At 47.4% G+C, this 68911-nt stretch overlaps 5 protein-coding genes across 7 annotated transcripts; 2 read left to right on the plus strand and 3 right to left on the minus strand.

Annotated features, from left to right (window-relative positions):
• Positions 1-445: 445 nt before the first annotated feature.
• SGF29 (SAGA complex associated factor 29) lies at positions 446-44002 on the plus strand. 2 transcript variants are annotated; one of them, XM_003418838.4, is made up of 10 exons: positions 446-630; positions 28671-28761; positions 34285-34360; positions 35033-35105; positions 41152-41216; positions 42127-42256; positions 42343-42489; positions 42720-42755; positions 42863-43025; positions 43789-44002. In XM_003418838.4, exons 2-10 carry the CDS (start codon positions 28687-28689, stop codon positions 43903-43905), a joined length of 882 nt encoding a protein of 293 aa, XP_003418886.1. In that variant the 5' UTR covers positions 446-630; positions 28671-28686; the 3' UTR covers positions 43906-44002. The 2 variants fall into 2 exon arrangements, with proteins under 2 accessions (XP_003418886.1, XP_023414675.1); XM_023558907.2 differs by lacking the exon at positions 446-630 and adding an exon at positions 11834-22588.
• Positions 44003-44160: 158 nt separating this feature from the next.
• On the minus strand, positions 44161-48167 carry LOC100654158 (sulfotransferase 1A1-like). 2 transcript variants are annotated; one of them, XM_003418839.4, is made up of 8 exons: positions 48047-48167; positions 46389-46573; positions 46174-46299; positions 45994-46091; positions 45373-45499; positions 45184-45278; positions 44475-44655; positions 44161-44348 (listed from the first exon to the last, which is right to left on the minus strand). In XM_003418839.4, exons 2-8 carry the CDS (start codon positions 46534-46536, stop codon positions 44236-44238), a joined length of 888 nt encoding a protein of 295 aa, XP_003418887.1. In that variant the 5' UTR covers positions 46537-46573; positions 48047-48167; the 3' UTR covers positions 44161-44235. The 2 variants fall into 2 exon arrangements, with proteins under 2 accessions (XP_003418887.1, XP_023414673.1); XM_023558905.2 differs by lacking the exon at positions 48047-48167 and adding an exon at positions 47552-47987.
• A 542-nt stretch (positions 48168-48709) lies between these two features.
• On the minus strand, positions 48710-51846 carry SLX1A (SLX1 homolog A, structure-specific endonuclease subunit). The gene is made up of 6 exons (XM_003418922.4): positions 51195-51846; positions 50636-50687; positions 50230-50556; positions 49187-49314; positions 48944-49031; positions 48710-48862 (listed from the first exon to the last, which is right to left on the minus strand). The coding sequence occupies exons 1-6, from the start codon at positions 51380-51382 to the stop codon at positions 48833-48835; spliced, it is 813 nt and encodes a 270-aa protein (XP_003418970.1). The 5' UTR covers positions 51383-51846; the 3' UTR covers positions 48710-48832.
• Positions 51835-52635, plus strand: BOLA2B (bolA family member 2B). The gene is made up of 3 exons (XM_010598567.2): positions 51835-51995; positions 52085-52182; positions 52493-52635. The coding sequence occupies exons 1-3, from the start codon at positions 51933-51935 to the stop codon at positions 52590-52592; spliced, it is 261 nt and encodes an 86-aa protein (XP_010596869.2). The 5' UTR covers positions 51835-51932; the 3' UTR covers positions 52593-52635.
• A 2079-nt stretch (positions 52636-54714) lies between these two features.
• CORO1A (coronin 1A) lies at positions 54715-60500 on the minus strand. The gene is made up of 11 exons (XM_064295793.1): positions 60366-60500; positions 58530-58728; positions 57150-57272; positions 56902-57031; positions 56625-56809; positions 56345-56464; positions 55993-56097; positions 55735-55880; positions 55566-55623; positions 55256-55471; positions 54715-54928 (listed from the first exon to the last, which is right to left on the minus strand). Exons 2-11 carry the CDS (start codon positions 58725-58727, stop codon positions 54824-54826), a joined length of 1386 nt encoding a protein of 461 aa, XP_064151863.1. The 5' UTR covers position 58728; positions 60366-60500; the 3' UTR covers positions 54715-54823.
• Between the last annotated feature and the right edge of the window lie 8411 nt (positions 60501-68911).

Raw genomic sequence — 68911 nt, forward strand, 5'->3', positions numbered from 1 at the left:
TTTTTTTTTATGTGCCAGGCACTGTGCTAGGTACTGGGAATACATAGGTAAGACAAATGATCCCGACCTCATGGAGCTGGCCAGTCCACCAAATAATCAAATATACATATTAAACTTTGGTAGAGGTTATATAAGAAATTACAAGACACTATGATATCCTTTGATAAAAATCTTTGTGCTAAATGTTTGTTTGCCCAAACCCTTAATATCTTCCTGGGGAGAATTCCGTGTGATTTCTGGGTCTAAAAATATGCCCATTTATACATACATATATATATGTGTTTAAATAGATGTTTTTGGGAATTGAGAGAGGACACTGAAAACACACAAGGACCCTGGTTTATTAAGATTCAGCTGAAGAATCGGAAATAGTTTGTCAAAGTAAAAACTACATTTCCCAAGGGACAGCACGGCACGTCACAAAAGGACGGACCGCGCAAGCGCACGGGGGTCCTCCCGCTGCGCCTCGGTTCATGAAAGAGAAAAAAGCGCGTGTGAGGCTTGACGTGCGGCTAATCTTCGAACGCAAGTGCGTTATCTTCTGTGGACCCTGAAAAGGTGTTCAAGGACCGCGCCTGTTTCCCGCTGTCGCAATTTCCAGCGCAACGTGCTTGTTTCGTCAGTGACACGGTAGGTGGGATGGGTCGCGGTCTGGGACCTCCAGAGAATCGCAGGCGCAAAGGGCGGAGGTCCCCCTTGGCGTCTCCCCTCGGGCCCCGCCGAGGCGCTGCTGAGAGCGATGCGCACGCGCCCTGGATAGGGAGGGGCGGGGCCGGGCGGTGGCACGCTCAGCTCGCCTTGGGGTCTGCGCCTGCGCCCTGGCGACCCCGGGAGGAGGGTGGGGAACGGCGGGTTGGGAGCTTCGCGAGGACGCTGGGTGGCGTCCGGCAGAGGGTGGGAGTGTGGTTGGAGGTGGGGTGTTCAGCTCAGGTGCGAGAAATATTGAGAACGGGCCCCGAACTCGAGCAGTATTTTTTTTTCTCAGAATGTACCCATCTTAATAACAAAATAACCTCAGTCATCTTCCAGATACGTCCAGTTATTTTATTTGCCTGCTCCCCTTTGTAGGCAAAGGTTTTGGTGTATACTCACTAGCACCTCTCCAGTCAGGCACCCCCCACCCCGCGCCCCATCTGCTGCCCTACAGGGTTGCAATGAGTTGGAATGGACTCAGTGGCAACGAGTTTTTGACTCCATTGAAATAGCTCTTATCAAAGCCACCAATGACCTCTAGTTAGCCAAATTCTGTGTTAAGTTAGTTCTCAATGCTTAAGCATTCTTTGATGCAGTTGACCACTGCCCCTTCTTCATTTGTCTTCTGGAACATTCTCTTAGGCTCACCTCTCTCTGACCTCTCCTCTTTCGTCTGCTGTGTTTGTCTCATTCACTACTGTGTATCGCTCATGCCTGGCATAGAGTAGGTGCTTGATAAATATTACCGAAAGAGTGAAGAGGGGAAGTACCTCTTCTCTACAAGTGGCAAATAGAGAATCCCCTTAGAGTGTATTGGTAATGACTAATTTTTTTCTATTTTCCTGAGACGGGGGAGATGATTTTTGAAGAGCTCATCTTCAGAACAGTTGCCATATTCCAAAGTTGAGAGAATGTTCTAAGGGGTTTCCAGGATTCTATTCAGTTGAGCAATCCATTTTGAGGACATAGTAGGTGCCAGGCACTGGGCTGGGTATCGGAATATAAAGATGAGTAAAAATCCATTCCTCTCCTGTAAAAGCTCAGGAGAAAGTCTGGTGGGAGAGACAAGGCCTTTCCAACAATCTTATTTGGGATGGGGGTTGGAAGACTGGAACTGTTCAGTGCAGCTTTTGTAGGTAGGGTTAGTAGGATTGTTGGAGAACTGCTGTCTAGGGTCTGAAGCAATATCTGGGCAGTGTTAGTAGAATGTCCATTTGATGAATACTTGGCTCAACCACTAGACACCCTGTTCTCAGTGGGTAGGTCCATTGGAGTCCATGGTTATTATGACCCTCTTCCTGGAGCTAGAAGTGGGGACATGTGATAAGGCAAAGGCTTTTTTTTTTTTCTGATTTTTAAATGTATGTGTAAAGATTCTTACAGAGCTTTTAAAAATAAATCTCATTTAGTTAGAAGTTTGATGAATCACCTGCATTGGAAAAAAATACTTAAGTTATGTCACTTCAGGATTTGTAGTCATTATAAGGTGCAAGTTCTAGAGCGTGGTTCTAGAATGGGTTTGAATCCCACTTCTGCCGTTTATTAGTTGCTTGACCTTTGTAAAGTTTCTCCAATACTCAAGTTTCTACAAATACTAATTTAATAGGAGTGTTGGGAGGATTAAGTAGAATAATTTACATAAAATTTACATAAAAACACTTAAACCAAACCCTTTGCCATCAGGTCTATTCCGACTCATAGTGACCCTATAGGACTGAGTAGAACTGCCCCATAAGGTTTCCAAGGCTGTAAATCTTTACAAAAGCAGACCTCCACGTCTTTCTCCCAAGGAGCGGCTGGTGGGTTCAAACTGCTGACCTTTTGGTTAGCAGCCAAGCGCTTTAACCCCTATGCCACAAGGGCTGCTTAGTAAGGATTAGCTGTCATTATTACCTTGATTTTCCTACCTCTTTTTCTTCAGATGCCACAGTGACCACCACCTTACTGGTGATAATTTCTGTAATCTGTCAGTGTAATCGCAATAACAGTTTACAGGAGACACAGTGCTTCTACTTCCATGATCTCTGTGCTGAAATTTGGACATAACTTGCAATTAGTTGAAAGAGCATAGATTTTTAGCTTGCAGTCTTGCATTCCAGTCCCAACTCAACTGCCTATATTTCCTAGCTGAGTTACCTAGCATAATTTAACCTTTCTAACTTCAGTTTTCTACATGCGATAGCTACCTATCTTATAAGACTGAAGTAAGATTTAAATGAGAAACTCCGTGTAAGCTCCAATGCAGAAGCAAGGCAGGTACTAAAAGCAGAAAAACCCATTGTTGATTCCAACTCATAACAACCCTATTGCGCAGAGTTTCCAAGGAGCAGCTGGTAGATTCAGACTGCCCACCTTTTGGTTAGCAGCTGAGCTCTTAACCACTGCACCACCAGGACTCTATGGCAGGTACTAGGTATTAAAAAAAAAAAAAAGTATTTTCTGTTCTAACTTTTTTTTTTTTTTTTAAACAGTTGATGAATGTAGATTCTCATTATTAGTGACTGGATTGAGGGTGTGAAATCTGAGTGTAGAGTTTTAGGTGCCTCCTTTCTCTTTGACTCAGGACAAGGGCTCTGGGTTGTCACAAGCCTCGTGGGATTAATTTTAGATTGGTTTATGTACTGGATGTTTGGATTTGTTTATATGAAGCTTTGGCCACTAGTAAGTAGACAGATGGTCACCTTGGAGCCAGAGAACAATTTTAGGCTGGTGTTTAGCAGTTAATATATACAACCTTTGACATAAGAATAAACTGTAATTTTGTCCCTAAGAATAGAACAGGCCCTGCCATTGAAAGTTCCTATTATTAGTCAAGGTTCTTAGTTACTTAGTAATAAAAAACTAACCCAAACTAGACTAAGCAGAAAAGGGGAATTTATTGACTCTGTAGGGTCGCTATGAGTCGGAATCGACTCGACAGCAGCGGGTTTGGTTTAGTTAGGGTTTAACTAAAGAGTTAGGGGCATTGGTGGCAGAATTCTCACCTTCCATGTGGAAGGCCGGAGTTCAGTTCCAGCCAGTGTACCTCGTGCGCCGTCTCCACCTGTCTGTCAGTGGAGGCTTGAGTGTTGCTGTGATGTTAAAGAAGTTTCAGCAGAGCTTCCACACTAGGGAGAAAGGCCTGACAATAAAAAAAAAAAAAAAAAAAAAAAAAAATTTTTTTTTTTTTTTTGACAATATACGTGAAAAAATCAGCCTTTGAAAGCCCAATGGATCACAATGGCCCAATCCACAACTGATCACAGGTATGGCGCAGGACTGGGCAGCATTTTGTTCCATTCTGTAGTGCGAGTGGTTACCATGAGTCAGGGTTCAACTTGACGTCAGCTAACAACGACAACTAAAGAGTCACGGAGTACCAGCTGAAGGCATGGCTGTATCCAGAAGCCCAAATTACGTCACCAATATTCCATGTCTTTCATCTCCACTTTTTGCCACGTTGATTTTTCTCTCAGGCAGGCTTTCCACACTGGGGCCTCCCGCACCCAGTTCCAGGTTCCCATGCTACCCTCTTAACAACTAACTGAAACAGGGTGCCTCTGCAGATATCTCCAGATCTGAAATTGACTTTGATTGGGCAAGCTTGGGTTACATATCTTTTTCTGAACCAGTTACGGTGGTAAGAGAGAGTGTAATACTGGGCCAGTGAAATTAAAGCCACAATGAAATACCACTTCATGATGAATGGGATGGCTAAAAAAAAAATTTTTAATTGTACTTTAAGTGAAAGTTTACAAATCAAGTCAGTCTCATACAAAAATTACATACACCTTGCTATATACTCCTAGTTGCTCTCCAGCTAATGAGACATTGCAATCCTTCCCTCCACCCTGTATTGCCCTGTCCATTCAGCCAGCTTCTTTCCCCCTCTGCCCTGTCATCTCCCCTCAAGACAGAAGCTGCCCACAGTCTCATGTGTCTACTCGAGCCAAGAAGCCCACTCCTCACTAGTATCATTTTCTGGCTTATAGTCTGGTCCAATCCTTGTCTGAAGAGTTGCCTTTGGGAATGGTTCCGGTCTTCGACTAACAGAAGGTCTGGGGACCGTGACCTCCGGGTTCCTTCTAGTCTCAGTCAGACCATTAAGTCTGGCCTTTTTACGAGAATTTGAGGTCTGCATCCCACTGCTCTCCTGCTCCATCAGGGATTCTCTGTTGTGTTCCCTGTCAGGTCAGTCATCATTTGTAGCCAGGCACCATCTAGTTCTGGTCTCACGCTGATGTAGTCTCTGATTAATGTGTCCCTTTCTGTCTCTTGGGCTCATAATTACCTTGTGTCTTTGGTGTTCTTCATTCTCCTTTGCTCCAGGTCAGTTGAGACCAGTTGATGCATCTTAGATGGCCACTTGCTAGCATATAAGACCCTAGACACCACTCTCAAAAGTGGGATGCACAATGTTTTCTTAATAGATTTTATTATGCCAGTTGACCTAGATGTCCCCTGAAACCATGGTCCCCAAGCCTCTGCCCCTGCTACTCTGGCCTTCGAAGCGTTCCGTTTATTCAGGAAACTCTTTTGCTTTTGGTTTAGTCCAGCTATGCTGACATCTCCTGTGTTGTGTGTTGTCTTTCCCGTCACCTAAAATATTGCTTGTCTACTGTCTAATTAGTGAATACCTCCCTCCCTCCCTCTCTCCCCACTTTCGTAACCATAGATGGGATGGCTAAAAATTTTTTAAAAATATATGACCATCATGTGTTGACAAGGATGTAGATCAAATAGAACTTCCATATACTGTTAGTGGGTGTCTTAGTCATCTGCTGCTGCTATAACAGAAATTCCACAAGTGGATGGCTTTAACAAAGAAAAATTTATTTTCTCACAGTCTAGAAGGCTAGAAGTCCAAATTCAGGGCGTCAGCTCCAGGGGAAGGCTTACTGTCTGTGTTGGCTCTGGAGGGAGGTCCTTGTCATCAATCTTCCCCTGGACTAAGAGCTTCTCTGCGTAGGATCCTTCAATGCTGCTTTCTTGGTGGTATGAGGTCCCCCCTCACTTCTGAATTCCCTTTCCTTTTATCTCTTGTAAGATAAAAGGTGGTGCAGGCCATACCCCAAGGCAACTCCCTTTACATTCCTTCAGGGATGTGACCTTAGTAAGGGAGTTACAATCCCATGGTAATTCTCTTTAACATAATCTAATCTTGCCTCATTAACCACAGAGATTGGGATTTACAACACATAGGAAAATTACAATCACAAAATGGAGGACAACCACACAATACTGGGAATCATGGCCTAACCAAGTTGACACGTATTTCTGGGGGACACAATTCAGTCCATGTCAGCGGGGGTGTAAAATGATACAACTATTCTGAAAAAAGTTCTTATCTGGCCGTTTCTTATTAAATATACATCTGTCATGGATTGAATTGTGTCCCCAAAAATATGTTAACTTGGTTAGGCCAAGAGTCCCAGTATTGTGTGGTTGTCCTCCATTTTGTGATTGTCATTTTATGTTAAAGAGGATTTGGGTGGGATTGTAACACCACTCTTACTCAGGTCACCTCCCCCATCCAAGGTAAAGGGAGTTTCCATGGGGTGTGAATGGCCTGCACCACCTTTTATCCCTCAAGAGATAAAAGGAAAGGGAAGCAAGCAGAGAGTTGGGGACTTCATACCACCAAGAAAGCAGTACCAGGAGCAAAGTGCGTCATTTGGACCCCGATCGCTGCACCTGAGAAGCTCCTTGACCAGGGGAAGATTGAGGACGGAGAGTTTCCTCCAGAGCCAACAGAGAGAGAAAGCCTTCCCCTGGAGCCGACACCCTGAATTTGGACTTATAACCTACTAGACTGTGAGGAAATAAATTTCTCTTTGTTAAAGCCATCCACTTTTATGGTATTTCTGTTAGGGCAGCACTAGGTAACTAAGACAACACCTTAGACCTAGGTATTTAAAAAAAAAAAAAAGGTATTTACTGCTGGGTAAATAGTCCTAGGTATTTACTGGAGAAAAATGAACATATATTTACAAAAAGTATAATGCTAATAGTAGTTTTATTCATAATGGCCAATAAGTGGAAACTGCCCAGGTGCCATCAACAGAGTATGTTCATAATAGAATGCTACTTAGCGAAAAAAGGAATGAATTATTGATACACACAAAAACAGGAATGAATCTCAAAAAAAAGAAAGCTAAGTGAAAGAATCCAGACACAAAAGAATATATATTGCATAATTATATTTATATGAAGTTCTAAAATAAGTACAACTAATCTGTATTGAAAAATATCAGAGCAAAGTTTCCTTCTGTGGGTAGAATAAGGTGTTGCCTTCTAAGTGACAGTGGTAAAAAAGAGTGCTAGGAGACAAAAACTTTAGGGCGCTGGACCTTGCCTCAGAATTCATACTTGAAACAGCTTTGCTCATAGCATGGAATAATGGTAAGATCAGCTGGGACCACTGGACTCAAAGAATGGCAGCTTGGCCTGGAAGTTCAGTGTCTTCCCAGCTGAGAGATGCCAGGCGTTTCAGGTTCCAGTCCCCAGTGCCTGCTTTACACCAGCAGGCTTTGGCATTCTTGGAGTGGAGAGCCACGGAAACCTTTGCCTCTACTTAGGATGTATTTTCTGGGAAATTCGGGTGCATGACTGACTGGATCCTGAGATAGTAACCCACCCACTGCTGTTGAGTCGATTCCGACTCATAGCGACCCTATAGGACAGAGTAGAACTGCCCCACCTGAGATAGTAGTGACTTATAAAATCATAAAATGAGGTTGTTCTGGTCAGACAGGAGAGAGCCTTTCAATGCCATGGTCTTTGGATAGGCCATGGTTTCAGGGTGAGTCACCCAGGCTTGGGATGCATCTGCGTTTTCTTTTGCTTGGGTTTCTGACTGCTTTGCTCAACCTAACGCAGTCCCTGTCTCTTTTTCTGGCAGTCACCTGGCCCATAGCTCCTACAGATAAGGAGGAGGGCAACTAATAGTCACTAAGTACATGCACTCTGCCAGGCAATGACTAGGGTCTTTCTTGTGTGTTTAATCCTCGCAGTAACCTTGCCAAGTAGGTGTTCTTGTTTTTATTTTTTGAGAGTCAGAAAAGTTGAGTACTTACCCAAGGTCACACAGCTGGTATATTGCTTTTTGAGAACTTTACAGCTTTTCTGTCCCTATTCCTTCTCTTTGGAGCACTCCTAAAAAGGGAATGTCAGTTCATTTCTTTCACGGCTATATTGCAGGTGGTATACAGGTAGTCCCCGACTTAAGACAGGGTTCTGTTCTGACAACGTGATCATAAGTCAGTTTTGACATAAGTTGAATACCTTGTGTTTTTTTAGTTTTCATTATTATTGCCTTTTATTATCAGTATCTTTATAAATCTGATCTGTATTTGTATTTGGGGGTTGGAAACATTACATATAAACTTACAGATATGTTTTAATACATACAAACATAAAAAAATACACAAATCATAAAAGTTTACTCTGACAATGAAGAGTTGGACAATGTTGGCATTTGGTCAATTTTGATATTAAGTCCACTTTTGGAAGGTTCCGAATCATCTGGATTATCCCTGGGAATGGGAATGGCTTCTCTAGTCAAAAAATTAGTGAGAGTTGTCCATATGGTCCTTTTCTTTTTTTCTTTATATATTTCATGGTAACGTCTCACTGCTTCCCGAATCTGCCTATCAACTTTAGCAAAGCAATCAGCATTTGGATCCATGTTTTCAAGCAACTGAAGCCCCTGATTTAGTTCAGAAAAAACTCCAGCTGATCCTTTCACTGTAAAAATTGTTGACAACTTCTCTCCTTCCTCTTCCTCGTTATTTCTTCCTTCTTCATCATTTCTTTCCTCTTCAAAATCCATTATGTCCTGATCTGTCAGTTCCCCTTCTTCATGATCTATGAGCTGTTCCACATCGGTGACATCAAATTCTGAATTCAGCGTTTGCCTGAATTACCTAGTGCGGCCATAACAGAAATACTACAAGTGGATGGTTCTAACAAGCAGAAATTTATTCTCTTACAATTTAGGAGACTAGAAGTCCGAATTCAGGGCACCAGCTCCAGGGGAAGGTTTTCTCTCTAGGTTCTAGGGGAAGGTCCTTGTCATAATCTTCCCCTGGTCTAGGAGCCTCTCAGTGCAAGGAACCTGGGTCCAAAGAACATGCTCTGCTCCTGGTTCTTCTTACTTGATGGTAATGAGGTCCCTCTCCTCTCTGCTAGCTTCTCTCTTTTTTAGCTCAAAAGAGATGGACTCAAGATACAACCTTGATTAGAACTGCTGACTTTTTGGTTAGCAGCCAAGCTCTTAACCACTGCTTCACCAGGGCTCCCGTTAACGTCACAGAGGTTAGGATTTCGTCACATGGGATGATCACGTCAGATCACAAAGTGGAGGACAACCACACAATACTGGGAATCATGGCCTAGCCAAATGCACACACATTTTGGGGGGGCACAGTTCAATCCATAACAGCATTCTTGCCATATGGATGATTTTTCCAGCAATCTCTTCAATCATTTTATCCTGGTCACATGCTTGGAGTGTGTTCACATAACACAGCAGTTTTTCCCACATTCCCTGCATGCATTTTCCTGTAACTCCCTCCCAGGAAGATACAATGTTCCAAGTACACTGATGGTCATATGTGCAGTTTGTCATAACTTGAATATGTCATCGGTCGAGGACTACCTGTACTTCATTTCTTTATGTGGGTTTATATTGTATTGGTACTGGACATGCTGTTTGCCTCGTCCTGTGTTTACCAAAGCAAAAGTAGGTTCTGACAAATGGCTTTCAAGACCTCTTATGTTTGTGCTCTGTCGGTTACCAACAACAAATGACTTCTAAGACTTCCTATGTGCCAAGATATGAACATGGTTAAAACTTAATCTTTGCACTTAGGAGGCTGGAAGTCTGGGAAGGGGACTCATACACAGATAGGAAGCAGTCTTTAAAAGAGCGTGCATACTTTGATTGGTGTAGAGAATGGAAATCATTTTAGATTGCTGGGATTTGCTCTAAAATACTCTTTAATGTATTGTTTTTTCACATAAATTGGGGGAAAAAATGGAAAGCTTGGAAAAAGGGTGGCCAAAGTGCTCTGGGGAGACAGAGAGTAGCTGATTGCTGGGTAGTTAAAGAGTGCCTCAAAGAAGAGAGGGTGTGTGAATGGTAAGAATATGCTGCCATTGTCAGTGAAGTCCCAAGGGGAAGGGACAATCAAGGCAGGGAAACAGCTTGGTGGTCTGCTTTGAGAGGGAAGTAATTCTTAGAATCCTGTCATTCGTCTTAACACTTACCCTACGTAAAAATTATTTTACATAGGTTAGAAATGGGGTGAGATAAAAGCATTCTGAAAATCACAAAAGCACCGTATATATGTGTTGGGGCTGAGTGAGACATCTCTCTTAAAAAATGGGGCCGTCCTTTCGCACTGCTACTTAGTAGTTGCAGGATTAGGCCCTGTCTGGTTTTGTATTTGACGTCCTCCTTCTCCTCCAGACCACGTGGATTAACTTTTCATTTTGGTTTGCCAGAGGTTTCAACTTCAATTTCTCATGTGTGTGTGTGTATGTATTGCACACACATCTGTGTCTAGCACTTGCAAAAGGTTTTATGAGATACACATACATACTTTTTTTTCTTTTATATACATGGAGCATCTCTGGAAGAATACCCAAGAAACAATAGGAGATTTCATTATACTTCTTGAATCATTTGATTTTTTTTTTTTAACTGTGTGTGTATTACCTATTTAAAGTTTGTTTTTCCCTTAAGAGAAACAGACTTTGTGTACAACCACAATGGGATGGGAGGCTACTGTGATAAATTGATGAGAGTCTAAACTGGGACACAGTGACAGGTGTGATGGAGGAGAGGATGGCTGGATTTGAGAGATATTTCTGAGGCAGAATCAATAGAATTTGAATGGGGGTTGATCAGGGAGGTGAGGGGTTGGAGATGGAGAAGGAAGAATTGATGATTCCAGGATTTCCAGCTTGGGAAGCGGGCCGGCCAGTGATTTCATCAGCCAGTGTCCAGGAGGCAGAGCAGCGCAGAACGGGATGTGTGAGGTGTCTGAGGGACGTCTTTGTAGAGCTCTGCAGGAGGCAGTTGGAAATCTAAGTCAGGAGCCCTGGAGAGCAGTCAGGACTTGAAGCTGACGAGAATGCTCAGGGAATAAGCAAGAGTGGATGAGAAGAGGATCACAAGGTGCCCTTCCACAGGACAGAAGAAGAAATTAACAGAAAGACTAATGGGGTGTAATGGATTGCTTTTGTGTGGCCTTTCTAGCCATGTTCTTGTAACTTCCACCCGAGTGATTGAGCAGAACTGTGTAGATATGGTAATTGTGGCCCGCCAAAGGGATTGGTCAGTTTTGCCATCCCACCAGGCTTGAAATGAGCCACCCTAGAGGCAGGAGAGAATCCTGCCACCATCAAGAAAGGAGAGCCAGAGCATCCTTTGGACCCAGGATCCCTGCGCTGAGAAGCTCCTGGAACAAAGAGAAAGAGAACCGTAACACTAAAGGCAACGAGAAGTAGCAGCAGAGACATGGCAGCAGGAGACAGTGTGGTGCTTCCTGACCCATGGAGTGAGAAAGCTGAGTGCCTTTGGACAGAGGCCTAGGGCCAGGGAGATGTGTACCTGTGAGAAGGGCTGGGAAGAGACTGTCCTGGTGGAAGAGCTGTATCCTTGAGTGTTCTTGATCCTGAATTATAACCTGTTACTTCTCTAATAAATCCCGTAATCGTGAGTATGGTCTATGAGTTCTGTGTAGACATTGCAATGAACCCAGCAGAGAAGGGACAGTGGGGGGACAGATGGTGTCAGAATTGGTAAAGATGGTGGAGAGAAGAGGACATCTGACCCCCGCCTCATAAAAATCAGCCTTGGGCTGTTGATCTTGATTCTCCTTCCTCCTTGTAAAGTTAGAAGAGATCAGACACTGCCCCCACACCATTTTTACAACTAACCAGAGTGGTTGGAGAGACTGGAGGCCTGGAAATTCAGAGAGCAGAGCTCTGAGAAGCAGTGTGTGGCCAGAGCAGCAGACTGGTCCAGGAACTGACAGGCAGTCACTGGGGACTTGAGTGAGGGACAGACTGTAGTGGGGTGAGGAGTAATGGTGAGAAATCTGGATGGTGGGGATATGCTTTTTTTTTTTTTTTAAATAAAATATACATTTTTATTTAAAATGCTGTTTTGTAAGTAGTTTTGTGGTAAAGGATGGGGATTCATCCTGTGAATATTTATTGAGAGTCACTGTGTGCCAGACTCAGTGGTAGGTACTGAGTCTAAAGTGGTCCCCACCCTCAAAGATCTGACAAGCTAGGGAAGGAAACAACTGCTTACAAGGAGAATTTAATATGATCTGGTAGGTACAGTGGTAGAGGGATACACAGGTTATTACAGGAACACAAAGATAGGCACTTTAACCCAGCCTAGGAGACTGGGGGCTTCCATCAGTGATTAGTGGAGGAGGTGACTTGGTACTAAGTTAAATGTTAAAGAATAAGTAGTTCAATCAGGCAGAAAGATTAGGATTGATCTGACTGTGGGAAGAACATCCCAAATAGAGGGAAGAGCATGAGCATAGGGTGTGGGGATAAGAAATTACACGCATCATGTGTGGTCAAAAGACGTAGTTTAGTATCATTTGAATATAAAACATGAGGCAGAGAGTGATGTAAGGTTAAGGGGGCAGGCTGGGAATGGAAGCCTCTTCATGGGAACCTTGTGCCCTGTGTTAAGGGCTTGACTTATCCTAAAGGTAGGGGCTTGGAAGCTTCTGGTAGGGGAGCAAAATGATCATATTTGTCTTTTAGATAGGTGGTTCTGGGGTCTGTGTTGGGGTGGATTTGATGGAGATGAGAATGCAGGGAGGGAAACGACTTAGGAGGGTCCCGCACAAGTTACAGTGAGACAACCTGACATGGCTGGAACAGATGACTGAGGGGTACAGAGGAGTGGCCTGAGCCCAGAAATATTCAGGCAGGAAATCAACAAGAGTGGTGATTAAGTGGACATGGGAACTGAGGGAGAAGGGGGAGTTGAAAATAACTCAGTTTCTAGCATAGGTGGCTGAGAAAGCATGCTACCACAGAGGAGTAGTTTGGGGAGTACAGTGTGACGCAAGGTGTTGTCTAAATTCGTGAGGGATAAGAATGGGAAACAGCACAGAACTGGTTCCTATGAGGTGGAGGTCAGATACACTTCTGCCCTCCAACTCCTTCACCATTTCTGACACTAGCTCTTCCCCACACAGCACTCTCTGTACAATAGTCACCCCTTATCCGTGGTTTCGCTTTCCGTGGTTTCAGTTACTCACGGTCAACCATGGTCTGAAAATGTTAAATGAGCAGTGTGATGAAATCTCACACTGTCCCACTCCGTCATTCACATAACTTTAATTACAGTATATTGTTATAATTGTTCTATTTTATTATTATTGTTGTTAATCTCTTACAGTGTCTAATTTATAAATTAAACTTTATAAAAAAATAAAGTTGCCATTTTGTTGATTCCAACTCACAGCGACCCTATAGGATAGAGTAGAACTGCCCCATAGGGTTTCCAAGGAGCAGCTGGTGGATTTGAACTGCCGACCTTTTGATTAGTAGCCTAGCTCTTAACCACTGTGCCACCAGGGCTCCAGGCTTTATCGTAGATACATACGTATAGGACAAAACATGGTATATATAGGGTTTGGTACTATCTGCAGTTTCAGGCATCCACTCGGGTCTTGGAACATATCCCCTGTGGATAAGGGGGGACTACTGTATACTTCTTGGCTAGGTTCGGTAATTTGTTGTAACAGCTACACGGAACTCACAGACCATACAGTTATGTGGCTTATTAGGGAAATAGCGGACTACAACTCAGGGTCAGGATCAACTTGGAAGTAACAAGAATAGCTCAGGAGACAGGAGGTAAATTCGTCAGGACAGCTTTCTCACAGGATAGTCCTTGGAGCAAAAATGTTCCCTGCCAATACAGATTAAGACCTCTGACCTCGGACATTTCTCTGCCAACCGTGGGACCTTGCTTCTGTCGACTTCTCTGCAGCTAACTGGCCCAGCTCTTAGCCAGTGTATCAGCTTTAGACTGTTCAGCTCTTAGCTGGCAGCTCTTTCAGCTGCAGCTGTTTTTTCTTTTTTTACTAGACCTGGGAGTGGCTTCCATGTCCCATGCTCCCCTCCAGACTCCTGTCAACCAGGAGGCCTTGAAAACCTCTGTGTTTGAACCTTTCATATATACCAGGCCACATGAGTTGTAAATTGGGGCCTCCCTCACCAGACCAGAGTTGAACCAATCATCAGTTACCCACGAGATGTCAGTCAACTCAGGTCTTGTGCAAAAGTAACATTTTCTGTCAGCAGACACACTGGGTGCTCCCCTGGGCAAAAGTAACAAACCCTCTGGGGTAGAAAGCAACCTTGAAGGTCCCGCAAGTTGCTTCTCCAAAGAACTAGGGCAAAGGCAACAACTAACTCCTCGGCTTAGGGGAAAAATATTCTCTCAAGCTGTTTTTCCAAAGAATCAGGGTAAAAGCCCACATAAAAGAACTCATTGCACCATAGGGGACAGCAAGGTGATGAATTCAGTTTCCATTTTATTGAGATACAACTCACATCCATAGAATTCAGTATTTTTTTAGTATATTCATCAGGTTTCACAGCCATCACCACAATCTAATTTCAGAACATTTTTTGGACATACTTATTTTTTTTTTAATTTTATTATGGATAATTTCTAACATACAGAAATAGAATCAGTAAGAAATATCCAAACTGAACATAGTGATTGGGATCATCCCTGGTAGAGATGTGCAGCTGACATGAGGATCTATGATTCTGAGTCTTAGGTAAGTCATCTGGCCTAGAGATAGATTTGGGAGCCATTACCATGTGGTTCACAGCTGATATGGTAGCATGCAGGGGCCAAAGAAAAAGCCTGTACATTTAAAAGGTTTGGAATAGTTGATGTACATTAAAAATGTACCTACTAGGAGGGCAGGGTGGAGAGTGGAGGTTCATGACAGAAGAGAGGTGGTATGGAGTAGTAAAAATTATTTATTGAGTTCCTGCCAAATCACTGATACTACTAATCATTGGGGTGGAGACAGTGGAGGGGGGATTGTTGATGAAAGCAGAGCTTTCCATTCTTGGCTGAAGAGCTTCCAGTCTGGTTGGGAAAGAAAAGATACACCTATCTCAATTGGCTAGAAAGTCATTTATTAAAGGTATGTTGGTGTCTTAGAGCCCTGGTTGAGCAATGGTTAAATGCTCAGCTAATAACCAAAAGGTTGGGAGTTTGAATCCACCAACTGCTCCTTGAAAACCCTATGGGGCAGTCCCACTCTGTTCTGTAGGTCACTATCAGTTGGAATTGACTTGATGGCAGTGGGTTTGGTTTTTGGTTTGGTTGATGTCTTAGTTATGTAGTGCTGCTATAACAAATACCACAAGTGGATGGCTTTAACAAACAAATTTATTTTCTAACATTTTAGGAGGCTAGAAGTACAAATTTAGGGTGCAGGCTCCAGGGGAGGGCTTTCTGTCTCTGTCAGCTCTGGAGGAAGGCCCTTGTCTCTTCTGAGCTTTTGCTCATGGGCAGTTTTCATGTGGCTTGGCATCTTTCTTCCCCCATCTCTGCTGCTTGTTTAATTTCTTTATATCTTAAAAGAAATTGGCTCAAGATACACATTATACTAATCCTGCCTCATTAACATAACAAAGACAGTCCAGTCCCAAACGGGATTATAAACAACAGGCATACAGGTTAGGATTTACAGCACATATTTTTGGGGGACATAATTCAATCCATAAATCCCACCCTTTGGCCCCCCAAAACTCATGTCCTTGTTACATGCAAAACACTTCATCCCATCACATCATCTCAAAAATCTTAAATCAACTCCAAGTCCAAAATCTCGTCTTCTGAATCATCTAAATCAAATACGGGTGAAACTTTAGGCATATTTTGTCTGGGGACAAAATTCCTCTTCATCTGAAAACCTGTGAAATCTAAACTACAAGTTATCTATTTCCAAAGGACAATGGTGAAATAGGTACAAGGTAGACATTTCCATTACAAATGGGAGAACTTGGAGGGAAAGAAGAGGTAACATGCATAAAGCAAGTCCAAAGCCCAGCAGAACAATTTACATTAGCTCTCAAGTCTTGACAATAATCCTCTGTTCTCTGAGACTGTCTAGGCAATGGCTCTGCCTTTTAGACTCTGGGTGTTGGCCACACCCCCTGGATTCTGGGTGAAGGCCCCTCGGCCCTGGGCTTCAGCTCCGCCGTCCAGGTACTCTGGGATGGCAACTCTGCTCCCTTGGCTTTAGGTGGCCCCGTTCTCCTAGTCCATCTGAGTGGTGACCCTGCCCCCTTGGCCCTGGCAGGCCCCATTCTTCTGCCCTTTGGACATGGCAGCCCCACATCCTCAGCTTTGAGTGGTGGCTCCATCCCCCTGACACACCTCAACAGCAGCCGTACGCTCTGGATCCAAGTCATTGAAACCTATGCAGCTGTGGCCCTACCCTTTGAGATCCAGGAAACTATAGCCCCACCCTTTGAAACCAGCAAAGCCCTGCTTCCCGTGCTCCTTCCAACAGTTCTGCTGATCTGCGAGCTACTCCAGGAATGGACCTTTTCTTTTCTTGGAGGACAACAGATGAAGCTCCTTTGGCGTGTTTCCTGCCTCTAGAATTCCAAGAGGCAGACAGCATTCTTTCCTTTCGTTCTTTCTCTGTCCCCTTCATCCTAAGCTGTTGGGTTTTCTGTTGTGGTAGTTTTTTAGATCCATCAGTCACAGGCTTAATCTCTTTAACAAAAGATTGTGTAGCTATGTCCTTGGTGAACATTCTAGGACACATGTCCTTAGTCTGTACAACAGAATTTTCCAAATCTTTTAAGTTCTGTTTTTATTTTTCACAGTTCATTTTTAAGTCTATCTCTTTCCTTTTCCATTTCACTGTAAGCGGCAAGGAGCCAACAGAGAAAGGAGGAAACCATGCAGCTCCTTTAAGATCTTGTTCAGAATTCTCCTCAGCCAGATATCCAAGTTCATCATTTATAAGTTCTACCTTCCAGTAAACATTTGAGTATAATTCAGACAAGTTCTTTGCCACCGAATGAAAAGCGTCACCCTTCCTCCATTGTCCAATCCCATGTTCATCATTTTCTTTTAAAGCCTCACCAGAAGCACATTTCACATCCACATTTCTACAGACATTCTGTTGCTGGTGCCATATGTATTCTCTTCAGATGATGGAGACTTTCTTTGTGCTTTCCTCATTTCCTTCTGAGCCCTCACCAGAATTAACATCCATAATTCTACCAACAGTCTCTTCAGGGCAACCTAGGCTTTTACTGTTAGGTACCTTAAAACTCTTCCAGCCTCTACCCATTACTGAATTCCAAAACTGCTTCCACATTTTAGACATCTGTTAGAGCAGCACCCCACTCTTTCTGGTACCAAATTCTGTCTTAGTTATCTAGTGCCACTATTAACAGAAATACTACATATGGGTAGCTTTAACAAACTGAAGGTTATTTTCTCACAGTTGAGGAGGCTAGAGTCTGAATTCAGGGTGCTGGCTCTAGGGAGGCTTTTCCTGTTGGCTCTGGAGGAAGGTCCTTGTTTCTTTTACCTTCTGCTCCTAGGCAGTCTTCTTGTGGCTTGGCATTTCTCATCCTCCATCTCTGCTGCTTGTTTATATCTCAAAACAGATTGATACAAATACACCCTACAGGAATCCTGCTTCATTAACATAACAGGACAACCCATTCCCAATTGGGATTATAGCCACAGGCATAGAGGTTAGGGTTTACAACATATATTTTTGGAGGACATAGCAGTTGGAAAGTCTATATTGCTTCCAGGAAGAGTCAAATAAAAGTTTGACTTATTTAGGGTTAATTAAGCAAGATAGCCTTGAGCTGGTCCTTGAAGAAAATGTAATGGACCCTTGGCAAGCATCAACCCCTTTTGGGGGGAGGTCAGCGTAGTACAGGAAATCCTGTGTCTTATGTGTCAATAAGACAGGCTAAAACAGAAATGACACTGGATCCCCATAAAGGCAGGATTCCATCTCTCATCCCTCCTGTCTCTTCAAATACAGCTCCAGTCTCTTATTCTTGGACCTGTTCTCAATTTGCTCCTTCCTCTCAGGCATAGCACCACTTTTTTCTCCACTCAGACAACATACTCACATTTCTTCCACCTGTAAACTTTCCATCTACTCTGCCTCCCCCGCAGGCCTCCACCCTCTCTCCTGTTTCACAATCCTCCTATGTGAGATAAAAGTTGTCTACATTTGCTACTCTCCCCTCCTGTGTGTTGGCTTCTGTCTCCTTCACAGAAACCGTTTTCCTGAGGTCCTCAGTAATATCCTGTCAGATTCAGGAAATACCTCTGTGTCCTATTCTGTGCCAGACGGGCTAAGGCCAGCTTCTTCTGGCCCTCATTGCCTCCTGTGGGTTCATTAATTCTCTAGAACAGTTCACAGAAATGTATGGAGACTGCCTATACTTACAGGAGCCCTGATGTAATGGTTAAGCGCTTGGCTGCTGAGAGATCAATGGTTTGAACCCATCAGAGGCTCTTCAGGATAAAAGACCTAGCAGTCTGCTCCGGTAAAAACTGCAGCCTACAAAACCCTATGGGGCAGTTCTGTTCTGTCCTATAGGGCAGCCACGAGTTGGAATCAACTCAACAGCAATAACCACTGTTGTAAGGTAAAAACATCACAAAGATTAGTAAAGTAAAAAGAAAGTTTTATCCTGCATATGTTCAAAGAGGCAAAACCAGGAAACGAACAAGCATGCTGCTAGGGCCATGTCTGCCCAAATCCGAGAAATATTACAGAACAGACAAAAGTGGGAAAACAGACAAGCATGCTGCTACAGCCATGTCTGCCCAAGTCCAGGGAAATATTACAGAATAGGCAAAAATGAGAAAACGGACAAGCATGCTACTAGAGCCATGTCTGCACCAGCCTGAGGAATGTTATGGAGTCATCAGTATATATTGACATTACAAATGGGCAAAACCATTGAAAACTTCACCTTTTCACAGATTGGCTAGAAACTGTGGTCCTACATTTCAAACTGTCTTAACAATCATTGGTACAGGTTTCAGTAACAACAGCCAGGAGGGTCTTCATTGGTCCAACAAATTTTCTATTCACTAAATGCTAATAGAAAAAGATAAAGAGTGGAAAGTCTTGTGTATTCTGTTTATTAGCTAATGTGACCTGTTGCTGCTCTGATGCTAACCACCACCAGTTAAGGTGCTTGCTGAGGGCAAAGGGAATACGGAGTGGGTGGTAGAAGAAGGTAGTTCTGAATACCAGTTACATCCTATATGACCAGTTACAGAAACAAGGACTGTGATTGTTACGAATATTTCTGCATCAAATATTTTTGCTTTCTTCACTTATGAAATATAAGATGTAAACGGGGCTAGTGTATTTTTGGTTGTATGGGTCTTAGTTGTATCATGTTAGGTGCAAGTATGACTTTGTAGTTGTCTTTATTCAGAGATTATATATGGTTTGGGGAGATGTGTATAGGTGTCAAGTTGACAAGGGGTGGACTGTGATGGTTAAGATTGTATGTCATCTTGGCTGGGCCATGATTCTCAGTGTTTGTATGTGATCACCTCCATGATGGGATCTGCTGTGAGTAGGAGTTGAAAGGGAGTTTCCTTGGGCATGTGGTCTGCATCCATATATAAGTGGACGTTCTGGCTTTTGCCGTCTCTGGATCATGCAGCTGCCTCCTGTTCTTCTGACCTCTGGTTCTTAGGACTTGAGCTAGCAGCTTACCTGCTGATCTTGGAATTCGTAGATCTTCACAGCCTGTGAGCAAGAGCCCTGCTTTCCAACCTGCCGATCTTGGGTTCGCTAGCCCCGCAAATACATGCATCAGGAGAAGCCCCTATACTGATCCACGGACTTTGGACATTCCAGGCTCTAAAATCTCGTGAGCCGTTTCCTTGATACAAATCTCTCTCTCTATATATTTATACGCTTTACTGATTTAGCTTCTGTAGAGAACCCAGCCTAAGATGTCTGATACCAGGAGTGGGGTTGAGTCAGAATCTACTCCACGGCAACAGGTCACATAAGCTAATAAACAGAACACAAAAGACTTTCCACTCTTACATTTTTCTGTTAGCATTTAGTAAATAGAAAATTTGTTGGACCAATGAAGACCCTCCTGACTGTGGTTACTGAAACACAATTCAAAATGTAGCATCACAGTTTCTAGCCAATCTGTGAAAAGGTGAAGCTTTCAATTATTTTGCCCTTTTGTAATGTCCATATTCACTGATGACTCTGTAACGTTCCTCAGACTCGGGCAGACAAGCGTGCTTGTCCATTTTCCCATTCTGTAATATTTCCATGGACTTGGGCAGACATGGCTGTAGCAGCATGCTTTTCTGTTTTCCCACTTTCATCCATTCTGTAAAATTCCTTGGATTTGGGCAGACATGGTTCTGGCAGCATGCTTGTTCAAAAGGTTCCCTAAAATATATTTTCCAAGATTGTCCTAGCTATTGTGTTTATATCTCAGGGCCCAGTTGATGTGTCCTTGTGCTTCCAGCTCCAGCAGGATCACATTCTCTATGCTCGAGGACAGGGAATAATGACTCCAATATTATTTCCTAAATTACCACTTATACTTACAGTTACCTATTATAACCAGAAAGGATACAGAGCGATGTACCAGGTGAAGTTCCACATAAGGCTTCCATTGTCCCCAAGGACATGCCACCCTCTGCCATGCATGGATGTTTTCACCAGTCCAGAAAACCCAACTATCTCCATGTTAAGGGCCTTTTATAGCATTGCATAGTCATGATTGGAGCCTCATTGCATATGCATGATTGATTGAATCAACAGATATGCATGATTGATTACATCCTGCCTTTGTTCCCTTCCTCAGGTTAACTGCCAGGTGGGGTCTACGTAGCTCCCAATCATTTGCTCCTGTTTAAGTGTTGTTTTTAGAAAACAAAGAAACCTTGATTGCTAGCAAATTCCAAGAGTTATTTTTAGGAACCAGGGATAAAGGCCAAATTGAATTCTTTGTATTACAAGTAAGCCCATGAAATTTCAACACCCTAAAAAATTTCCTGTCTTATTCTTTCCAGTCCACTCTTATTTTTAGGCATATGTCCATTTTCACCTAGTTATAATAATTTACTCTTTTTCTCACCTTTTATTATCGTTTTATTCTTTAATTGCCTTTCATTGTATAAAAAAATTTTATCAGAATACATTCACCTTACCTTGCACGAGATATTTTTTAAGTAGTGAATTTTTCTCGGCTGTACAGTGTTAAAAAAAAAAAATCAAACTCAAAGAAATTGAAACACAAAGTTTATTCTGAGCAGTTATTTTATATGCATAGAAGATCATTCTGATTCCAGAAAAAGTCAAATGGCTTGAAGCTTGCTAGTCTCAATGAAGCTTATAAAGAGATAAGGAGGGAAAAGAATAGAAGGTCAGGCATAGGCTAATCTTGACATGATTGATTGAACCCTGCCCTCCCCCTTTTACTGAGGTCAGCTGTTACCAGGTTACAAGGTGGTCCCTGGCCTTCCATCCACCTTCAGCCATGCCTTTTGAAATTCAAATTTGGTAAGCCTGGTTTACAACAAGAAAGGAAAGATTAGCAACTCTCAATGAAAGAAAAGCCACTGGCAGGATTAATTTTTTGTCAGAAATTTCTTTACAGTGAATATTTGGTTTTATGGGTAAGAACCCTAGGATCAAAGTAAGATGTCTGTTATTAATTTTCCTCTTTGACACAGTAAAAAAGTAGCAGTGCTTTATGACTTGGAAAGTGCCTTCATATCCATTGAGTTTTTTTTTTTAATAGTGTTGGAGAGAAACGCCAGCGCTGCTTTAATAAACAGAGAGGTTTATTAAGGGTTTTAAAAGCAGTCTGGACTGGGAATGACACAGCTCATGAGGATGAAAGCATGAGTCTGACGCACAGTAATTACACAGACATTTTATAGCATTCAGACAAAGAACAAGGCTTACAGTGTTTTGATTGGGTTACCTTGGTTGAGGTCATAAGAAGGGTGGGTTAGGAGGTGGTGAATGGGCATCTATTGGCTACATGTATACAAATGGACTACATGATTGGTTAAAAAAAAACCAAACCCAGTGCCGTCGAGTCGATTCTGACTCATAGCGACCCTATAGGACAGAGTAGAGCTGCCCCATAGAGTTTCCAAGGAGTGCCTGGTGGATTCGAACTGCCGACCCTTTGGTTAGCAGCTATAGCACTTAACCACTACACCACCAGGGTTTCCACATGATTGGTTACAGGAGTAATTTTTCCTCAAATTGGTGTCAAGGGATTTATCTTCAATCTCATTAATTCTAACTTCCATTGTCTCAATTCTGCTCCTGTGACCTTCTATTGAGTTGTCTAATTCTGAAATTTTATTGTTAATCTTTTAGATTTTAGTTGAAGTCTCTATGTTTTCTAGCAGCCTGTTTATTTTGTTGTTTCGTTCTTATTTTGTTTTCTCAAATTATTCTATTGCTTTGTGTGTTCCTTGGCTTGGTCTGAACTTTGCTTGATCTCCTTCTTGATCTCTGTATATTAGTCTTCTGAATTCTTTCTCAGGTAGTTCTATTGTCTTATCTTCCTCTGGAAGGTTTCCTGGTTCTTTATTTTGGTCACTTGCTGGAGTCATCTTGACCTGCTTCTTTATGTGATTTGATATTGACTGTTGTCTGTGAGGCATCAATAAGTTAATATATTTATTTATTGTATGTTTACTGCATGCTGACTTTTTGTTTTGTTTTGTTTCAGTATGCCCAAGGAGGCTGGGTGGATGAGCTGCTTTGGTTGTTAGCATCTTTGAAGCTCTCATGTCCTGTCTCTAGGTGATTAGAGCAGCTACTAGGTGTGTAAGCCCAGGAATCTGTTCACTTTTCTTATGGGGGTGCAGCCCAGGTGTCCAGGTTGTCGGCCACCGAGTTTGTGGTACAGACTCGCACCTACAGTCCTAGGTAGACAGGGCTGTTGGAAGTGTTCAGAACAAGGACAAGTATCTGGCTACAGTGGGCGGCTATGTGTGGGACAAGGCAGGGGGCTGGAAGGTTTCCTGGTTCCTTATTTTGGTCACTTGCTGGAGTCATCTTGACTTGCTTCTTTGTGTGATTTGATGTTGGCTCCCTTGATGTGGCGAGCTTGTCCCTGTCCCCTAGACCACGTAGTGGCGGGTATTGCAGCCAGTCTTTGGGTACGGTTGTTGGCTAGAGGGACTGGGAGGCACCACTAACTCTCATACCCCTGTCATGGGTGGCTAGATGGAGGGGTGGTACCGCCAGTCCTCAGGCCCCTGGTGTGGATGGGTGAGGCCCCTGCCTAGTGGTCAGGGTGCTGTCAAATGTCAGGAATCTGCAGCTCCCCCTTGGCTGATGCAGTTGAAAATGGGCTTCAGGTGTATGCTCTGCTGTTCTATTGCAATGAGGGCGTGCAGTGTTGCATTGGCCCACACGGGTCTGGTCAGGGCCTAAGGGCACTGCAAGTCTGTGGGCCCCTTAAGCCAGCGGCTGGGCAAAGGGGCAGGGCTTTCCTACCAACTCTGAGTTCCCAGCTTAGGGAGCATGGTGTTTTTGAATACTCTGGGACTGGTGTCCAGACCAGAGCAGGATGAGGGGTAAGTGAGCAGTTGGTGGAGTCGAACTGCCGACCTTTATGGTTAGCAGCCAAGCTCTTATCCACTGAGCCACCAGGGCCCCATATTCAGCCCATGGTAACCACTACTTTGTTTTCTGTCTCTATGTATTTGTTTTATATATTTCATGTAAACGGGATCATACAGTATTTGTTCTTTTGTGTCTGAATTATTTCAGTTGGCATGATGTTTTCAAGTTTCATCCATGCTGTAGCATGTGTCACAGCTTCATTTCCCTTAATGACTGAATAATATTCCATATTACCTATACACAGGCAGTCCCCAGGTTATGAATAATGTGGAATATAAATTCAAAAGAGGCATCTCTCCTAAAGTAAAATGGCTACACTAGTGCTAAGGCAAGGAGCCCTGGTGGCGCAGTGATTAAGCAATCCGCTGCTAACCAAAAGGTCGGTACTTCAAACCCACCTGTTGCTCCATAGGAGAAAGATGTGGCAGTCTGCTTCCATAAAGAGTTACAGCCTTGGAAAACCCTATATAGCATTGCTGTGAGTTGGAATTGACTTGATGGCAGTGGGTTTTTGGTTTTAACATTAAGGCTCGCTATAACCTTTCACACAGATTCGAGCACCATTGCTTAGGACCCAACCCTGTTATTGAGGAAATGTTTTCTTTATGGTCAGGGTCTGTAAACAAACCTTATCTAAATTCTTTTGTGTTAGATCTCCCCAGGAAATCTTACACTCTGAGCAAGATAATGTTTAACAACCTGTTCCCAACAGTATGTATCATGCCATTGTCATGCCATTGTTTAGTGATGGTCACGAGACCCCCCCCCCCCAGCCAAATACCAGTTACCATCAAGTTGATTCGGACTCATAGCAATGCTATAGGACAATAGAACTGACCCTTAGGACAATAGAACTGACCCTTAGGGTTTCCAGGGAGTGGCTGGTGGATTGGAACTGCTGACCTTTTTTTTAGTTAGTTTCTCATACAAAAATTTATACACATATTATTATGTGACCCTACTTGCCATCCCTATAATGTGATGGCACATTCCCCCTTTCCAACCCGGGTTTCCGATATCCATTCAACCGGCTCCTGTCCCTTTCTGCCTTCTTATCGTGCCTCTGGACGGGAGCTGCCCATTAGTCTCCTCTATCTACTTGAACTAAGAAGCACACTCTTCACGAGTATCATTTTATGTTTTATAGTCCAGTCTAATCTTGTCTGAAGAGTTGGCTTTGGGAATGGCTTCAGTTCTGGGTTAACAGAGAGTCCATGGGCCATGTCTTCTGGGGTTCCTCCAGTCTCAGTCAGACAATTTTCTGGCCTTTTTACGTGAATTTGAGTTCTGCATCCCACTTTTCTCCTGCTCCATCAGGGACTCTCTGTTGTGTTCCCTGTCAGGGCAGTCATTGGTGGTAGCCGAACTGCCGACCTTTCGGTTAGCAGCTGAGCTCTTGACTACTGTACCACCAGGGACCAAATACCTTATAATTACGTCTTTTAGCCAATAAATATATTCCAGCTGTATTAATGTAACCAATAATTTTAAAAATCAGCTTTGTAGGGACTGAAAAAGAGACTAGTACACCGATGTTCATTGCAGCACTATTCACAATAGCCAAAAGGTGGAAACAACCAAAATGCCCATCAACAGATGAATGGATAAACAAAATGTGGTACATACACACAATGGCATACTACTCAGCCAGTAGGAGAAATGAAGTTTTGATACATGCCACAGTATGGATGAAGCTTGAAGACATAATGCTGAGTGAAATAAGCCAATCACAAAAGGACAAATGTTGTATGACTTACATAAGAAGACAAGAAAAAGCAAATGTGTAGAGACCAAAGTTTATTAGTGGTTACCACGGGCAGGAGGGAGAGGGAAAAAGGGGGTTAACAGATGATGGAAAAATCACATTGATTAAGGGTAGGGTTCACAGCTAATTATTGTAAGTGCTGTCAATAATTTGTACACCTGTAAAAAGTTGTCTTAGGCTGGGTTCTCTAGAGAAGCAAAACCAGTAAAGCATATAAATTTATATAGAGAGATTTGTATCAAGGAAACAGCTCATGAGATTATAGGTGTTGGAATGTCCCAAGTCCTTGGATCAGGATAGAGGCCTTTCCCAATTCACGGAGCTGCAGAAGCTGGTGAACCCAAAATGAGCAGGGCTCCTGCCCACAGGCTGTTACGGTGGAGGAATCCCCGAGGTTGACAGGCAAGACCACAAGGTTTCTCCTGAGTCACATAGCTGCAGGGGCTGACAAACCCAAGATAGTCAGGTCGGGGAGCAGGACTTTTTCTCACAGGCAGTGAAGATTGGCAAATCCCAAGATGGACAGGTAAGCTGCTAGCTCAAGTCCCAAGAACCAGAGGTCAGACAGGAGACAGCTGCGGGATCCAGAACAAGCCAACAACTTTTGCAAGGCAAGCAGAAAGGAAGTAGGCAGCAGAAGGTGGAGAGGTGAAGGCTGAGGGAGCTGTGAGCTGCCACAGGCTCCACCCCTGCCGGTACTACTCAGCAGATTTCCATCATGGGGTGATCACATATCAGATTTTGACAGAGAAGTGAGCACAACATTATATGACTGCCAAAACACTGGGAATCATGGCCCAGCCAAGTTGACACACAATCTTAACCATCATAAAAGTTGAATTGGCGAAGTTATGTGATTGATATATTTATAACAAAGACAAACACAAAAATAGTAGCTGCTGAGGCTGCTTATGTACAACCAAATACCTCGTAGGATTTGGCTCCTTCGTTTGGAGGTTTAGGGTCATGGTTTCATGGGACATCCCACTTAATTGGCCTAATAATGTATTTAATGCTTCTGTTCTACCTCTAGTTCATTGCATAGTGCCTGGGGTCTTAAATGCTTGCAAACAGGTATCCAAGGCACAACAGTTGGTCTTTATTCATCTAGAAGAACAGAGGAAGAACGTGAGTCAGGAATAGGAGGAGGATATGGAATGTATGGCTAATAGCCTCCATGAACAACTGCCTCATTTGCCATGAGACCAGAAGAACTGGATGGTGCCCAGCTACCCTTATTGAACATTTTGATCAAAGATTCCATAGAAGAATCTTTGATCAAAAAGGGAAAAATGTAGAACAGAATCTCAAATTCTCATGGACTGCAGACTTTCTGGAGCCATGGAGGGTAGATGAACCCTTGAAACTGTTGCCCAGAGGTAATCTTTGAACCTTGAACCAAAAATATCCCCTGAAGTCTGCTTAATACTGAACAATAATTTAGCTTAACTAGTAAAAAAAGGTCTGTCTTGAGCATTATGCTCTTTAAGAACTATATATGTGGGATCAAATTGACAATGGCAAATCCAAAGGTTGGATGGAACCTTAGGGGACAGTGAGTTTATGTTAATGAGGGAGGAACAGCTCAGAAAAGGAGGGTGAGAATGGTTGCACAACTCACAGAATGTAATCAATGTCTTTAAATGGTGATTAGTGGTTACCAGGGACTTGGGTAGGGAAAGAATGGGGAGTAGAAATGGTACATGTAGAAACTGTTGAATTAGTATATGTTTTGCTGTATATATTCTCAACAATAAAATAAATTAATTAAAAAAAAATAAAAGATAGGTACAAAATTCAATTTTGGAAGAATAATGATCTCAATCTTTGGTGAAAATCGCCGGTTTATGAAATAAAGTAAAAAAAAAATTTCAACAACAAAAAGAAAAATCACACTTCGCTTTGTCCTACCTTTGACTGACCTCAGTCATTGTAAACTAATCAGAATATTGTTCTTTGTAATTCCCTCTATGGCACTATACTATGTGTGATTTGCACTCCTTCCCTTGAATTCATGACCTTCAGACCCTGAGGTTTTCAGGATTTCCCCATTCAAATAGTATTTTGGCGTCAGTAAACCTCTTTGATTTTACTTCAGTAGTGTTGGACAGTCTTTTCTCTACAACAGGAATGTCTGACCGTAGTTATGAACCAATCCCTGTAAAGCCTATTGTATTAAAAATTTGAGGTACATGAAATGATTCATAATAACAAATGGGTGCTACTTGCAACATGCATCAAAACATTATTATTATTACTGTATTATTATGTTAAAATGTTTTAGTGTATCTGGAAGTGCTTCTTTAATGTTTTTTTATGTATAGAAATGTGCACTATATACTAAGACAGACATTTAAGTAACTGATATTAGATACAAACTATACCTAACTGTTCCAACTTACATGTAAATATGACTTAAAGACAGACTTAGGAACGGAACTCATTCATAATCCTTGGACTGCCTGTATCGCATTTTATTTATTTATCCTTTCTTCTGTTGATGGGCACTTAGGTTGTTGCCATCTTTTGGCTATTGTGAGTAATGGTGCAATGAGGTGAGAGGAGGGGCACAAGTATCTGTTCGAGTCTCTGCTTTCAATTCTTTGGGACTATACCTGGGAGTAGAATTGCTGTGGTGATGGTTAATTTAACTTTTTGAGGAACTGCGATACTATTTTACATAGCAGCTGTACCATTTTATATTCCCACCAGCAATAGACAAAAGTTCCAGTTTTTCTATGTGCTCACCAATACTTGTTATTTTTCATTTAATAATAGCCATTCTAGTGGGAGTAAAGTGATGTGTCCTTGTAGTTTTGATTTGCATTTCTGTAATAACTAACGATATTGAGCATCTTTTCATGTGCTTTTTGGCAATTTGTATGTCTTCTTTGGAGAACTGCCTATTCAGATCCTTTGCCCATTTTTTTGATTGAGTTGTCTGAGTTTTAGAGGTTCTTTATGTGTTCAAGATATTAAACTCTTATCAGATACATGATTTCCAAATATTTTCTCTCATTCTGTAGGTTGTCTTTTCACTTTCTTGATAAAGTCCTTTGATGCAAAAAAGTTTATTTCAATGGAGTGCAGTTTTTCTATTTCTTCTTGCTTATGCATGAAAAATACGAGGTCCTGAAAATTTACCCCTGTGTTTTCTTCTAAGAGTTCTATGGTTTTAGCTCCTATATTAAGTCATTGATCCATTTTGAGTTAATTTCCATATATGGTGTGAGGTAGGGGTATTGGAATCTTTTTGACTCCTCAAAACCATAGTAGGTATATCTATTTCACAGTTAAAAAATGGAGACTAGAAAGCTTGAATCATTTGTCAGGATATTAGCAGCAGAGCTGGGGCTAGGGGGTACTATTTTTGGAAGGCTTTTAATAAGTATGCCTTGACTTGGTTGAACGGACTGAATAAAGACATATTACTGGGTTGGGGTAAAATTCCAGGACAACTTGCCGTTAAGGCCACTAATGAGGCTCTCTCCTGTTCCCCCCACTCCTAGGCACCCCTTATATACTATGGCCCTCGTGTCTGCTGACTCCCGTATTGCAGAACTTCTCACAGAGCTCCATCAGTTGATCAAGCAAACCCAGGTAAAAATCACAGCCCTCCATTCCTGCTGAGCTATAGAGGGAGTGAGAGATGGGGATTGTGTTAAGAGAGATTGGATGTGCAGGAACCGAGATGATATAATGAAGGTGAGAGGAGGGGAGTTTGGGATATGACTAACATTCCTGATGGATTTCCTGTCATACACAGGATTTCATGATTCTTGGAAGGTACAGTTCAGTGGTTTTTAGTATATACGCAGAGTTGTTCAACCATCATTGCTATCAGTTTTAGAACATTTTTATCACTCAGCAAAAAAGCCTCTTACCCATTACCAGGCACTCCCTTTTTCCTTCCAGCCTCTCCCAGCTATAGGCAGTCATTAATTTACTTTCTGTCTTTATGGATTTGCCTATTCTGAACATTTCTTAGAAATGGAGTCATATAATATGTGGTCTTTTGCGACCAGCTTCTTCTACCCAGCGTGATGTTTTCAAGGTTCGTCCATGTTGTAGCAGGTATTGGTACTTTATTTCTTTTTTTTAATAACTTCCCATTCTGTCCTCCCCCAAGTCCCTGGTAACCACTAATCTATTTTCTGTCTCTATGCATTTGCTTATCCTAGATATTTCTTAAGGAGTTCTGGTGGCACAGTGTTTAAAGTGCTTGGCTGCTAACTGAAAGGTCAGCAGTTTGAACCTGCCACCGCTCCACAGTAGAAAGATGTGGCAGTCTGCTTCCATAAAGATTATAGCCTTGTAAACCCTATGGAGCAGTTGTACTACTCTGTCCTATAGTGTTGCCATGAGTCGCAGTCGACTCGATGGCAATTGACTTGTTGGTAGATATTTCATATAAATGGGATCATACAATATTTGTCCTTTGGTGTCTGGCTTATTGCACTTAGCAACTTCATTTTGTTTTGTTGCTGAATAATACTCCATTGTATGATATTGTGAGAGTCCCCAAGATGACCCTCAGGTTCAGTGATTTGATAGGACTTACAGAGCTCAGAACAGTTGTTATACTCACGGTTACAGTTTATTACAGTGAAAGGATATGGATTAAAATTAGCAAAGGCAAAAGGCTGCACAGGGCATAGGTCAGGAGAAACCAGGCACAAGCTTGGTCATCCTCTCCCAGAGAAATTGTACAAACAGCTCTTAATTCTCCCGGCAAACGTGTGTTAACACATGGAATATTGCCAACGAGGGAAGCTTACCCGAGCTTTGGTGTCCAGGGCTTTTATTGGAGTCATTCATGTAGGCATGGACCACCTGCATAGCTGACCTTAGTCTCCAGCTTCTCCAGAGGTCAAATTGATATTGCAAGTAGTCCAAGGCCCCCACCATAAATCACACTGTTATCATAAACCCTCTGGTGGAGCCAAGGACCCAGGTAAACCAAGACACTCTTATCAGGCAGGATATTCCAAAGGCTTAGAGGTTATCTGCCAGGAGCAGGGCAAAGGCTAGACCATTCTTTGGAACATGCAGGCTTTGAACAGCCCAGGGTTTCAGAGTTAATCCTTTACTGCACAGACCACCCCCCTGGCCCGTGGCCTAGGCGCTCTTAAAGCAAAACAATCATATTTGTCTGCGCATATGTATTTAGTATAGTATAAGAGATACAACGATAGTATTATATGGAAGAGTCCGTGTGGGGTAGGGATTCAATTAAAGAGACAACTCATCTGTTCTATAGACAACTGTATCTGTTCCTTGACCTGCTTCTATTTGTGCCTTATGATAAGCTTGGCAGAACTATTTAGCATAGAAATTAGCTGATGATTAGCTAAGTTCAGTTCTTCCTCAGGCCAGTCATTTTTTTATCAGTATTATATCCAGAGGAGGCTTTGACTCAATCTCCCGGTACATTTGATCGTCAACATCAATATTATCATATGGCTTATTTACATAACAGAGCAGTTGAATCTCACCAACAATGCCAGTGTTACACAACATCACAGGATGGTCGTGATATAATTCAGTTTCATTACAGAACAAATCAGACTTACAGAAGTATTTGCTATGCCTTCCCAACAAAATCGGCCCTTGCCCATATGGCATATATTATTATGGACAGGGAGCCCTGGTGGGGCAGTGGTTAAGAGCTTGGCTGCTAACCAGAAGGTCAGCAGTTTGAATCCACCAGCCACTCCTTGGAAACACAATGGGGAAGTTCTACTCTGTCTCATAGGGTCGCTGTGAGTCGAAATCAACTCAACAGCAACAGTTTTGGTTTGGTATTATGGACAGGTATTATAATAATTAGCCATGATTTAGTTACTCCTGGGGTTCAGGTCAGTTGGGGACAAAGCCAGTCACCCTGTCTCAGTTCATAGGCTTGTACTGACGCTGGTTTCCATTGTGTGCTGTTACATAGCAGGCCCCAATCTCCCTGCAACGGGGAGGACACGGGCAGTATTCAGGATAGTTCCTATCCCTGCCAGTGGTACTACTCAATATGTCTTATTTTGATTTATTTTGGGGCAAGGGCAGTCATAATGCATTGATGTAAATTACACGTGGCCCCAGAGAGCGTACAAAGGTTTGAAGGTCCGTAAGATTCCCAGAGGTGTTCCCCTTGTGCTTCAGAGCTAGGATCCAGGGCCATTGCCCATGGCTACTTCAGCCTGCATCTATAATAAAATAGTCCTGAGGCCCTATTGGGCCAGGATACAGGCCCTTTCCCAACACTAGGACCTAGCGTTATCCGGCATTATTTGTTGAGTTTTCCTGGCCCACTACACTAAAGCCTCAGCATCTTTTCAGGCTGACTCCCATCATTTTCTTGTCTTTTAGAAGAGAACTCCCTCTAATCTGCTTATTCTAGTTAATAAATATTTTTCCTGATTAAAATTTATTATGGATTGAATTGTATCCCCCCAAGATATGTGTTATAAATCCTAAACCCTGTATCTGTGGTTATAATTCCATTTGGGAATGGGTTGTCTTTGCTATGAGACAGCATTAGTATAGGGTGTGTCTTTTAAGTAAGGAGTCCTGGTGTTTTAAGCCAGTCTCTTTTGAGACATAAAAGAGATTAACAGGCAAGTGAGAGAAGCTGAGATGGGGGAAGAGAGATGCCAAGCCACATGAATATCAGCCAGGAGTAAGAAGCTCAGAAGAGCCAAGGACCCTACTCTAGAGCCAGCAGACAGAGCATGCCTTCTCCTAGAGCTGGCACTCTGAATTCAGACTTCTAGCCTCCTAAACTGCAGGAAAATAAATTTCTGTTTGTTAAAGCCACACTTGTGGTATTTCTGTTATAGCAGTACTAGATAACTAAGACAAAAGTGAACCTAGTTTTTCACAGGATGCCTAGGCTGGCACCTGTCTCCGCTAAAGCCCTTTTTGCTATCTTGTGGGCTAGTGTTCAATCCACTGTGCATGTTGTTGCCGTTGTATACTAATGGCCTGAGTGCAGTTAGGATACATATTTGGTCCCTAAAATTGTTGGGTCCCCCCATACTAGGGTTAGATGAGTGGTAGTCACACCTAGATGTAATTTAGTTTGAATATGCCAAATGTCCTCCCATAGCCTACCTAGTCTCAGGGTGGGACTCTTCCCCAGAGGAAATCACACCCACCATGTGATGCCTACTACTACTTCAGTCCCATCAGAAACTTGTTTTTTTTTTTTTTTCCTACCTAATAGCTTTCCACTCACAAAAACAGAGTGATTTGTATTTGTGCACAGCACACAAGTCCAATGGCCTAGTAGGGAGTAATTCCTGGAAATTCCTTCCCAAATGAAATCCTTTGTAGTACATACAACTTGAAAACAAAAGTCAGAAGATACTAGCACATTACTTAAGTTTCATTCAGCCATCAATAGTTGGACCATGTCATCATCATATCTTAGTATGACCAACATGTCTCCCAGAACAATGCCACCCATGTTTGCAGGCTTCCATTCGACCTTTTCAAAAGCAGCAGTCTCAGCAAACACATGGCTTCATCTTTTCAGGCATCTGGTATAAATGTGCTAAAAAACAATATTATTCTCTTGCTCTGAGCCTCTCTTGAGTCACCAGTGTAATATTAGATTTCCCTCATTGTATAACCCATTTATTTATGCCTTTACCCTCAGCTATTCTCCTTCTATTTGCCGCTGATTTTTATCGAAACTTCTCCACCTTTGGAAAAGATGTTAGATCTGGCCATTGTGTTGATCCAGCATGTTGGCAGTGATACTAGTCTAGTATGAGCCTCCCCTTCAGTCTGCTCCTGTTCATGTAGGGTAGGGTTACATAGGTACTAGACTAGTTGGCCATTTCTGCCTCTAGGCAATACAGCTGTCAACCGTATTCAATTCACTGTCAACCCCAATTTTGCCAGATGGGACGAATCCACTCCATCAAGCCCTTAGGAATTCTGGCATAAAGGTTTAAAGGTATAGTTACAGCTTCTTGCTTAGGGACTGTTATGGATTGAATTGTATCCCCCCAAAAATGTGTATTCCCATGATTCCCAGTATTATGCAGTTGTCTACCATTTTGTGATCTGATGTCATTATCCTAAGTGTTGTAAATCCTAACCTCTGTGATGTTAATGAAGCAGGATTAGAAGCAGTTATGCTAATGAGTCAGGACTCAATCTACAGGATTAGACTGTATCTTGGGTCAATCTTTTTTGAGATATAAAGAGAGAATCAAGCAGAGGGAAGTCGGACTTCAAACCACCAAGAAAGAAGAGCTGGTAGTGGAGTGCATCCTTTGGACTGAGGTCTCTGTGCTGAGAAGCTCCTAGACCAGGGGAAGACAGATGATAGGAACCTTCCCCCAGAAGCGACAGAAAAAGAAAGCCTTGCCCTGGAGCTGGTTCCCTGAATTCAGATTTCTAGCCTCCCAAACTGTGAGAGAATAAAACTTCTGTTTGTTAAAGCCATCTACTTGTGGTATTTCTGTTACAGTAGCACTAGATAACTAAGACAGGGACCATCCCTGCTTCCAGCACCCATAGTTGCGGCCCTGGTCCAGGGACTACTGCATCAGGGAGGAAAAAAGAAAGTTGAGGTGATGTGGGGAAGACTTGTACAGCATCCTCTCTCATTCCCTCTTCCCCAGAACAATTGTCCCTAAATGTATGGGTTAATTTCTGGATTCTCAGTTCTATTTCCTTGGTCTCTATGTCTCCCCATATACCAGTACCACACTGTTTCTATTACTGTAGCTTTGTAGTAACGTTTGAAATCAGGAAGTGTGAGTTCCTCCAAATGTATTTTTCTTTTTCAAGATTGTTTTAACTCTTCTGGGTACCTTGAATTTCCATACAAATTTTAGACTCATCTGGTCAATTTATGCAAAGAAATCAGTTGGAATTTTGATGGGGATTGCACCGAATCTGTAGATAAATTTGTCTTGATAAGGGAGAGTCTATTTATGGTTTAACCTTCTTCTCTTTTGTGGTGCTTTTGTATTAATCAGGAAAAAATCCTTTGAACTCATCCTGACTGTGGATTTAGGAAATGAGGGCCATATTTATCGGGCCTCTGGCCTGGGATGCAGGTGCCACAAAAGGATGAAGGGCCTCCCTCTTGTCCTGTGGTTCTTATCTTTGCAGGAAGAGCGTTCCCGGAGCGAACACAACTTAGTGAACATCCAGAAGACCCATGAGCGGATGCAGACAGAAAACAAGAGTGAGTAGCTGGGCTCAGGAAAGGAAGGGGATGGGAGAGGGGAGCATGGCTGTTACTGACTTGGAAGGGGACCTTTGCATGTACCTGCCATATTCCAGAATGAACTGTTCCTTGGGCCAGAGAGATAGTCTTAGGCTGGGTGACCTGAGGTGACTCAGGAGACTGGTGGCAGACTGCCAATAGTAGGGAACCTTAATATCCCTCAACTTTGGGGACTGGAGAGTCAGTGAAATGAGGATACATCCAGGGAAACCCCTGAGAACACACGGGTACCCCGGTCCGCCGGTGTTTTCTAGAGCAGAGTGTCCCTTCAGTTTGTCTGCACGTGCACCAGGGTGTCGACACCTCAGATCACAGGTGACAGACTCTTGAGTTGGTTCTTTCCAACCCTGAGTAGCTTTGAGAATTGTGTGTTTCCCCCAGTGTGCTGACAAACATTTTCTGCATATGTCACGATATAGAAACGGTTAAAAGTGCTCTCCTAGATGTAGTGATGGCATTGGTACTGTGGAAGTGTGAGCTCATTGAACATGGGGTTATCAGCCTCAGGAAGCACTTCTGACCAGTAAAGCTCAGACCTCGGCCCCTGGCCTCTCTGATTTCTGGTGTGCTAGAGGCAGTGCCACATTACTGCCACTGCCCTTTGCCTCTTTGTCCATGTTCACTCTGCAGTCTCTCCCTATTACCGGACAAAGCTGCGTGGCCTCTACACAACTGCCAAGGCCGATGCAGAGGCTGAGTGCAAGTGAGTACCACCTACTCTGCCAGCCATTCCCTCCCACATCCTGGGCACTGGCTACCAGCACCTACGCACCGCAGCCCCTGCCTGCCTATCCCCATGGATGAGTAGATTCCCTACTCTCCAGCCTCCCCTTTGGGTCCCACCTTCCCCAAAGCCTGCTTCTAGGCCCCCTCTTCCCCTGGGCCCTACTGCATTATAGATGGCAGCAAGGTGTGCATCAAATTCATCCCAGCTCTGCCATTTACTAGCTTGTGACCTGGGGCAGTCACTTCAGGTGAGACTCAGTTGCTCCATCATTAAAGTGGGATAATGGGATAATAAAAAACAAAAACCAAATCTACCGCCATCATCAAGTCGATTTCAACTCATAGTGACCCTAAAAGACAGAGTAGAACTGCCCCGTGGGTTTCTAAGGCTGTAAGTCTTTCTGGAAGCAGACTTCCACATCTTTTTCCTGCAGAGCAGCTAGTGGTTTCAAACCACCGACCTTTTGGTTAGCAGCCAAGTACTTTAACCACTACACCACCAGGGATCCATATGGGATAATAGCTACCTAAAAAAAAGCCAAACCCCTTGCTATTGAGTCTATTCCAACTCATAGTGACCGTATAGGATGGAGTAGAACCACTTCATAGGGTTTCCAGGGAGTGGCTGGTGGATTCAAACTGCTGACCTTTTGGTTAGCAGCCAACCACTGTGCCACCAGGGCTCCTAATAGCTACCTACAGAAGTGTGAACAAAATAGTATCTGCCATTCTACAATGCCTATAAAGTGCCTAATACCAGTGTTTTTCAAACTCTTTTGGCCATGACCCATGGTAAGAAATACATTCGCTACTGTAGCTCAGTAATAGTAAAAACTAACTCCTATATGGCAGTTAACTGTGTGCCGGGTACTATTCTAAGCATTTTATACACTGACCTCATTTAACCCTCACAGCAACCCTGTGAGGTAGGTTGTGATATTACCCCCATTTTACAGCTGAGGAAACTGAGGCACACGGGATTACGTAATCTTCTGAAAATTACTTAGCCAATAAGTGGGGAGCCTGATTTTTTAACCGAAAGTCCATATTCTGAAAATACCACGTTATCATGCCTTTCCACAGAGTACCAGTCTTAGGCATCTAGAGCTGCTATAACAGAAATACCACAAATGGATGACTTTAACAAAGAGAAGTTTATTCTCGCACAATCCAGTAGGCTAGAAGTCTGAATTCAGGGTGCCGGCTGCAGGGGAACGCTTTCCCTTTCCATCAGCTCTGGAGGAAGGTTCTTGTCATCAGTCTTCCCTTGGTCTGGGAGCATCTCAGCACAGGAACCTCAGGTCCAAAAGACGTGCTTTGCTCCTGGCACTGCTTTCTTGGTGGTCTGAGGTCCCTTTGTCTCTCTGCTCACTTCTCTCTTTTATATCTCAAAAAAGATTGGCTTAAGACACTTATCTTGTAGATCTCATCAATATAACTGTCACTAACCCATCTCATTACATCATAGTGATAGGATTTAAACACACAGGGAAATCACATCAGATGACAAAATGGTAGACAATCATACAGTACTGGGAATCATGACCTAGCCAAGTTGACAGATTTTTGGGGGACACAGTTCAATCCATGACAGTACCTTTATTTTATATGTATATGTATTACACAATTGAAGCAAGAGTTTTGCAATACCATTCTTACTATTTATAGTCTATCCTATTTTTTTAAAATGCTGACCGTTGCTCAAGAAATTAATTTCATAACTCACTAATGAGTTGCAACTGGCAGTTCAAATAACTGCCCTCATATCCACAGTGATGGCTGACATTCAGGCATGCTAAGCATCCATTACCAACAGCCACAGGGCTCTTCCTCTCCTCCTGGCTCTGTCCTGTGCTTGTTGTCCCATATTTTCTTTGCCTGCTCCAGCCATCCTGCAGACCTTTGCTGGTGCCCAGCCCACACCTGGCACCAGGCCCTCTCCATATAGAGATGCAAGTGTGAGTCATATGGAGAGGAGGGACAGGACAGTGTAGTGCGTGGGCCAGCAGAGATGTGGCCCCATTGCCCGGAGATCTCGGATGGCCTCAGGGAAGGGGCAAGACCTGAGCTGGGATCACAGGCAGACGAAGGGAGGGCAAATAGCCCAGGCAGAGGGGACAGAGTTGACTGCAAAGCCTGTGTACATGGGGATGGGAAATAGTCCCCTGTGGCTGGGGAAGGGGAGGTCAGGCCTTGAAGGCCTCCAACACAGTGAATTATCCTGAGGCCACAGGCGCCAATGAAGACTCAAAAGCAGGAAGGAAACCTCTGGCCGCTGTGTGGAGAACGGACTGGGTGAGATTCAAGCAAGTTGGGAGACCAAGCAAGAGAGGGCGCTAGGGCTGAGCCAAGACAATGGCAGTGAGATGGAGCAGCAGGAATGGTTCAGGAGCAGTTTTTGAGATGAAATCCAAGGAGTGGGTGACCAGTTAGAAGAGAAGTTCAAGTTTCTGAGGTTTTTAGTTTGGACAAAGGGATCTGATTGGGCTCTCTACGCCAGGTTGGAGAGCAGAGCAAAACAGCCAACTTGAGGGAAGGAGGCAGTAAATTCTGACCGGAGGCATTCCCTCTGAGGTAGCACCCTTCTCTTGGCTTCTGGTCCACCCTTCCCCAACCCCATCTCCTCCCTGATTTGCAGATTTACACTCTGGCCACAACCAGGCCCCTTCCCACGCTCCTGGACCAGAGAGTGGCTTGATAAGTCAGAGTGAATCATATTGATCTGAGAGTGTAGGTAAACTGCTCCTCCTGGCATTGGTGAACCCAGAGTTAAAGCAATTTGGGGAGCTCCTCCTGGCATTGGTGGACCCAGAGTTAAAGCATTTGGGGGAGCTCCGCCAGGCATTGGTGGACCCAGAGTCAAACATAAGCTTGTTCTATAAACACGGTTCCCAACACCTTGCAATCCTGCATCTTTTTAGTTCTTCACACTCTCAGCCCTTCATACATGCATTCAGTAAACACTGAGCATGGCCTTGTCAGGGCCAACTGCCGGCCAGGAAAGGGAGAGTGCAAGATGAATGCAATGCCTGCAGGGAGTGCCACGTCTAGATGGGAAGACACGTTTACTCTAGGAGAGGCACTCATGGAGGTGCAGTAACACCCATCAGCTCGTTTTCTTAAGAGCTTAATGTAAGAACCATTAGGAAATTGAAGGTGCACTAAGAGCCAGTGTCAGGACCTAAGCCCAGTCCTGGGACTCTCTGTTCTACTGCATGTGCCACAGGCTCCTCCCAGCTGGTTTTCCTTTTGCTTTGCACAAAATGGAAAGAAACCCTGTGACGTTATGTAACATCTCATTTTTTTTTAAAGACCTTGAGATGCACATTGGCAGCAGAGATCAAAGGGAGACAGGGTCAAGGATCTTGCTTTCCATAGCAGAGTGGATGATGGGTATCCCTTCCCCAGGGGAAACAAGTTATTTTCTGGCATTAGTTCAGAAAACACTTCTGAAGATTCATCTGTGTAAGGGTACAGTAACCAGTGTGACAGATGGTATCCTCAGGGACACTTCTGCCACAGACAGCAGATAACAGCCTTAGTAATGGCAATGCCAAGCTAGGGAAGGCAGTTTTATTTATTGTACTTTAGATGAAGGTCTCAGAACAAACTAGCTTCTCCTTAAACAACTAGTACACATAATTGTTTTGAGACATTGGTTACCAACCCCACAACGTGTCAGCACTCTCCCCTCTGTGACCTTGGGTTCCCTATTACCAGCTTTCCAGTCTCTTCCTGCCTTCTAGTCCTTGTCCCTGGGCTGGTTGTACCCCTTTAGTCTTGGTTTGTTTTATGGGCCTGTCTAATCTTTGGCTGAAGAGTGAACCTCAAGAGTGACTTCATTACTGAGCTAAAAAGGTGTCCAGGGGCCATACTCTCAGGGTTTCTCCAGTCTGTCAGGCCAGAAGTCTTATCTTTTTTCTGTTAGAATTTTGCTCTACATTTTTCTCCAGCTCTGTCCGGGACCCTCTATTGTGATCCCTGTCAGAGCAGTCAGTGGTGGTAGCCGGGCACCATCTAGTTGTGCTGGACTCAGTCTGATTGAGGCTGTGGTAGTTGTGGTCCATTAGTCCTTTGGACTAATCCTTCCCTTATGTCTTTGGTTGTCTTCATTCAGGGAAGGCAGTTTTATGAGTCTCTAAGGCAGTGCAGGCAGAGGTACAGTTCAGCTCTCCAAGGGCCTGAGTGACTCACAGGCTTAAAGTAGCCAGTGCCTGGAGGAGAGAAGGCCCACCACAGCCCCTGGGGCATCTTCCTGACCCAGACACTGGGCCTGGGCAGCTGGCCGTTTGCCAGCAGGTGCCTGCAGCTTGGCTACTGTTCCATGTTACTGACTGGAGGTGGTGCTCTAGCCTTGATTGAGTCTGTGACATGTCAGCTCAGAAGCCAGAGGGAATGTGGCCCCACCCCTGCCCCAAGCCACTTCTAGGCAGGCAAAGAAGCCATGTCCTGGGAGACTACCCTGCATTCCCTTATTCTTCTACTGTGGCCGCCTCCTCCAGGAGAAGGCTCCTTCTGAATCAGAATCTACATTTTAACAAGATCTACACATAAGAATCACCTGGGGGTCGTGTTAAAATGTAGATTCTGCTTCAATATATCTGGGAGGTGGAAATGCAGATTCTCAGCAGGGGGGTCAAACCAGAACTAACTGGTTTGAAGCCATGGCTAGGGCTCTTGGCCAGACTTAAAAGCTGTCAGCTGGAAAGAAGCCCTACCTCAGTTGTCCCAGATGCAGTGGGCCTCCTGGGACAGTACCATCCTGAGGGTCACTGCCAGGCTAATGGCTGCCTGTCAGACAGAAGGGACTCAAGCTCTGGCTGGGAGGTCAGACCTTAAGTTTCAGTTGCAGAAGATTGCCGCTTTTGGAATAGTAAGTGGTCTCTGAGTTGAACTACACTAACTTTAGGGAGTAGAACATTACATTTCTCTCCTGGAGAGTCACAATGCAAACTAAAGTCTTAAAGGCTCTGATAAGCTCTGCAGTAATGATTTCATTTAACTCAGTATTTCATAAACTTGTGTAGTTCTCAAGTCTGGCTGCACCCAGAGGTTCTGCTTTAATTAGGGTGGAACTCAGACACTGGTATTCATTTAATTTTTTATTGTGAAATGACTTCAGACTTACAGAAGTTCAATACTTTACTGCATTTTGTTATTCTTTCTATATACACATATATGTTATTTTTCTGCACCATTTAAGGTGCAAACATGATGCCCCTTGATCCCTTGTTATAATATTCTTCGGGGAGCTTCCTCAAGGTCTAGGGTAACTGGGCCTTCCTCTAGAAAGGAAGCCCGTTTGCTTCTCCCAGGTTTTTGGGGCCTCTGCCACTCTGGAGGAGTCCCTGGGTGGTGCAAATAATTAAGCACTCAGCTATTATTGGAGAGGTTGGTGGTTTGAAACCACCCAGAGGCGCCTCGGAAGAAAGCTACTTCCAAAAGGTCACAGCCATTGAAAGCCCTAGGGAGCAGTTCTACTCTGAAACACATGGTGTCACCGTGAGTCAGAATTGGCTCAAAGGCAACGTTCCTGTGGGTTTTCTGGGCCACTCTGGAACCTGCCATAAACTAAATTCGCAGACGTTTCCTGGGGCTGCAAGTCCATGCAAGCGTCTGCCTTTCAGGGACAAGTCTGTCCTCCCACAAGCCTGCTGTGTGCCAAGACAGCTCTCCCCACAGCGCTGGGCAGGGCGTTCTCCTTTTACATGTCCCACCTTGGGCAGACCCTGGTTTTAACTTCTGTCTACCTGGTCCCGAGATGCTGTCAGGACAGCAGCAACATCTCCTCAGGATGCGTCACATGCTCTTAGGGCAAAAGCAGTCCTGTCAGCCTTGTGCACCTCTCTGGGATCCTGCTCTCTTAGGTTGTTGGCCTGCCCTCCTCCCTGTCTTGTCAGTTCTGTTATGCTTTTAAGATTAAAAAACATGTATTTAGTGTTTGCAGTTCTCAGCAGTACTAGATAAGGAAGTCTGCTATATGCTTCAACCAGACCTTTGTCCTCCCTTCTCCCCACCTTCAGCATCCTCCGGAAAGCCTTAGATAAGATCGCTGAGATCAAGTCTCTGTTGGAAGAAAGGCGGATTGGTGAGTTGAAAGGACAATTTTAGTGTTCCTTGACCAGGAGCAGTGAGGGTTCCTGAGGGCAGCGGTCATGTCTCCCTGCGGGGGCCTCTGTAACCTCTGCCCATGTCATCATTCCCAGGGGTTTCTGACGAAGGAGTGAGTGGGTCTGGGCAGCCTGGGACTGGGACGTGAGTGGAGCTGGTTCTCAGCCTCTGGGAGGCAGGGTTTTGCTAGATCTCCTCTGCAGACCCAGTGGATCCACACTTGCCCTCCTGCTTCACCTCCCTCCTCCCCCAGCCCCTAGTCTCATTTCTTCCTTTGTGAGAACTTGCCTCTTTTTTGTGGAGCAACACCTGGGTGTCCTAAAGCTGGCCTTCCAGGTGGAGTCTACAGTGTGTGCCTACCCATCAGACTGCCAGTTTCTTGGCCTTCCCACCTCTGCCCTGCCCTTCAAATGAACCTCGGTGGGTGGAGCCCTCACTCCTTAAAGATCTCACATTGCCAGACTGGTTGTGTATGAAGTTAACTGGGTGGCTGAGCCGTGACTGAGAGCTTAGGGACCCACATTTGATAGTTTAACTTTCTGCTGAATTACAACATACAATAGAAAAGTACACATATGTGTACAGCTTAATGAATTTTTCAGTAAGTGAACACAACCATGTAACCAGCACCCAGATCAAGAAACCATAAGCTGTCCTTTTGCTCCCTTCTAGTCCCTTCCACCCTTCTAATCTGTTGAGTTTGGTAGTCTCTTTAGTCTCGAACATCTAGTGCCAGGGGCGCAGATAGTGCATGGGCCCTTGGGTGCTAATTCGGGATGCGGGGGCTCCAAGCTGAGCCTCTGAAAGCTCAATGCAGGGGTGCTGGGGTGGTCTGGGGACAGGTCCTTCTCCCTGACTCAGGAGGGGGTGCTGACTTCCTCCCACAGCGGCCAAGATTGCAGGCCTGTATAATGACTCGGAGCCGCCTCGCAAGACCATGCGCAGAGGGGTGCTGATGACCCTGCTGCAGCAGTCAGCCATGACCCTGCCCCTGTGGATTGGGAAGCCTGGAGACAAGTGAGAGTGGGCCAGGGTGGGCAGTGGGCACAGGAGGGGCTCGTGCCCGAGGGCTGGATGGGACTAACAGTTTCCTCCACTCACAGGCCCCCACCCCTCTGTGGGGCCATTCCAGCCTCAGGGGACTATGTGGCCAAACCTGGAGACAAGGTGGCTGCCCGGGTGAAGGCCGTAGATGGGGATGAGCAGTGGATTCTGGCTGAGGTGGTCAGTTACAGCCATGCCACCAACAAGTGAGTGGACCCTGCTGGTTGCTCTCTCAGCACCACACCGCTCAGGCTGCCCTGTTTCACCTGTCTGCAAAATGGGCGCAAGGCTTTCCCGAGGGTGCTAGGGGGGTGGTGGGTGAAGCACTAGCTCCGGCAGCTACTCTACCTCTCCCCTCTCCTTCCTCCCCTCAGCACCCCATGACCTGGGCTGTGCTCCTCACCACATCCGGTCTTTTCCTTTTGTTTTCCCACAGGTATGAGGTAGATGACATTGATGAAGAAGGCAAGGAGTGAGTGTCTGGGCCAGGGAGGGGCAACAGAAGCCTGGGGCATAGCCAGGCTCCTGGAGAGGAGTCCCCCTATCTGGCCATGGGTTGACATAAGGCTCCCCCTCCAGGAGACACACCCTGAGCCGGCGCCGCATCATCCCTCTACCCCAGTGGAAGGCCAACCCTGAGACGGACCCCGAAGCCTTATTTCAGAAGGAACAGCTTGTGCTGGCCCTGTACCCACAAACCACCTGCTTCTACCGTGCCCTGATCCACACGCCCCCACAGCGGGTAAGGCAGGCCCCGTGACATCAGGACCCGGCTGACCAGATGGGGCCATGGGGTTGTCACCTTTCCTTTTCTTCTCATCTTGGAGACTCTGAGCTAGAAGGGCCGAGTCCCTTCTGCTTGGTCAGCTCTATAACACCCCACAGCCCTGTCTTCTAGAGCTGGCCCTGCTCCTTCCACCCTTTAGCACCGCAGCAAGCCCTGAGCGCATGGGCCTGCTGTGTCTTCTAATCTAAGCTCATTTTTGCATTTACACTGAGACAGCCAAGCCCTGAGAAGGGAAGCGCCGTGCCCAGGGCCTGTCTTCAGATCTGGATCCTGAACTACCATCCCTTACTTACCTGAGGCTGTGTCCCCTGGTGCTGCTGCACCCAGGCCACACATGCCTGATGGCAGTATGAAGGCTGTTCTCCCCTCTTTCTCCAGGATCCCTGCCTGATGCCCTTTGGGATGTCCTTGTTCCCTTTAACACAGGGCACATCCAGTGATGGCCGACCACAAAGGCGGTGCATCCCCTTCCTCTCCCTGCTTTGTCCCCTGCCCTTGGCCCTTTGTTGTGAAAAAGGAGCTCTGTAGCAGCAGGGACCAGAGTTTCAAACATCTAGGCTTCTTGGCTCTAGAGAGTGAAAGATGAGGACAGGGAGGCTGGGAGCCCATGGACCAGAGGATCCTGGCAGTCTATGTTGGGGACGGGAGGTAGTATCGGAGACGGGAGGCCTTGCCTGGGAGCCTCTGATCAGCTTCTCGTTTCTGCCTCCTGCCACAGCCCCAGGATGACTATTCGGTCCTATTTGAAGACACCTCCTATGCAGACGGCTATTCCCCTCCCCTCAATGTGGCCCAGAGGTACGTGGTGGCTTGTAAGGAGCCCAAAAAAAAGTGATGCAGGCTGGCAGACCCACAGTCTCCTGCCACCTCTGAGGGGAAGGCAACAAAAGATTCTCTGCCATCAAATAAATATTCTTCCCCCCTTGCCTGCATCCGTCTCTTGGGTGTTACTTCTTCAGACCCTCTTCCCCTCTCCAAATAGGGCAAGTTGAGGACCTGGAGGCTGCACGGGGAGGTGGCCTTATTGGTCCCAATGGGCGTTTACTCCCTTAGCTCAGGTTTTCTCTTTGCTTCCAGTAGAGGCTCTCTGTTTAACACAAACCATGTTTTATTCTTGAGGCCACGCCAGCCTTGTTTTACACCACTTCCTTTGGAGTAACACCACTCACAGCTGTGAACGGAAGTTGAGGTTTGAGCCTGCCATCTTCTCAGCGTACTGAATGTCAAAGCGCTCGTTCTGGGCCACAGTGAAGATGTTTTTCCAGTCCCCTGGGGTGCCTGAGGGACGGAGGGAGTGAGGCTGGAGGTCCCGGCTGCACAGGAGGCCCCAGGGGGCTCAGGTTTGGCTCTAGCTGCTGCTTCCATCCTCCCTTCCCTGAACACTCACCCCAGGCAGGCACTCACCTTTCCTCATGAAGGCAGAAACGTTGTGGTCCATGATTTCAGAGGGCAAAGTAGTGTAGTTAGTCATGGGATTCTTCTTCATCTCTTTGAAAGATGTACGTTGGACGATGTGATCTACAGTCTCCTCGGGCAGGGAGCGCCCCAAAAACTCCAAGATCTTCTGAATCTCCCTTTTGGGGTCCTGGAGTAGCAGAGGGGCTTTTTTCATTGGAGGTTTGGACTGCTTACTGAGCAAATAGAAATGGAGCTGCTCTCTTAACATCCTAGGAGATCTAGCAATTTCTGCTTAGCAACCTCTCAAAGCCAGCTCCTTGGCTCTGGTCCTCTTTCCCTGGAGCAAAAGAAGTTGCTTTCTACCCTGTGAACCTGCAGTAACCCACATTTGGTTACTTATGGGTGAGAACGGGCAGTCCTCTTTCGTAACTGTGGCCCTGGAGTCTGGCCCAGCACTTCGCAAATACCGGGAAAAGCAAGAGCAGTAAATAGCTGATCAATGATTGAACGTGCGGCTGACGCAGGGGCTAGGAGATAAGAGCTGTACAAAGTACTGTAGCTGAGGAGCCCAGCCGGAGGGGATGGGGTCTGCTGAGGAAGACGGGATGAGGGGTCCAGGAGCCTTCACAGGGAAAAGGGCGGAGAGGGGCTTGGCAGGTCCCCGTGGGGTTCCTGACTCCCGAGGTGTGACATGGAGGGAAGCAGGTGGTCTCACCTCCTTTATGTCCTCATAGAAGAGGTAGAGAACAGGGTGGGTATGACTCAGCTCCCACCACTCCTGCACGTGCTGGTACCAGGACCCGTAGGACACTGGGGAAAGGGTACCGACACAGAGGTGGTTAGTTTTAGCTGGCTGCCACGCAGTCTCCTGCCCCCAGTCCCCTTGCTCTGCAGTAAAGCCCACCTTCCCCATCCATGAACATCTCCAGGAAGTTGTCCCAGGTGCCAGGATCAGGGTGCACTTTGGCCATGAGGTAGAAGTGGTAATAGGAGACGGCAACATCCTTCGGATTGCGGGCGACATAGATCACCTGGAGGGGCAGATGACCATCCCTGGCACCATTACCACCCAGCATGCCAGGTGCTTCTGCCACCCCTCAACATCTCTGCGAGAGAGCCGTCTCTTGATTTGGCAAAGGTTGAAACTGAAGCTTAGAAGTTGGCCTACTTGAATGAGCGCAACTGCAACTGTGCTGAGATTTGACACCAGAGTCCTGGGAAACATACACTATACTATTCTTAATTCCCATCAACGCCCCTACGCCCAGATTTGGAGCAAGGGGTGCGGGTACCCCCTCCGTTCCCTTCCTGGGCCTGTGAGCACCTTACTCTGTTTCTCTTGGGTCTGCAATGGGGAAAAGTCTCACTTTCCGGGATCATCTGGCCCCCACCAGTGCATGAGGCAGATGGCAACCCCCTTAAAATGAGACAAGGCTCAGGGAAGTCAGTAGACCTTCCTGGAGGAACAGGGCCAGGTCTGGGATGGCACCAGCAGCCTCCTTCCCTCGCTTCCTCTGCTACTTACCTTGATCTTCTGATCCAGCAGACACTGGGGGAGCAAGGCCAGGGGCAAGTGCGTCTTGATGATCCGGGGGGCTGGTGCATCCTTCAGGGACTCAACACCTAAGCCATGGTAGAGAAAGGTCCAGTGAACTGAAGCCCTGGTCGTCCTCCTCTCACTTGGCTCCAGCACCCACCCACATACCTGAGGGAACCCCTGGGGCCTTGAACTCAAGGAAGGGCACCCGGAAGAAGATGGGGTCCTGGCAACACTTCTCCAGATCACCACCGTGGTAGATCAAGTCCAGGATCTCGCTCACCCAGGTGGTGCCTACACAGAGGAGGAAAGAGCTTGCCCCTGTTGGCCTAGGTTGGGGACTGCAGCTGGGGCGGGGGTGGGGGGTGACCCTTATCACCTACCAGATTTGGGGTAGGTGCTAACAAGCACATCATCAGGCCAGGCTTGGAAGTTCTGCACTGGCCCCATTGCTTCTGCAAAGTACTTGACGAGTGGGACCCCCTTCACATACTCCAGAGGCGCACGGAGGCTCTCTTGGACTAGTTCCATGGTGCTGAGTCAGGGGCCAGCAATGTAGCTCACTTCCCTGGGTAGCAACACAACAATGCCACATGCTGAATTCTTGCTTTGTTTTAAAACAAGGACTGTCGTAGTCACCTAGTGCTGCTATAACAGAAATACCACAAGTGAATGGCTTTAACACACAGAAGTTCATTCCCTCACAGTCTAGGAGGCTGAAGTCCAAATTCAGGATGCCAACTCCAGGGGAAGGCTTTCTCTGTTGGTTTTGGGGGAAGGTCCTTGGCATCAGTCTTCCTCTGGTCTAGGAACTTCTCAGTGCAGGGACGCCAGGTCCAAGAGACATGCTTTGCTCCTGGCACTGCTTTCTTGGTGGTATGAGGTCCCCTGTCTCTCTGCTCACTTCTCTTTTATATCTCAAAAGAGATGAAGTTCTGCCTTATTAACATAACTACCTCTAATCCTGCCTCGTTAACATCAGAAGAGGTAGAAGTTAGAACACATAGGAAAATCCCATCAAATGACAAAATAGTGGATAATCATACAATACTGGGAGTCATGGCTTAGTCAAGTTGCCACATACAATTCAATCCATGATAAGGGTGATAAGTGTATTTCTCTTAACTACAGTTTTATTTTTCTTACTGTTTCCCACTGCAGCTCTCAGTCCAGGCCCAGTCGGCCCTTCTTCCCATTGTCATGAGCTCCCTGAGCTCCTCACATGCGGAAACCTCCCCTGGACCTGTGATCCCGCTCCATCTTGGCTCTGGGATAAACAGAGCCAGCTGGGCAACTGAGCTTGGTACATGCAGGAACAAAACTGCTGACTCAGCAGAAGAGGAAAGTGGGGTTGAAGCCAGAGTTGACGGTGCTGAGATGGGACAGCCACAGGAGAGGGCAGGGTGGCAAGGACCTTGCAGGCAGGAGCAGAAAGATTGAGTGATAGGGGTTGAGGATCATAAAGCCCCGCTTGGGGGGTGTGGGAGCCAAAAGCTGAGCAGGGTGAGGGGAGGTGTGCCCCAGCCCACCCCAACCCAGTGCTCACCAGATCCCACGGGATCCCGGCCTTGGGACTGTCTCCGTGTGCAACAGCTTAGTGTGGGCAGTGTGAGCGCAGAACCGCTCTCCAAGCAGAGAGTTTATAGGTCCAAAGTGGGAGGGGTCTAAAGCCCGTCACAGGGCTGGGACTTGGCTCTCCTCCAAGAAGGAAATGGTGGAGTTTGGGGGTGAGGGGACTGCTCTGCTGCTCTCCTTAACACCCCAGCTGGAGGCCAAGCTTAGACTGGCCTGGAAACTCAACTTCCAGACTGAAACTAGACAAAAGGGCCCAGTTGTTGGTGTTTTGTTTGAGCTGTAACCCTGCCTCCCGAATTGCCCCTCTAAATGCCACTCCTGCAGGGCTAACAGCTTTTTCTAATTGACCCAGTCAAGAGAAAAGAGAGGAGGGGAGGGCAGAGGAAAGGGAGAAAGGAAAAGAGAAGAAGGGGTGAGGAGGAGAGAAGGGGGACTCCTGAGCTGGCATAAGGACAGGACCACTTACCTCCAGGCCAGTCTTGAAGACACCAAGAGCTGAGACCTGGTGGCTGCCAAGAGGCCCCGAAGCCCACGGATTCCAGGAACTGCTGGCTCTGACCACAAGGCTGGTACAAAATGATGTGGGTGGGACAGTGTGAGGGATTTAGGGCTGGGCGGAGCAGCACAGTACAGGGAAGAGGAAGAATGCCAGAGTCTGAACAGCCCTGGGAGTGAGCCCCAGCTCCACAGCTCCTGTGGGACCTCATGGGGCCTCACCCTCATTTTTCTTAAGACAGGGTGATCCTGCCTCACTCATGATTGATGAAAATAAGCAGCCCCAGAAGGTGCTTTTCTTTCTCTAGGCTTTAAAGGGGCTCCCCAGACAGGCGAGAAAGGGTTGGGGCTGGAGAGCTACAGGGCCCCACAGTAAAGAACATTCCCCCCCGCCCCACTTTTGTTCCTACTCTTTGGATTAAAGTCCAGAGTGATGCTAGGCCTGGAAGTGGGTGGGCTGAGTCAAGAGGATGAGTCTCCCAAGCCCTCTAAGAATGAGGTAACCTCAGAGTCACACTGGGGAAAGCTGAGGCAGAGGAGCCTAGAGCAAAGGAGAGGCTGGGGACATGTGGGCCCGTAACCCCTCCCCCTCCTCTCACTCCCCACCCAGCCTCAGTGCCGCTTGGGTGGCAAAGCCTCTGCCTCCTCTCTCCACCCCCCTGCAAAAACCAGAAGGTACCCTTAACTTAGGCTCTTTATTTTACACAAGTGAAAAACAGTGGCAGAGAAAAGCAGTGGGGGTTTGGGGACACTGGGGTCAGTTCTCCAGCAAGTCTGTCCAGTGTTCCTGTGGAAACAAGAGAGCTGGTCAGAGGCAGCCTAGAGGATGGGGAGGGAGATGGAGGCTGGGACCAGTGCCACGTCTCACCTCTTCTAATTCTGAGTCTTCCTCATTCTCCTTGGTTCCTGTCTGGGACAGCCTTATCAGGTCTCCCCACAGCAATGAGTTCTTACAGCTACCAAGGAAATGCAGAGTTGGGCATCACAAGCCTCCTCCAGGCCAGGCTCTAGGTGCCAAGGTAAGGACTCACCTGGCCTGGGCCTGGTCTTGGGGAGCTGGGCACCCTTTTGCCAGAGCTAGACTGGGTTGGGGCAGGGGTGTTGGACTCACCCAGGGCATTGGCCCTCTAGGGGCAAAAGTTGCCCTGGCTCCTCTTGAAGGAATTCCTCTGCGAGGCAGATCACGTGGGCCCTTAGAGGGCAGCCAGGATGCGGGCAACACAGAGGGCTTTCTTCATCCTGTCAGAGATGACAGGCAGGTGAGAAAGAAGGCAGTAACGATGTGGCTCATATTCATTAAGCATTTCTAGGGACTGGACACTGTACCGAGGGCTTGACATAAAACCACTCTATGACACAGGTACTACTATCATCTGCATCTTACAGATGAGGAAACTGAGGCACAGAGGTTACAACACGTGACCACAGTGACTAAACTAGCCAACTTCTGAAAGTTAGCAGGGACTTTGTTAAGAGTCTATTGCAGCTCCTTACAGGCTAAATGATCTCAGGTAGGTCACATGACTGAATAACAAGTACAGTTTATTTCCTTTACTGCTTTCTTAAACCAGACCCTACCTTTCGGTTCATGTATTTAATAAACGTTTATCACCTACCTGTTCTGCGCACTGACACTGTCCTAGCAATGAACAAGATCTGCCCTCATGGAGTTCAGTATGAGGAGTGGGACAGACGGTTAATCAGAAAAATAAGTAAAACATAGTATGCCAGATGACAAGTATTACGATAAAAAAGGCAGAGACTCTATCAACTGATGAATGGATAAGCAAAACGTGATATACCCATACATCAGAATGTTTTTCGGCCATAAAAAGGAGTGATGCGCTGACACATGCGTCAGAGAAGTGCGTAAGAAAGCTGCAATTTTAGACGGAGAGCTTGAGAACACTTCACTGAGAAGGTGGCACTTTATCAAACCAAAGGCCGAGGGAAGATACTTCCAGATAAAGGAAAGGGCAGGTTCTGAGCCAGAGAGTTCTGTTGTGTCGAGGAATGACTGCAAGTACCACCATCTCCATTTTAGAGACGGGGGCACTACGGCCAGCGGTGTCAGTGAGTGGCCCTGTCCCTCAGTGAACAGCCTGATCCTACGTCGTCTGAACCCTAGACCCCCGGACCTGAGGCGGCTCTCACCTGGAGGGTGCGGGCGCACACAGCGCAGTGGGCCTCGGCGCCCAGCTCCGACTCTCGGTCGACACTGGGAACATCTCCACGCCTCGGGCCTCGCGGCGGAGGCGGCCCAAAGGCCAGCGGCATGTGGGGCGGCGGCGGTGGGCAGAGGTCCTGGCGGAAGTCGGCGCGCAGCCAGCGCACGGTGAGCGGGAGGCGCGCCCAGGGCGGCACCTGTAGCATGTGCGCCAGCACGCGCAGGTGGAACGCAAAGGACGCCTCGCCGCGCGCGCGCTGTCCCACGTGCGCCAGGCGGCGCGAGGCGTGCGGGTGCTGCCAGGCCCATTCGAACTGCAGCGCGAGAGCACCAACGCGTTAGGGTCAGGCGCCGACCACCCCATCCGCCCGCCGCCCCTGCCTCCTTTCTTACCCGAAGAGAGGCCACGGCGGACGGGAAGCCGTGCACGACGAGCACCATCTCCCTGCGGAGGAGAACGCGGGTGCGGCTTATGAGTCCTGCCACCCGTGTCAAGGCGACTCCCTGGCCATGGAGCGTCCTACCCCAGGGGAGGCCTCAGGGGGGGCTTCAGACCCAGCCCACGAGGTCCCGTCCCCTTCGTGGAGGGCCGTCCCTTCGCACCCGCCACCCTAGGCCCCGCCTCCAGCCACCGCTACCTACCTGCCCTACTCAGTTCTTGCCCTTCCAGGCGTAATTCCCACCCCAGCCTTGTTCACCACGCACCCCATCGCGTCACCCCAGCCTTGATCCTCAGACCCCTCGCTACCTAACCCCCTCCGCGCTGAACACCGAGTTTCACAGAGCTCCACCTCCCCACGAAAGGCTCCTCCCCTGCCGGAGTCCCCGCCCACATCACTAAAAAAAAAAAAGGCGTAGCCAATTTGTCAGACCCCACACTGGCCCCGCCTACTGCCCCAGGCCCCGCCTCCCACCAAGCCCTCCCCTTGGCCTAGGGGCCGCCCCGTCTTACCAGGGCCCTCTACCACTCGTCCGCCAGGCCCCGCCTTTTCTGCGGCCCCCATTGTGCTGTTGAACTCGGCGAGCAGGGTTAACGGTGAACCCTACGTAGACGCGGCCCCGATGCCGAGGGTTCAGACAGTAGAGCAGGTAGACACCGAAGAAGCGCCCTGGCCTCGCCGTGCCTTCCGTGGGGCCCATCGGGACTGGTGGGTCAGCGGCCGCCGCTGCAGGTTGACTGCTGTGGCCTTTGACCCTGGGGAGGCCCGGATTGCTAAGGCTGCAAGATGCTTGTCTCGGAAAACGTGCTTTGGGACGATCCTGAGGCACCCAAGAGGCCACAGCAATTCATGTTCATGCACCGTCTCCTGGCCGGAGCTGGGATGTCCAAACCCAAGCAGCCATGAGGTAGAGAGCTCCAATTAGCGTTCGCTTCGGCCGAGTCCAGCCTCATGCAGGCTCTGATTGGCTAGTTGATGGTACGCGCGGAAATCCATAACTGTTGGAAAGCTGGGCTTGCGTGAGGGCGGAAGTGCTTGGGTTACAGGCGCCCTAGTTAAGGGCGGAAGAAGGTGCTTCAGCGGAAGTGGCGCCAGTAAGGGCGGAAGAAGGTGCTTCAGCGGAAGTGGCGCCAGTAAGGGCGGAAGAAGGTGCTTCAGCGGAGGTGGCGCCAGTAAGGGCGGAAGCAGTATCTGGGGTCCGGCCTGGGGTGCGGTCCCCGCCGGGCTGCAGCCCAGTGTGGGCTGCTGCGATGGAACTCAGCGCCGAGAACCTCCGGGAGAAACTGCAGCGAGAGCTGGAAGCTGAGCATGTGGTGAGTTGAGCTGCCCGGGCCCGCCCGATGAAGGGAAAAGAGCTCCTGGTGGGCGGATTCAGCACCGTCCACACTGTTCTGCCCCGCAGGAGGTAGAGGATACCACTCTCAACCGTTGCGCGTGCAGCTTCCGAGTCCTGGTGGTGTCCTCGAAGTTCGAGGGGAAGCCGCTGCTACAGAGACACCGGTGAGGCCTAGGGAACACCTCGCCCAGCGCGGCCCCGGCTCCGGGATCATAACCCCCGGTCTCTTCCTCCACCCTACTCCCCCACCCCCGCCGACGCAGCCCCACCACCGGGAACCACGACTACGAGGGTCTCGCCTTTGTGGCCTCTGCTTCGAGGATTGCGACTTCGGCCCTCACCCCGCGTGTTCCCAGGTTTCAGGGACTACGACCTCGGGGATACCTTCAGCCCTTCAGTCTCCCGGGTGACCCTAGCTGTGTACTGAGACTCAGGCTCAGGCCGGCTGTGAGCTAACCTCATCTCTCGCCCCAGGCTGGTGAACGCGTGCCTAGCAGAGGAGCTCCCGCACATCCATGCCTTTGAGCAGAAGACCCTGACCCCGGAGCAGTGGACCCGTGAACGGCAGAAATGAGGGCCTGGGACTTGCACAGCCATTAAACTGTCATTCAGGACCAGCTAATGTGTCAGTGGTGTGTGTGTGTTGGTGTGGGTAGGCGGGCGATGAACCTGGCAGTCTGAGGCCTGGCTTCTCGCTGCTCTGCTACTGTCACTTTTGTTTTACTTTGGGCAAGTCTTTCTCCCCGTGTTGGTCTCTGTGTCCCCCATTATAAAATGAGGGTTTTATTTTCCAGGATTGGTCTTGCAAGTCTGCTTTCTATAATTCCCAGTGTATCTTCAGGGGTCAGTGCTGCCATCACCCACCCAGTTATTGACCTTAGTTGGGAGTTTCTGTTCTCTGACAACCCTCATAGATGAGAAAGTGCTCAGGGTTTCAGGGCCTTGACCCATTTAATAAAGACTCCTATCTTTTCCCACCCTAATATCAAAGGTGTGATAGAGAATTCCATGGCCCCTGCAGGTTTCCCTAGCCCTTAACAGGCCTCAGGGGATATGGTACACCACCAGGGGCTTCCCAGCACCTGGAATGCTGATGTTTTCTGGCCCACTGGAAGAGATCTGCTGATCCTATAACCCTGATATGGCCACAGCTGCCCCCAGGGATGTGGGTAGAGGGTGGGGATAGGGCTAAAAAGAGAGTTATTGGGGCAGGTTAAGTCCCTGGTATGTCTTAACCATAGATACCAAGGTTGGTGAGGCATTGCACAAATGAGGTTCCTGAGACCAAGCAGGAACAGCAGGTGACTCAGTTGGGACCAAAACTCTGAGAATGTGAAATTGCGGGTTTCAACCACTCTGTTTCTTTATTCTCAAGGCCAGTTTCTCAGCTCCTAATTTAGCTCCACCTCTCGCTCTCATTCCTGTCAGAGGGAGAATAGTCAGATAAAGCCGGGGGCCATGGTGATTACAAGTTGTCTCTTCTGGGTTCCAGGAATCATTTCCTGAACTTTGTTTAGTTCCCCTGGGCCAAGAGAAGACTTAGTTAACTGGTGTCTCACAAGGACCCCAGAAAGGCCCATCGTCACCATTGGTAAGAAAGAAGGGACATCACCTTTTCAAGAGGCCCAGATCCCAGCTTTTCTGACTCCTTTCTTTACCACACCCCTGCTTGGGGTCATTTGCATCCACCCAACTGCACTCACAGTGCTGCAATGGTATCGCTTCCCATTTTATAGGTGGGCAGCTGAGGCCTGGAGAGAAGCGACTTGCCCAAGGTCCCATAGTTTACATAAAGGGTGAGACCCAAACAGGCAGACAGAAATGTTTGTGTGTCTGCTTCATTCAGTTCTCCACCCGCTGCCCGGTTAGTTTTCTGTGACATGCTGAAGAGAAGGGTACTGGGAACAGGGCCCTTGGTTCCTATGGTCCCTACGTGTTCTAAACAAGCCCTGCTATGACCAGGACACCCATTCCTAACAACCCTTTGCTCTCCCAGATGGGGGGTCACCCACTAAGACTTGGACATCAGAAACCTACCCTCTAGCACCCTCTTGATAGGGTTGGTGTGTCCATTTCCCCTAGTCCTCCCAAAGGGGCCAAGCCCCAGCAGAACCCATAGTGAGGGCCCGCAAGGCAGCAGCACTGTGCAATTAGTTGGGAGGGCTCTGAACTCCAAGGTCATGAGATGTTGATCGTGACTACAGATATGCCCTTCAGCAAGTTCGTGTCCTGCTCTGTGCCTCAGTTTTCTCACCTATAAATAAGGCTAAGATTTGCTTTGGTTCTAAGCTGCTTCTTTACAGAAGATTCCCTTATTATTTTTATCCTTTGGACATGTGGTTTGAAAGATGTCTACCAAATAAGTGCTGCTTGGTTCATTTCCTCATTAGCACCAGCGTCAGTACAGTTGTATACAACCTGATGTTTTTGTTGACTAGAAGAGGCAAATTTTGGATAAATATGGGAATTATTGAGGCTCCGTACTAGGGCCGTGAATAGCTCAGACCTCTCAGCTCTGAGAGGGAGTTAGGAGACAGAACAGGCTCCAGACCCACATCAGCATGAGTGGGTCTCACTTATCAAGGGCCCATTCTTATGAGTGGGCACAGTCCAATGAGGACTAATGAGGGGGAAGCTCAAGGGCAGGGCAGGGCAGCAGCCACAGCACCCAGGTAAACAGTCATCAGAGTCGGAGATACCAGAAAATAAAGCCATTTTATTATTATTTTTTTTTCTTATCTGCTGTTGTGGCCTGAAGAATGGGTTTGTGAATGGAAGGAAGGCCCACTGAAGGCCTTGGGTCTTCTACTTGGCCTGGACTGTTTCCTCCAGTCTGTCCAAGCGTTTCTGTAGCTCTTGCACTGTGGCCTGGAGCTTCCTTATCTCCTCCTCCAGCCGGGACACTGCATCCTGGGGGAACCCGGTACTGCATTAGGCCCAGCTCCTTGCTGGCTCAGCTTATCCTGGCATCTGCTGAGTTGCTCCCAAGAGGCCTGGGCTTATACTCTTGTGTCTCAGCCATTTGCTGCAAGGCAGCTGCAGGCCTGTCAGCCTGAAACTTGTTTTCCGAGGCCTCAGGATTATCCATCCTTAGCCCCAAAATGATCCCCAAAATTGTAAGTTTGGGCCGCCCCAAACACCAACCTCTTTCCCCTGGGGCACTGACCAGATCAATAGCAGCTCCCGCCCTACACCATTTAGCCAGCCTGGCCCCCCATTTCCGCATTTGCCTCTCACCGAACTAGGAGTGCCACTGGCCTCTGGCGTTGCCTTCCTGCGCCCAGTGTCCAGGCCCCGGTTGACCCTCAGCTCCCGACTCTTTGGGGGTACGTAGCCATCCTTGAGGGAAATGAGGAGGGGCCCAGCATCCCGACCCCCGAGCCACTCCTCAGCCGTGAGTGCGGGGTCAGGCCCTGCAGTGGGCGGGTACAGATCCTCCTGGAACAGGTCCGACTGTAGGCAAGGGCAAGGCTGGTTAAGACAGTGCTTAGGCCCCAACACCACTCTTCATGAGGCCAGTGCCCGGGGAGGGACAAGGGAGCATCACCTTTCTAGGCACAGTCATGGCAATGGGCTCACATCTCCGCTCGTGCAGCTTATAGAATCTGTGGAAACGGGAAAGTGAGCAGAGCCTACCTCATGCTTGGGCTGGACTGAAAGCACGGGGTCAACACTGCCCTTGGAGCACGCTCAGGTCAGTGTCAGGGATCAGTCACCTGGCAATCTCACACTTGTTCACTTCCAGGCCACGTTTGGGCATGTAGCCCATGCCACGCTGGGACTCTTTGGAGCTGAACATGGAGAGATAGTGCAAGAATGGGGCCTCAGAAGTGATCTCGAAGTACCGGATAGAGCTGTCGCCCTGCAGGTAGGAGGTGTAAAGGGAGGATCAGCCCCAAAGTTTACCTCCAACCATGGTCCTTTCCAAGCCCCTACTGCCCACCCTTGCCGCATCCCCTGCCTGACAGGGTCACCTTGCCACAGAGGTAGACAATGTTGGTGTCAGGGTCGAAGAAGGGCAGCAGGACGCCACTGCTCGTGTCCAGCTCCTGGAGGGACAGCGGCTCCTCCAGGTGCTTCTGTAGACACAGGGAGAAGGTAACAATGAGCTGGGCCACGTCAGGCGCTGGAGTGGTGATCTGTACTGGGCAGTGGCCCTCACCACCACCAACCAGGGGAGGGCCTTTGGAGACCAGCCAGGGGAAACCCACATCCCATGGTAGCTAAACTGAGGCCAGGCAGGTGGCAGGGTAGGGACTAAGAGTCTTGATCCCCAGCCCTGGGCTCACCCTCCCACAGCCCTCTGCTTCCCGTCTGGGCACTCACTGTGTCCCACAGCGCCACCTGCCGCTCACTCATGCGGCTGAAGCCTGTGGTCAGGATCTTTCCATCTGATACAAACACAGCCCTCACCGGCCGGGTTCCCTCATGGGGACGATCCTTCTCCTGGCAGGAAAAGGGAGGTGCTAGGTCAGGAACCATCACCCACACCCAAAGGGGCCAGACCCCAGGTAGAAGCAAGGGAGAGCAGCGCCCAGGGGCTTGGTTGGTGGTGGTTGGAAGGTAAAGGTCCCAGAGTGAAGAGTCGGGGTTCAAAGCCACTCACAGCTATCACGGTGCCTTTGCGAGGCTCAATGATGCGCACATGCTTGTCGCGGCAGGAGGTGCAGATGAGGGCACCATCACGGCTCCAGTCCACGCTGTAGATTGTGTCCGGGTGCACGTCCGGGCCCAGTGTCAGCACAGCCGCCCCAGTGCCCACGTCCCACACCAGAATCACGTTGTCACAGCCTGGGCAATCCCCCCCCAGTGTCAGAGCCCACGAGCCTACCACCCTCCCCTGAGCAGGCCACCAGCCCCACCCCACCAGCCCCCCATGGCACCTGCACTGAGCAGCACATTCTGGGCTGTGGGGTGCCAGGTCACGATGCCCACACGCTTGGTGTGGCCCTCCAGGGTAACAACGGGCTCCCGTAGGGGCAGCATCAGGCCCCCATCAGGGATCTCCCACACCTGTAGGGAAGGAACTCGTGAGTCTTTGGGGTTCAGCTTTCCTCAGAACTGGAGGCCTTGGCCCCAAATGTCAGATCCCTGCATGGAGCCCAGCCTCTGGATCCCCACCACCACTCACCATGACCGTGCAGTCCTCGGAGCCACTGGCAATGACATTGTCGTTGTGTGGGCACCAGGCAATGTCCAGCACAGGGGCTGTGTGGCCACAGACCAAGGGCACATTCTTGTCCACACGTCCAGTCTAGAGGGCACAGCAGGGCCTTGAGGGAGGCACTTTTGCCTTCCAAACCTCCCCATGCCCCCTTCAGAAAGACACAGAGAGGAAGGCCATGGGGTCCCTGGGAGGCAGACCAGGGCCTGGGGTGGGAAGGGATGATTCCTCTCTTTGCCCCAGTCCCAGAGCTATCTGGGCAGACCCCGGGAAGGCTGGCCACAGGTAGCGCAGGATGGAGGTGTGGGCTTGGCACCAGGTGGCACTGGGTCCTTTTCCTGCTTGCTGTGTGACCTTGGTCAAGTTTCTTATCTCTATCTCAGTTTCTTATCTGTGCCCTGAGAGTCAGCACCAAGTGGACTCTCTGGTCTCCAGGCTGCCCCCAGCTTTTCCTGTCGGGGTGAGGCTTCCATGGGTAAGACAGGCCAAGGCCCTGCCCCTGGTATAGGTGTGTGTGCGTACAGTGTGAAGGATAGGTCGAGTTGGGCTAAGGTTCTGCAGAGAAGTGTGTGTGAATGGTAGGGCTACAGGGATGGAGAGGGGCTGGGGAGATCTGTCATAACTGGCCCCTAGGAAAGAGCAGAGGTTTAGAAATGGCCACTTCCGGGGACAGCTCGTGCAGCAGCGCTTCCTGTGTGCAGAGCCGCCCAGGGTGCGGGCCCAGCTCTCACCCCAACAACCACTTCCTCTTCTCTTTGCCTCCATCGGCCCTTTTAAGGTAACAACCTAGGGCCCATCTCCCCTTCCTGTCTCACCCTCCAAAGAGCATAGGAGTGTGCTGATAGCAGAGGTCAGCGGACAGCAGGGGAAGGGGGAGCAGGATCAGAGGGGGCAGGGTTGGGGGAAGGGAGAAAGCCTCTTGCATCATCCATGCCTGTGAGCTGGGGGCTGGGGCTTCAGCCTGGTTACTCAGGCAGGACCAGACTCAGGGTACTCCCAGCCCCTGAGAGCACTGCTGGGCCTGCCCAGCCCTCATCCCAGCCCACTGTGTGCTCCTGACCGGAGGAAGCCCTGGGCTGAGACTTGGGAGACCAGGCCCTGGAACTGCATGGACTCACTGTGTGACCCTTCCCATGTCATCTCCTGCCTCTGAGTCTCAATTTCCATATATCCACCGCATGTACGAGCTAGAGGAACCTTAAGGCTCATCTGGCCCAGCCCCATTTTACAGATGACAATACTGAGGCCCAGAGAGGCTTGGTGACAATCAGGAACCCCAGGGACCATTGGATGGCTAGAGGTACCCTTTGCTGGAGGAGCTGCTACTCCAGGGTGCCAGGGGCTCACCTTGCCCAGGGGCAGCACCAGGAAGGCCCCTCCCCCACTGGCTTCACAGATCAAGGCCACAAACTTGGGGTTGACGGCGCAGAAGCCACTGTCCCAGGTGGTCTGTGAGACCCGCACATCCTCATAGCACTGGTCGGCCTTGGCTGGCTGTCCGAACACATGGCGGAACTTGCTGGAGCGGACCACCTGCCGGCTCATCCTAGGGACACACAGGTCGGGGCTTTTTCTCCCTTCAGGCCAACTCTGACCTTACCTGGCCCCCTACCTTTCCCAAGACACCCCTCAGTCTAGCATGGAGCCATGAGCTCATTTCCCCACCATCATCTCCTGGGGCTCCTGCCCCTTACTCTCCTCTTGGGCACCCCGCTACCCCCACTGTTAGCCTTCCCCACCCCCTCCTCACTCCTGTTTAACCTGCAAGGCCTGCCTTCACCCAGCCAGGTCACTCTAAGCCACCCCTCAATTCTGTGTCCACAGAGCATGGTGTGGTGCAGGCAACCTAGTGCGTATTTGTTGGTGGATGACAGCCTTTTCTTTCTAATGGTTCAGTGTTGGGGGCCTCAGCCCTGGCGGTTTTGAGGATGGTTCTTTCTCGGTCACGGTCACGATGCTTAGACCTCACATCCCTCGCACCCACATGGGGAGCTTCCAGAAGGCAGGGGCAGGGGCTGGCCCACCCTCCCCTGGCACACGGCTGAACACACAGGAGGCAGTGGCGTGAAGGTTTGCCCAGGGGCATGAGGTGGCAGGACAGCTTCCCCAGGAGGTCTCTGGGCACCAAACACAGACAGATGGCTCCAGTCCCGGTATGGCCTCCTCCCCCACACCTCTGCCTCCCGCCTTTACTCAGAAAATGCAGGTGCCTTGAAGGGCCATCTCCACCCTCACTGCAACTCCCTGCAGGAAGGGAGAGGCTGGCGCTGGCTTCTCTGCCGTCCAACTGGGGCCAGGCAGAGAGCATGAAGCCGAGGGGATTGCCTCCGGATTCCCCAGGCTCCAGCGCTGGTCCTGGCGCCACCTCGTCTCCTTCCTCCCCAGTGTAGGGCCTGTGTTGCCTCCTCCGAGGGACCCCCAACACCTCTGCACCACCCCCCCCCCCGGCTGGCTGCACCCATTTTCTCTGCCCTCAGGCCTGTGCCCTTCTCAATGGGGCTCCAGCCCTCCTTGCCCACCCTGTGACACCCTCAGGAGGCTGCTAGGTCTGCTGCCCATGGGGGTGGGGGTGAGGAGCATGTGTGAGAAGCAGCCTGGGGCGGGGTCAGTCGCAGGTGACAGGCCTGGGCCTAGGGAGAGGGGAGCCCCAAATCAGAGGCTGGGGGGCAGGAAGCCAGGGCCCCATCCTGCCTCCTCCCTCACCACAGGTACCAGGCCCGGAAACCATGAAAAGGGGAACTTGGTCTTTTCTTGTTTTGCTCTCAACCCCTTCCTGTCTCTAAGCTCAGGACAGCAGCTCTCCTCACCCTACCCTGCCCCTCACCCTCTGCCCACCCCCAGACTCCCATTTTGGGAAGACTCAAGGCCAACATGTGTCCTGAACTCCTCTGCTCGAGCTGCAGACCCTCTGGGTTCTCCCACCTCCATCTTGTCTGTGGTGGTCCCACACCCTCACCTCTTCAAAGCTCCCCAGACACACAGATGGATATGCACACACTCGCAGCCCACACTCAGGGCCAGTGCCCTCCATGTGGGGACGGTTAGAGCCAGCTCTCCCTGACAGTCTGTCCACCCCCACAGCCACGGCTCCCACGCTTACGCCTGCCCCACAGGTGGCCCAGGGCAGCAATGCCCAGCCCTCCAGCCAGCCCATTCCCTCCTCCCCAGAGGTCCCAGCCTTACCTGCTGCGAAGAGATGAGAGTGACCCCCCAGATGGAGGAGGAAGAAGAGGAGGAGGAGGAAGGAGCTGGAGGAGCTCGAGGCTCGCTGAGGATGCTCTTGTCAAGACAATGAATGAGAACCGCCGACCGCCCGCCTCCTTAGGGGTGGCAGTGCCCCTTTGGGGCGGAGCTCTTAAAGGGAATAGCCCTTCCCTCCTCCGGAGGGGCCCGCCCGCCTGCCTGGGACCCGAGCACCGCCTCCCTTCCCTTCCCTCCTTGGAGAAGCTCAGTCAGTGCCTGACGCTGCCAATTCCGAACCAAAACAGCTGCCGTTGGATGGTCGCTAGGACTTTAATCTGAATTTTTTATAATGTCAAAATGCAAAAATACTCTGTTCTTTCTTCCCCTCTTCAGTCCACCCCCAGCCTACTCACCATCCTTTCACTGTTACTTGTAAGAGCTCCCGCCCCCACTTCGATCAGGCCTTTGTAAGAGCCCCCACCCCACCCCCAGCTAAGGCTGTGCTGCTTCCACCTTCCCCTTCCCAACCCCACAGACTGGGGTGGGGGGAGGAGGCGCGGGGAGGGTAGGGAGACAGGACAAGGGAGAGCCAACTGGACCTGGGCCCAGGGGACCAGGGTTCTTGACCTGAGCCTGAATTTACAAACAGGTGGCCCTGGGAAAGTCACCTGACCTCTACGGGTCTCCTTCATCACTTGACCTGCCTGCTTCACAAGTCTGTGGTGAGGAACAAATGAAATTTTGGAGCACCTACTTTGTGGCACGGTGGTTAAGCGTTCAGCTGCTAACCAAAATGTCAGCAGTTCGAATTCACCAGCCGCTCCTTGGAAACCCTATGGGGCAGTTCTACTTTGTCCTATAGAGTCTCTGTGAGTCGTAATCGACTTGATGGCAATGGGTTTTTTTTTTTTTTTTACTTTGCAAGGAGCTGCAGAGGTGAATAGTTGAGGGTCCCACCTTTAAAGAGCTCTAGTGGAGGAGGGACAAGCTGGTAACAGCGCTAAGGGTGCTAAACCAAAACCAAACCAAACCCACTGCCTTGAGTCAATTCTCATAGAGACCCTACAGGACAGAGCAGAACTGCCCCATAGAGTTTCCAAGGAGTGCCTGGTGGATTCAAACTGCCGACCTCTTGGTTAGCAGCCATAGCACTTAAGCACTACACCACCAGGGTTTCCTAAGGGTGCTAGATGGAGGCAAAGGCACAGCTTGAGAATCAAGAGGAGGGAGTTCATTTGACTCGGGCTCAAAGGAGGTCTCCTGGAGGTAACAGCACAGGAGACTGGAAGGGCCTACTCTAGAATGAGATTGTTTTGAGGGTTTGACTCCTGGCTGTCACACCTACAAAGTAACTTTGGTTACTTAACCTTTTTCAGCCTCAGTTTCTTCCTCAATAACAGAGTCATATATCTACCTCTCAGGATTATGGAGATGATTAACTAAAATTATCCAAGGAAAGCAATAAGCACTGTGTCTGGAGCATAGCAAGTGCTTAATAAATGTTAGCTCTTATCATTATTATTGTTTACAGAACCATTTGGGCTGGACCTGGAAGGATGAGAAAGAGCCAACAGATACAACAGGAAGAGAGTCTTCTAGGCTGAGGGGCAGCCAGAGCAAAGGAACACCAAGGAGCTGGTTCACCACTTCTTGGCTGGGTGATCTGGGGCTAGACCTTGGAGTACTTACTTTGTCCAAGGAGTTGTAGAGGTAAATGAGTCAGGGTCCCACCCTTAGAGATTTGGGGCTGCTCCAGAAGACAGACATAAGGCCAGCGCATGGAAGTTATGGGGAAGCACAAGAGTTACTCCAATGGTAGGTGGTGGAGGCCCTGGCACGTGGCTTATGAGTGTTTAAGAAAGGGCTGATGCCTTCTGTGGGGTGTGCTGGGGTGGGTGTCCCTGAGGGTAGCCTGTCTTGTTGCTGGCCCAGCATCTTTTCTTACACTTCCCTTTACTGGTGGCAGCACCACCATTTTCCTTCGGTGACTCAGCCTTTCCTCACAGGCAGTCTGTGAGGTTTGGTTGGGGATCCAGGGTAAGCATAGGATGCAGACTGACCCAGTCAAAGCAACCTTTTTGGCTGGTTCAGGGATGGCTACATGATTCAAGTCTATACAATCAGAACCAGACTTATCTCGGACCTGCTAAGAAAAAGAAGCCTTCTTCCCACTGGGGGTTAGTAAGCTGATAGGTTGGAAACCCAGCACTGGTCATGGCCATCTTGTCGCCATGTAAGAAAAGCTTGTCAGAATGAGTCCATACAAGGATTGCAGAGGCGAGATATAAAGGCTGACATATTCGTGACATCATTCAAGTATCTGGATCAAGCTGTGCCTGATCCCCTTACCCTTTCTCTTACATAAGACAATAAATTCCTTTTTGTGTGTGTAAAGCAGTTTGAGCTGGATTCCTGGCACTTGCAACTGAAAGGGTTCTGACTGGTACACTCACCCGGGAGGGACACTGGACCAGGGGATCGTCCAAGGTGCCAGATACATGTGGTAAAAATTGACTGAAATAGTGAACTATGGGATAAAATCCAAACGCCTTAGCGATGCCTGTAAGACCTTCTCTAATCTGTCCCACCCTAAAGGGGCTGTAGAGTTTGATGGAGACAGCCAGACCTGGAAAACCCTAGCTTTATCATCTCCTCGCTGCCCCTGAACAAGTGATGTTTCCTCATTTACAAAATGTACGCCATCATACTCACTATAATATAAAGACTAATTGAGACCACGTGTATTAAATGCCAAGCCTCGTGCCAGTAATCACCCATTATTGTGTTGGCATACTTCTCCTCTCCCCGGATGTCCTAACTGGAGAAAGCCTGGCCCTAGAACCATGCAAGTAACATGTTGTCCTTGGGAAGTCACTTCCATTTGGGGCTTTCTGCCCTTCAAACGGTAAAGTGCCGTATAAACATATGGAAGGGACTGTTATTTCCCACCCTTTCTTATTCATTCATCCACCCATCTATCCATCTGCTCACCGGGTTATTATGTCCCAGGCAGTGTGCTTGGTGCTGGGGATCAGACACTAATTAGACACATCTCTGCCTTAGAGCACACCTGGCCTAGAGTGCCCTGAGACTTAGTTCCATGCCTTTAGGTGGAGCTGTAGGCAAAAGAGGAGTCCCTGGGTGTAAACAGTTAATGTGCTTGGCTGTTAACCGGTGGGTTGGAGGTTAAAGTCCATCCAGAAAGCCCTCAGAAGAAAGGCCCTGTGATGTACTTCCAAAAAATCAGCCACTGAAAACCCTGTGGAGCACAGTTATACTCTGACACACATGGTGTCACCATAAAGACAGAGTCCTGAGAACACTGTCAGAGTCCCTGGATCCAGCCATACTTGAAGCTAGCCCTTTTCAGTTACATAAAGCAATAAATTTTTTTTTTCCCTTAACTAAGTTTGAGTTAGGTTTCTTTTATTTTTTTAGTTTTTGGTGGAAATAAGGTTCTATTTTATCTGTTCATTTAATTTTGAGTTAATTACATTTTTAAGCTTTTATTCTAGACATTTTCAAATACACAGCATAGAAAGAATTGTATTTAAGAAACCCCCTTTCACCCATCACCCAGCTTGAATAATTATCAACACATGGCCAATATTGTAAAACAAATTCCATACCTCATAGCATTTCAACTTAAATACTTCAGCATTTACCTCTAACAGGTAAGGACTTCTCAAAAAAAAAATCTCTTCGCATGTTCAATAAAAATTGCGTTAAATTTATAGGTTAATTTGGGAAGGATTGACATCTTTATGATAGTCCATCTATGAATGTGGTATATTTCTCCATAGATGTTATGTCTTTTATGTCCTTCAATGTAATTGTCAAAATGGCATGGGAGGGGCATCTGACCTCCCCTAACTTCACAAAGAAGGAGAATCGAGATCAACAGCCCAAGGCTGACTCCTGTGAGGCAGAGGTCAGACATGCCTCCTCTCTCTACCACTTCTACCGGTTCTAACACCAACTGTCCCTCCCCCAGGACTCTCTACTTGTCTGTTGGGTTCAATAATTCATTGCAATGGTCACACAGAACTCACAGACAATACTTATGATTATGGAGTTTATTAGGGAAGTAAGAGGTTACGATTCAGGCTCAGGAACGTTCAGGATACAGTTCTTCCATCAGGACAGCCTCGTCCGCTGTGCTCGCAAGCATGCCTCTCTCTGGCCCCTTGGCCTCTGCCCTACTCAGGCAAGTGTTACAAAGCTCTTCTAGCTCTGCCAATAATGTGGCCAGAGGCACCCTACTCCACCAGTAAGCCTCGGCCCAAAGGCACTCAGCTTTCTCGCTCTGTGGGCCAGGAAACCCACTGCACCGTCACTCTTGCCAAGTCTCTCCTGCCGTTTCTCTGCCACTGCTTCTTGCTGTCTTCAGTGCTACAGCTCCTTTTCTCTCTCTCTCTCTTTCTCTCTATCTCCCGGTTCCAGAAGCTTCTCAGTGCAGGGATCCCGGGCCCAAAAGACACACTCCACTCCTGGCTGTTCTGCCTTGGTGGTGGTGGGATCCTCTCTCTTCTCTGGAACTGTCTCTTTGCAAGCCTAGCAGGATGACAAAACTGACCAATACCCTTGGTGGGCCACAATTACCTTATTTGTACAGTCCCACCCAATCACTGGGTGGGAGTTACAAGAGCACGGAAAGACCACATAAAAGTGATCCATTGCACCACAATAATGCTTTGCTTTTCTTTGTAAATGTCTTACATAGCATTAGATTTTTTTCTCAACAGGCATACTATAATTGTGTGGCTATTTTAATTTTTTTCTAGTTGTAACTTAGTTTTTTATTTTCTTCCTTTTTAAATCAACTTTATTGAGGTATAATTTCCATACAATAAAATAAACCCATTTTAAATTCATGGGTTAATTAGTTTTGATGAATATATATACCTATATAATACAATGGACTGCCAGAAGAATGAACTAATCTGTCTTGAAAGCAGTACAGCCAGAATGCTCCTTAGAAGCAAGGATGGCGAGACTTCATATCACATACTTTGGACATGTTATTAGGAGGGACCAGTCCCTGGAGAAGGACATCATGCTTGGTAGAGAGTGAAAGAGAGGAAGACCCTCAACAAAATGGATTGACATACTGGCTGCAACAATTGAGCTCAAGCATGGCAAAGATTGTGAGGATGGCACAGGCCCAGGCAGCGTTTCATTTTGTTGTGCACAGGGTCACTATGATTGACACATAACAACAACAATCACCACCATAATCAAAACTTAGAATATTTCTATCACCCTCAAAAGTTCCCTCATGCCCTTTTTTAAAATCAATCTCCACCTTCAGCCCCAGGCAAGCACTGATCTGCTTTCTGTCAATATAAATTAGTTTTGCCTGTTCTAGAATGTTTCATACAAATGGGATCATACAGTATATACTCTTTTGAGTTTGGTTTCTTTGCTCAGCATAATGTTTTGGGATTCAATCATGTTGTTGTATGTCAGATAAGAATTTTTTTTATTTTACCTAACCACAGTGCCATAATTACACCTAACAAAATTGGCAACACTTTCTTAACGTCATCTAATGCCCAGGCAATGTTCCAGTTTCCACCATTGCCTAAAAAGAACCCATCGATCAATTTTAACACCACAAAAAGTGGGACAGCCAGACATTACGTGTCTCCTGCTATGGTGAGATAGGATGTATGCAGCAGCACCTTTGAAGTATTCTTGCCAAAAAAAAAAAAAAAAGATATTGAATCTAATCAAGCCTCTAGATCTACTTACCAGTTTATAGGAAATAAGGGACATAGAAGAACAAGTTAAATAAAACCATAAGGAAGCAGTTACCTAAGTCAAGAAGATAGAAATTTTTATAGGACAACTAACCTGGCTTCAACAAATAAATGGCATAAAAAGAAAAGGAAAGGTATTATGGACTTAACTGAGTCCCCCTAAAAATGTATGTCGGCTTGGCTAGGTCATGATTCCCAGTATTGTGCGGTTGTCCACCATTTTGTGATCTGATGTGATTATCCTAGGTGTTGTAAATCCTAACCTCTATGATGTTAATGAGGCAGGACTCAATCTGTAGGATTAGGTCGTATCTTGAGTCAGTTTTTTTTTTTTTTTAAGATATAAAAGAATCAAGCAGAGAGGAGAGGGATCTCATTACCATCAAGAAAGAAGAACCGGAAGTGGAGCGCGTCTTTTGGACCCACAGTCCCTGAGCTGAGAAGCTAATAGACCAGAGGAAGTTTGATGACAAGGACCTTCCCCCAGAACGAAAACAGAAAGGCATTCCCGGGAGCCGGTGCCCTGAGTTCGGACTTCTAGACTCCTAGACTGTGAGAGAATAAATTTCTGTTTGTTAAAGCCATCCACTCGTGGTATTTCTGTTATAGCAGCTGGGTTCTTTTGTAGCACTGGCTAAGACAACAGGGAACATTATTAAAGGAGCCTTAAGAGACATATCAACCAAATGCAATGTGTGGACTTTCTTTGGGTCCTGATTCAAACAAATCAAATGTAAAAAGAGATTTTGAATTAGCTTGTGTCACTTACAACCAAAAGAGTCCTGACAGCTACAAGCAGTATTGCATCTTAGGTGCTGCACTAAATGCCTTTATAAAAATTCCATCATTTAAAAGTCTCAAGGACCCTATGAGGTATTTTTATTTTTATTGTCCCCCTTTTACAGATGTAGACATTGAGGCACAGAGGGGATAAATGATCTACCCAAGGTCACACAAACTGGGATTCAAATCCAAGTCTGCCTTACTCTGAAACTCATGAGTCCAACCAAACTGTCAAGTAGGCCTCTTGAATTAGAGATGTGGACAAAAGTGGAGAGCAGTAGAGTCAGGGAGGGTGAATGAGGAATGAAGCAAGTTAAGACATAACGGATGTTTATGGAATGGATGGGACACTACATTTGAATTGGGTCTTGAAGAACAGGAGAAGGGAGAAGAAAGCGAGATAAAGGCACAGGGCCTGGAAAAGATGATGACATTTTAGGAAATGGTGAGTTCTTTACCATGGCTGGAGCATCAAGCACTTGGGACAAAGAAGTAGGTGGTAAAGCTGGGAGAGTCAACAGGAGGCAGATAATGAGGAACCTCAACCAGTGCCTTAAGGAGTTTGCTCCTGCTGGCAATGAGAAGCCCAAACAAGTCTCTAAGAAGTGACAGGGTCTCATTTGTAAGAGATTACTCTGGTAGCCTGCCCCCTTCCCCTGTGGTCTGCAGGTCTTCTCACAGCTATAGTCTTCCATCCATCTTCAGGCTTAGTGCTGATCCTTATTCAGGAGCAAATCCTGGCCTTAAGCAGGGGAGTATATAAGGATCCCATGTCAAACAGTCTACAGGGTCAGGCCTAAGTCAACCTTGCTGGCTACTTCTCACTAGCCATCTTCTCCAGGCTGCCTTCCTCACGTTTATGAGATGATCATTGCTCCTATTTTCTGGAGGAGACAAGTGAAGACTCTTTCAACCCCTCTGCTACCATCTGCAACAGCATCTCCAGCTCCTGTAAAAAAATCCTACAGTATTATTACAAAAGAGGAGGTCTCCTTGGGCCCAAGGCTGACTCCTCTCTCTTGGGACACATTTCTTCCCATTTCCTCAGTGACCTCACCCCATTGTCTAACCCCTCTCTCCTGCATTGTCACATTCTCCTCTCCACAGACTCTCTCTTTTCAGTTTAGTTTGTTTTAGGGACCCTCCCTCAACTTGGCAACCTCAAACCACTTCCCTATCTCACTCCTACTGTTCACAATCAAGTTTCTTGAAAGAGGTGTTTACATTCACAGTCTCCACTTCCTCATCTCCTACTTACTCTTGCACCTACTCTATCTCCACCATTCCACACAAGACTTGCCCTCACCAAGGCCGTCAATAATCTCCTAATCAACTCAAACAAGCACATTTTGATGACCGCCTGATGCTACTGATTACTCCCTCTGTCATGGATTGAATTGTGTCCCCCCAAAAATATGTGTCAGCTGGTGAGGCCATAATTCCCAGTATTGTGTGGTTGTCCTCCATTTTATGATTGTAATTTTATGTTGAGAGGATTAGGGTGGGATTGTAACACCACCCTTACTCAGGTCACCTCCCTGATCCAAGGTAAAGAAAGCAGCACAATGAGCAGAGCAAGTCCTTTAGACACAGGTTCCCTGGACCTGAGAAGCTCCTCGACTGGGGGAAGATTGAGGACAAGGACCTCCCTCCAGAGCCGACAGAGAAAGCCTTCCCCTGGAGCCGACGCCCTGAATTTGGACTTGTAACCTACTGGGCTGTGAGAAAATAAATTTCTCTTTGTTAAAGCCATCTACTTGTGGTATTTCTGTTATGGCAGCACTAGATGACTAAGACACCCTCCCTCTTGAATTTTTTCTTTCTTTGGCATTCAGGATGCCGCTCTCCCCTGGTTTTCTTTTTTCCACTCTAGCTTTCTCTCTCTATCCCCTCCATGGATGTGTCATCCTTTTATTAACATGTTATATGCAGAGAGCTCCCCAAGACTCTGCATCTTCTTCTTTTTTTTTTTTAAATTGTTTATTTTGTGTTGTTGAAAAT

The sequence above is a fragment of the Loxodonta africana genome, chromosome 12 (genome assembly GCF_030014295.1).
Source record: "Loxodonta africana isolate mLoxAfr1 chromosome 12, mLoxAfr1.hap2, whole genome shotgun sequence".
NCBI classification, from domain to species: domain Eukaryota; kingdom Metazoa; phylum Chordata; class Mammalia; order Proboscidea; family Elephantidae; genus Loxodonta; species Loxodonta africana.

Bases quoted from the DNA above. Each gene is read 5' to 3' on its own strand.
- SGF29 (XM_003418838.4), top strand. From the start codon at position 28,687: ATGGCCCTCGTGTCTGCTGACTCCCGTATTGCAGAACTTCTCACAGAG. The intron at 42,257-42,342 runs GTGAGAGTGGGC...CTCCACTCACAG, and splicing joins ATTGGGAAGCCTGGAGACAA to GCCCCCACCCCTCTGTGGGG. The intron at 42,756-42,862 runs GTGAGTGTCTGG...CTCCCCCTCCAG, and splicing joins ATTGATGAAGAAGGCAAGGA to GAGACACACCCTGAGCCGGC.
- LOC100654158 (XM_003418839.4), bottom strand. From the start codon at position 46,536: ATGGAACTAGTCCAAGAGAGCCTCCGTGCGCCTCTGGAGTATGTGAAG. The intron at 46,092-46,173 runs GTATGTGGGTGG...ACCATGGCTTAG, and splicing joins GGCCCCAGGGGTTCCCTCAG to GTGTTGAGTCCCTGAAGGAT. The intron at 44,656-45,183 runs GTGAGACCACCT...CTGCTACTCCAG, and splicing joins TCTATGAGGACATAAAGGAG to GACCCCAAAAGGGAGATTCA.
- SLX1A (XM_003418922.4), bottom strand. From the start codon at position 51,382: ATGGGCCCCACGGAAGGCACGGCGAGGCCAGGGCGCTTCTTCGGTGTC. The intron at 50,688-51,194 runs GTAAGACGGGGC...TCTCCTCCGCAG, and splicing joins ACGAGTGGTAGAGGGCCCTG to GGAGATGGTGCTCGTCGTGC. The intron at 49,315-50,229 runs GTGAGAGCCGCC...CATCTCTGACAG, and splicing joins TGTGCGCCCGCACCCTCCAG to GATGAAGAAAGCCCTCTGTG.
- BOLA2B (XM_010598567.2), top strand. From the start codon at position 51,933: ATGGAACTCAGCGCCGAGAACCTCCGGGAGAAACTGCAGCGAGAGCTG. The intron at 51,996-52,084 runs GTGAGTTGAGCT...TCTGCCCCGCAG, and splicing joins AGCTGGAAGCTGAGCATGTG to GAGGTAGAGGATACCACTCT. The intron at 52,183-52,492 runs GTGAGGCCTAGG...CTCTCGCCCCAG, and splicing joins CCGCTGCTACAGAGACACCG to GCTGGTGAACGCGTGCCTAG.
- CORO1A (XM_064295793.1), bottom strand. From the start codon at position 58,727: ATGAGCCGGCAGGTGGTCCGCTCCAGCAAGTTCCGCCATGTGTTCGGA. The intron at 56,465-56,624 runs GTGAGTGGCTTT...TTTTCCTGCCAG, and splicing joins GCAAAGGCACCGTGATAGCT to GAGAAGGATCGTCCCCATGA. The intron at 55,881-55,992 runs GTGACCCTGTCA...TCCTACCTGCAG, and splicing joins TTGTCTACCTCTGTGGCAAG to GGCGACAGCTCTATCCGGTA.